Below are 58,806 nucleotides of genomic sequence, written 5' to 3'. Positions count from 1 at the left end.
ATTTTATACTGCAGTGACAGTGAGATTAAAAAAACTGGTTTTAATGGAAGTCAATGGGGGCATTTTAGCCTCCAAGGTGTCCAGAGGGTATTTCTGACATTACATAAAAAATATTAATGCAATCAAATCAATTTTGTTGTTAATCTTTGACTCATCCAAGACTCTCATCAGCACCAAAGCCCCATCTTTAAATTATTAATTTTATGGAAAATAATTCACTTTTTGTGTTTATTTGTAGTAAAAAATCAATGATTTCAAATAATCAAACTGGCATTTAAAGGGTTAAAATTCTGAGAATTACTGAACGACTGGTCGATTTGAGCAGGTCTGAAGTTGTTGAAGAGATTTATGAAAAAAAAAAAGAAAAAAATATTGATGTATGCTGATTTAATGGCAATTTTTCTGTACGTGTACATTTCTGCCTCGAAGGTGTAAAGAGGGTAGGAAATTTGAGAAGGGCACAAGGGTTACATCCTGTTAACTGGTGTCTAAATCCTGTTAACTGGTGTCTAAATCCTGTTAACTGGTGTCTAAATCCTGTTAACTGGTGTCTAAATCCTGTTAACTGGTGTCTAAATCCTGTTAACTGGTGTCTAAATCCTGTTAACTGGTGTTTAAATCCTGTTAACTGGTGTCTAAATCCTGTTAACTGGTGTCTAAATCCTGTTAACTGGTGTCTAAATCCTGTTAACTGGTGTTTAAATCCTGTTAACTGGTGTCTAAATCCTGTTAACTGGTGTCTAAATCCTGTTAACTGGTGTCTAAATCCTGTTAACTGGTGGAGTAGGAAACTGTGACTAACTACAGCAATGTGAACGAGGGCGCTAAAATCACAGTCATTACTCTGGCTGCTACTGAGATCACCATTACTAACCACACTAACTCGCCTGCATTACATTCATTTGTCTAAATCCTGCAATGCAAAACAATGACTGACAAAAACATTCGCTTTCATTCTTCATCTTCCAAAAAATCACAGGAACATTTACCACACAGCAAAACCAGCAGATCAAACAGGAGAAACAGAAGAGGCTCAGGGATCAGGTGAAAAACACACAACGCATTCCTGTCAAAATGATCTATACTTGAAGTGTTTTCATTAAAATCCCAACAACAAATGCTTCACTCTGATTTTCAGATTTTTGTCTGAATGCTTTTTTTTTTTTTACCTCGTTCCAAAATTAAATGCTTTTTTAAATTTTTTACCATTTCAAAATAAAATGCTTTTCATATAGTTTAACATTTTTCACCATTTCAAAATAAAACACAGTTTTATGCTACTTTAGAATTAAATACTATTTTTTAAAATGCTGTTTTATAACACTGTGTCAAAATGAAACGCTGTTTGTTGATACCGTGTGTGTGTGTGTGTGTGTGTGTGTGTGTGTGTGATAGAATGTTGGGACTATGTTAGTGAGATCAAAGCAAATGTCTCCTGTAGAACAGCATAGCAACAACAGGCAGAGCTGACGTGATTGGTCCATCCTCTACCTGTTTCCTATTGGTCTGTGCATTAAAAAGCTCACAGACTCGCTGCTCACGAGGACTTCATGGAGATTTTTAGACTAAAACTGAAAACTTTGATGACATAGAAGACTTTATTTTAGTTCTGTCTAAAGGTTCAGAGTCCTTCTTACCGTTTTCTTCCTCCTCCGGCTCTTCAGCCTCTTCTTCCTCCTCTTCCTCCTCAGGCTGCTTTTTGAGGACTATAAACAAACAGAGAGGAAGTTACCAGACATTAACCAATCACATCCACCGCTGGATCAGTTTGTGGATGAATTTAGAGGATATTGGAGGCAGACCAGGCGGTCTGTAGACGATCTACCTGATGACTGTAGTAAATAAATATTTAACTCGTGTCTCCAGCTTCCTGTTGTGTTTGGGTGAACAGGTTAAAACAAAAATCAGATCAGCCCGTCTCACCTCTCTCCACGCTCTGAGGAATCACCCCCGTCTTGTCTTTGATCGGCAGCAGGTGGATCACTTCCTTCTCCTCCGTCCTCGCCATCTTCCTGGGAACTTTCTCGTAGCTGCGGATGACCTCGGAGCTCCGTTTCTTCCCGCTGTGGACCGGCGTGCTGAGAGGAACCCCAAACACGCCTCAGTTACTTTGGTTTCTTCGTTTAGATCTAAAGGTTTTCACTGTGATGGCAGAGTCTGAGCTTTACAGCGTTTTCATGTGTGTGTTACTGTTACCATGACGACAGGTCTCTAGTGATGAAGGAAGCTTGGCGAGCCATGGCGGTCATCTGCTCCAGGTCTTCTTCATCCATCATGTCTGTGGGCAGAGACTCCAGGAACTCCTCCTCCTCCTCTTCCTCCTCTGAACACACAGATTTCAACAATCAGAGAGCTGTGAGGAGCTTACTACTAAAATAATTAATAGAACCAGTTCAACATAGTCAAAACTCATTTAAATCCAGTTAGGCCCAGTTAAAACCCAGCAAAATCCAGTTAGACCCAGTTAAAACTCAGCTAAATCCAGTTAAACCCGGTTAAAACTCAGCTAAAACCAGTTACACCCAGTTAAAACTCAGCTAAAACCGGTTAGACCCAGTTAAAACTCAGCTAAAACCGGTTAGACCCAGTTAAAACCCAGCAAAATCCAGTTAGACCCAGTTAAAACTCAGCTAAATCCAGTTAAACCCGGTTAAAACTCAGCTAAAACCAGTTACACCCAGTTAAAACTCAGCTAAAACCGGTTAGACCCAGTTAAAACTCAGCTAAAACCGGTTAGACCCAGTTAAAACCCAGCAAAATCCAGTTAGACCCAGTTAAAACTCAGCTAAATCCAGTTAAACCCGGTTAAAACTCAGCTAAATCCAGTTACACCCAGTTAAAACTCAGCTAAAACCGGTTAGACCCAGTTAAAACTCAGCAAAATCCAGTTAGACCCAGTTAAAACTCAGCTAAATCCAGTTAAACCCGGTTAAAACTCAGCTAAATCCAGTTACACCCAGTTAAAACTCAGCTAAAACCGGTTAGACCCAGTTAAAACCCAGCAAAATCCAGTTACACCCTGTTAAAACTCAGCTAAATCCAGTTACACCCAGTTAAAACTTAGCTAAAACCGGTTAAACCCAGTTAAAACCCAGCAAAATCCAGTTAGACCCAGTTAAAACTCAGCTAAATCCAGTTACACCCAGTTAAAACCCAGTAGAATCCAGTTAGATCCAGTTGAACTTAGCTAAAACCAGTTGGACCCAGTTAAAACCCAGCTAAATCCAGTTGGACCCAGTTAAAACTCAGCTAAAACCAGTTGGACCCAGTTAAAACCCAGCAAAATCCAGTTAGACCCAGTTGAACTCAGCTAAATCCAGTTACACCCAGTTAAAACTCAGCTAAATCCAGTTACACCCAGTTAAAACCCAGCAAAATCCAGTTACACCTAGTTAAAACTCAGCTAAAACCAGTTGGACCTAGTTAAAACCCAGCAAAATCCAGTTAGACCCAGTTGAACTCAGCTAAATCCAGTTACACCCAGTTAAAACTCAGCTAAATCCAGTTACACCCAGTTAAAACCCAGCAAAATCCAGTTAGACCCAGTTAAAACTCAGCTAAATCCAGTTACACCCAGTTAAAACTCAGCTAAATCCAGTTACACCCAGTTAAAACCCAGTTAAATCCAGTTACACCCAGTTGAACTCAGCTAAAACCAGTTACACCCAGTTAAAACACAGCTAAATCCAGTTACACCCAGTTAAAACTCAGCTAAATCCAGTTGGACCCAGTTAAAACTCAGCTAAATCCAGTTACACCCAGTTAAAACTCAGCTAAAACCAGTTAGACCCAGTTAAAACCCAGCAAAATCCAGTTAGACCCAGTTAAAACTCATCTAAAACCAGTTGGACCCAGTTAAAACTCAGCTAAATCCAGTTACACCCAGTTGAACTCAGCTAAATCCAGTTGGACCCAGTTAAAACTCAGCTAAATCCAGTTAGACCCAGTTAAAACTCAGCTAAATCCAGTTACACCCAGTTGAACTCAGCTAAATCCAGTTGGACCCAGTTAAAACTCAGCTAAATCCAGTTGGACCCAGTTAAAACTCAGCTAAAACCAGTTAGACCCAGTTAAAACTCAGCTAAATCTAGTTAGACCCAGTTAAAACTCAGCTAAATCCAGTTACACCCAGTTGAACTCAGCTAAATCCAGTTAGACCCAGTTAAAACTCAGCTAAATCCAGTTAGACCCAGTTAAAACTCAGCTAAAACCAGTTAGACCCAGTTAAAACTCAGCTAAAACCAGTTAGACCCAGTTAAAACTCAGCTAAATCCAGTCAGACCCTGTTAAAACTCAGCTAAATCCAGTTAGACCCAGTTAAAACTCAGCTAAATCCAGTCAGACCCTGTTAAAACTCAGCTAAATCCAGTTAGACCCAGTTAAAACTCAGCTAAATCCAGTTAGACCCAGTTAAAACTCAGCTAAATCCAGTTACACCCAGTTGAACTCAGCTAAAACCAGTTAGACCCAGTTAAAACTCAGCTAAATCCAGTTACACCCAGTTAAAACTCAGCTAAATCCAGTTACACCCAGTTAAAACTCAGCTAAAACCAGTTAGACCCAGTTAAAACCCAGCAAAATCCAGTTAGACCCAGTTAAAACTCATCTAAAACCAGTTAGACCCAGTTAAAACCCAGCAAAATCCAGTTAGACCCAGTTAAAACTCAGCAAAATCCAGTTACACCCAGTTAAAACTCAGCTAAATCCAGTTAGACCCAGTTAAAACTCAGCTAAATCCAGTTACACCCAGTTGAACTCAGCTAAAACCAGTTAGACCCAGTTAAAACTCAGCTAAATCCAGTTACACCCAGTTAAAACTCAGCTAAATCCAGTTACACCCAGTTAAAACCCAGCAAAATCCAGTTAGACCCAGTTAAAACTCATCTAAAACCAGTTAGACCCAGTTAAAACCCAGCAAAATCCAGTTAGACCCAGTTAAAACTCAGCAAAATCCAGTTACACCCAGTTAAAACTCAGCTAAAACCGGTTAGACCCAGTTAAAACCCAGCAAAATCCAGTTACACCCTGTTAAAACTCAGCTAAATCCAGTTACACCCAGTTAAAACTTAGCTAAAACCGGTTAGATCCAGTTAAAACCCAGCAAAATCCAGTTAGACCCAGTTAAAACTCAGCTAAATCCAGTTACACCCAGTTAAAACCCAGTAGAATCCAGTTAGATCCAGTTGAACTTAGCTAAAACCAGTTGGACCCAGTTAAAACCCAGCAAAATCCAGTTGGACCCAGTTAAAACTCAGCTAAAACCAGTTGGACCCAGTTAAAACCCAGCAAAATCCAGTTGGACCCAGTTAAAACTCAGCTAAAACCAGTTGGACCTAGTTAAAACCCAGCTAAATCCAGTTAGACCCAGTTGAACTCAGCTAAATCCAGTTACACCCAGTTAAAACTCAGCTAAATCCAGTTACACCCAGTTAAAACCCAGCAAAATCCAGTTAGACCCAGTTAAAACTCAGCTAAATCCAGTTACACCCAGTTAAAACTCAGCTAAATCCAGTTACACCCAGTTAAAACCCAGCAAAATCCAGTTACACCCAGTTGAACTCAGCTAAAACCAGTTACACCCAGTTAAAACACAGCTAAATCCAGTTAGACCCAGTTAAAACTCAGCTAAATCCAGTTGGACCCAGTTAAAACTCAGCTAAATCCAGTTACACCCAGTTAAAACTCAGCTAAAACCAGTTAGACCCAGTTAAAACCCAGCAAAATCCAGTTAGACCCAGTTAAAACTCATCTAAAACCATTTGGACCCAGTTAAAACTCAGCTAAATCCAGTTACACCCAGTTGAACTCAGCTAAATCCAGTTGGACCCAGTTAAAACTCAGCTAAATCCAGTTAGACCCAGTTAAAACTCAGCTAAATCCAGTTACACCCAGTTGAACTCAGCTAAATCCAGTTGGACCCAGTTAAAACCCAGCAAAATCCAGTTGGACCCAGTTAAAACTCATCTAAAACCAGTTAGACCCAGTTAAAACCCAGCAAAATCCAGTTAGACCCAGTTAAAACTCAGCAAAATCCAGTTACACCCAGTTAAAACTCAGCTAAAACCGGTTAGACCCAGTTAAAACCCAGCAAAATCCAGTTACACCCTGTTAAAACTCAGCTAAATCCAGTTACACCCAGTTAAAACTTAGCTAAAACCGGTTAGATCCAGTTAAAACCCAGCAAAATCCAGTTAGACCCAGTTAAAACTCAGCTAAATCCAGTTACACCCAGTTAAAACCCAGTAGAATCCAGTTAGATCCAGTTGAACTTAGCTAAAACCAGTTGGACCCAGTTAAAACCCAGCAAAATCCAGTTGGACCCAGTTAAAACTCAGCTAAAACCAGTTGGACCCAGTTAAAACCCAGCAAAATCCAGTTAGACCCAGTTGAACTCAGCTAAATCCAGTTACACCCAGTTAAAACTCAGCTAAATCCAGTTAGACCCAGTTAAAACCCAGCAAAATCCAGTTACACCCAGTTAAAACTCAGCTAAAACCAGTTGGACCTAGTTAAAACCCAGCTAAATCCAGTTAGACCCAGTTGAACTCAGCTAAATCCAGTTACACCCAGTTAAAACTCAGCTAAATCCAGTTACACCCAGTTAAAACCCAGCAAAATCCAGTTAGACCCAGTTAAAACTCAGCTAAATCCAGTTACACCCAGTTAAAACTCAGCTAAATCCAGTTACACCCAGTTAAAACCCAGCAAAATCCAGTTACACCCAGTTGAACTCAGCTAAAACCAGTTACACCCAGTTAAAACACAGCTAAATCCAGTTAGACCCAGTTAAAACTCAGCTAAATCCAGTTGGACCCAGTTAAAACTCAGCTAAATCCAGTTACACCCAGTTAAAACTCAGCTAAAACCAGTTAGACCCAGTTAAAACCCAGCAAAATCCAGTTAGACCCAGTTAAAACTCATCTAAAACCATTTGGACCCAGTTAAAACTCAGCTAAATCCAGTTACACCCAGTTGAACTCAGCTAAATCCAGTTGGACCCAGTTAAAACTCAGCTAAATCCAGTTAGACCCAGTTAAAACTCAGCTAAATCCAGTTACACCCAGTTGAACTCAGCTAAATCCAGTTGGACCCAGTTAAAACTCAGCTAAATCCAGTTGGACCCAGTTAAAACTCAGCTAAAACCAGTTAGACCCAGTTAAAACTCAGCTAAATCTAGTTAGACCCAGTTAAAACTCAGCTAAATCCAGTTACACCCAGTTGAACTCAGCTAAAACCAGTTAGACCCAGTTAAAACTCAGCTAAAACCAGTTAGACCCAGTTAAAACTCAGCTAAAACCAGTTAGACCCAGTTAAAACTCAGCTAAATCCAGTCAGACCCTGTTAAAACTCAGCTAAATCCAGTTAGACCCAGTTAAAACTCAGCTAAATCCAGTCAGACCCTGTTAAAACTCAGCTAAATCCAGTTAGACCCAGTTAAATCTCAGCTAAATCCAGTTACACCCAGTTAAAACTCAGCTAAATCCAGTTACACCCAGTTGAACTCAGCTAAAACCAGTTAGACCCAGTTAAAACTCAGCTAAATCCGGTTACACCCAGTTAAAACTCAGCTAAATCCAGTTACACCCAGTTAAAACTCATCTAAAACCAGTTAGACCCAGTTAAAACCCAGCAAAATCCAGTTAGACCCAGTTAAAACTCATCTAAAACCAGTTGGACCCAGTTAAAACTCAGCTAAATCCAGTTACACCCAGTTGAACTCAGCTAAATCCAGTTACACCCAGTTAAAACTCAGCTAAATCCAGTTGGACCCAGTTAAAACTCAGCTAAATCATGTTACACCCAGTTGAACTCAGCTAAAACCAGTTGGACCCAGTTAAAACTCAGCTAAATCCAGTTACACCCGGTTAAAACTCAGCTAAATCCAGTTAGACCTGGTTGAACTCAGCTAAATCCAGTTGGACCCAGTTAAAACTCAGCTAAAACCAGTTGGACCCAGTTAAAACTCAGCTAAATCCAGTTACACCCAGTTAAAACTCAGCTAAAACCAGTTGGACCCAGTTAAAACTCAGCTAAATCCAGTAACACCCAGTTGAACTCAGCTAAAACCAGTTAGACCCAGTTAAAACTCAGCTAAATCTAGTTACACCCAGTTAAAACTCAGCTAAAACCAGTTGGACCCAGTTAAAACTCAGCTAAATCCAGTTACACCCAGTTGAACTCAGCTAAAACCAGTTACACCCAGTTAAAACTCAGCTAAATCCAGTTAGACCCAGTTAAAACTCAGCTAAAACCAGTTAGACCCAGTTAAAACTCAGCTAAATCCAGTTAGACCCAGTTAAAACTCAGCTAAATCCAGTTTAACCCAGTTAAAACTCAGCTAAATCCAGTTGGACCCAGTTAAAACTCAGCTAAATCCAGTTGGACCCAGTTAAAACTCAGCTAAATCCAGTTGGACCCAGTTAAAACTCAGCTAAATCCAGTTACACCCAGTTAAAACTCAGCTAAATCCAGTTACACCCAGTTGAACTCAGCTAAATCCAGTTGGACCCAGTTAAAACTCAGCTAAATCCAGTTGGACCCAGTTAAAACTCAGCTAAATCCAGTTACACCCAGTTAAAACTCAGCTAAATCCAGTTAGACCCAGTTAAAACTCAGCTAAATCCAGTTACACCCAGTTGAACTCAGCTAAAACCAGTTGGACCCAGTTAAAACTCAGCTAAAACCAGTTAGACCCAGTTAAAACTCAGCTAAATCCAGTTACACCCAGTTGAACTCAGCTAAAACCAGTTAGACCCAGTTAAAACTCAGCTAAATCCAGTTACACCCAGTTGAACTCAGCTAAAACCAGTTGGACCCAGTTAAAACTCAGCTAAAACCAGTTAGACCCAGTTAAAACTCAGCTAAATCCAGTTACACCCAGTTGAACTCAGCTAAAACCAGTTAGACCCAGTTAAAACTCAGCTAAATCCAGTTACACCCAGTTGAACTCAGCTAAAACCAGTTAGACCCAGTTAAAACTCAGCTAAATCCAGTTAAAACACAGGAAACAGTTGTGGACCCAGAACTGACCCTTGTGGTACCCCCCCCGAAACTCTCTGACAGCTCTGACGCTGTTCATCACATTAAATTGAAGCCCCGCCCCCTCACCGGGTCTCTTCATGTACGTCTCCAGAGGGCGTGGCATCCTGATGACGGCGTCCTTCATCGCCGCCCTCAGCTTCTTCTGCTCTTTTCGCTGCTTCTTGGCCACGTTCTGCTGCTTCAGCTGTCGGTTCTTCAGTTTGTTCTCCAGCTTCACGCCGCTTGTCTTCAACAGGCGGCGAAACGTCGGACGACGCTTCTTTGACCGAGGCTGGAGGGAGGAGAGAGGGTGAAACCTTTAAGACCTGAGGCGTGTCAAAACAAGGTGCTGGTCTTCGAACTCGACTCCCAGGGGCCACATTTAGAGAGGAAGGGCCCCGTATGAGGTTCTCAGTTACCCTCCTCTGATTTAGAGCATTAAAATTAAACACATCTATTCTTCCACTGACGGTCTCACGCCTGTCAGAGAGTAGAAAACTGTGACTAACTACGGCAATGTGAACGAGGGCACTAAAATCATAGTCATTATTCTGACTGGTACTGAGATCACCATTACTAAACACAATAACTCGTCTGCATTACATTCATTTATCAAACACAACACTGAAAAAAGCAACAAAATAAAATGTAAAATAATGAGGTACAACAAAATAAAATGTAAAATAATGAGGTACAACAAAATAAAATGTAAAATAATGAGGTACAACAAAATAAAATGTAAAATAATGAGGTACAACAAAATAAAATGTAAAATAATGAGGTACAACATCAACAAATCAGGGCCAAACTATCAGACCAGTGGAGCTTTCACCACAACCTCTGGACTACAAACCGGACTAACAGACCGTATCACAGCCAACATTTAATCAGGATTATCTTGGTTTCAGGACTGTTGGAAGTTAACACTGTGGCTGAAATTTAAACCAGATTAACTGCCAGGCCTTGCACTAGTGTGAACCCACAAACCGGATTTAAGCATTATTATTATCAGCAGCTACCCGTATGTCTGTGGCCATGATGGAGCAGAACAGGAGAGATGAAACCATCCTGGACTGCAGAGAAATCCCTGAGAGCTGTCAGTGATGCTCAGAAACACTGGCAACATTTGAACACCACTGATCTCAAGATTCTGACTCTGATTTTAGAATTCTGACTTTATTCTCAGAATCCTGACTTTGATCTCAGAATCCTGACTTTGAATTTAGAATTCTGACTGTGATCTCAAGATTCTGACTTTGATCTGAGAATTCTGACTCTGATTTTAGAATTCTGGATTTGATTTTAGAATTCTTACTTAAGTCTGAGAATTCTGGCTCTGATCTCAGATTCTGACTTTGATCTGAGAATCCTGACTTTGATTAGAATTCTGACTTTGATCTGAGAATTCTGACTTTGATTAGAATTCTGACTTTGATCTGAGAATCCTGACTTTGATTAGAATTTTGACTTTGATCTCTGAATTCTGACTCTGATTTTAGAATTCTGGATTTGATTTTAGAATTCTGACTTTAGTCTGAGAATTCTGGCTCTCTCGGAATCCTGACTTTGATTAGAATTTTGACTTTCACCTCTGGATTCTGACTTTGATCTGAGAATCCTCACTTTGATCTCATGATTCTGACTTTATTGAGAATCCTGACTTTGATTAGAATTTTGACTTTCACCTCTGGATTCTGACTTTGATCTGAGAATCCTGACTTTGAGAACCAGAATCCTGACTTGAGAACCAGAATCCTGACTTTGAGAACCAGAATCCTGACTTGAGAACCAGAATCCTGACTTTGAGAACCAGAATCCTGACTTTGAGAACCAGAATCCTGACTTGAGAACCAGAATCCTGACTTTGAGAACCAGAATCCTGACTTGAGAACCGGAATCCTGACTGGTTCCCTACAGAATTGAAAGAAAAGCCTGATCTCAAACGTATCCAGAGTCCTAGTGGTCTCCTGTAGCAGCTAAATGAATCAGTCCCGTTTTAAAGGTCTCTGTGAACCCTGGTCTACCATCAGCAGTAACACGGGGGCTAAAGGAGACTCTTAAATATCAGACCTGTGGACGTGAACACAGCAGTGACGTTAGAATATTCTCTTTGTTTCTGTGGGGTTCTATTGAGGTTAAACACCAGAGTTCTCGTGTTAACGGGTATTTAAAGGAACCAGACTCTAGTGAGATGAACCAGACCAGTCTGACGGTAGACTACCAGACCAGACTCGAGACCAGACAGTCTACATCTACCGTCGGTGTTTGTCGGCGCAGACTCACCGGGCCCATTTTGGCGGGAAAACTCCGTCTCTTTCTCAGGTAAAGTCAGACTTTGGTCTACTCTCCTCCGTGAACGCTGATGTTTTCTGTCGGTGTTTTGGTCAAAGGAAAGTAGGGCTGCCTGTTTCCACACGCGTGTCGAGGTCACGGGAATAACCCGGAAACAGTGAGACAGACTCCTCCCCTGAAGAGACCACAGCGACACCAGTGGCCGGAGGTACGCAGACAGAACAACACCACTCTGAGCACAGCTCAGGATACAGCTTCATCTTTATTAATTAGTCTTTATTACTGACTCTTAATTAATGAGTCTTTATGAACTCTAAGTCTTTATTAATTAGTCTTTATTACTGACTCTTAATTAATGAGTCTTTATGAACTCTAAGTCTTTATTAATTAGTCTTTATTACTGACTCTTAATTAATGAGTCTTTATGAACTCTAAGTCTTTATTAATTAGTCTTTATTACTGACTCTTAATTAATGAGTCTTTATGAACTCTAAGTCTTTATTAATTAGTCTTTATTACTGACTCTTAATTAATGAGTCTTTATGAACTCTAAGTCTTTATTAATTAGTCTTTATTACTGACTCTTAATTAATGAGTCTTTATGAACTCTAAGTCTTTATTAATTAGTCTTTGTAACAGTTCTTTATTACTGACTCTTTATCACTGAGTCTTTATTAATGAGTCTTTTTAAGAGTTCTTTATCACTGACTCTTTATTAATGAGTCTTTATCACTGACTCTTTATTAATGAGTTTTTATCACTGACTCTTTATTAATGAGTCTTTTTAAGAGTTCTTTATCACTGACTCTTTATTAATGAGTCTTTATCACTGACTCTTTATTAATGAGTCTTTATCACTGACTCTTTATTAATGAGTCTTTTTAAGAGTTCTTTATCACTGAGTCTTTTTTAATGAGTCTTTATAACAGTTCTTTATCATTGACTCTTTATTAGTGAGTCTTTATCACTGACTCTTTATTAATGAGTCTTTATCACTGATTCTTTATTAATGAGTCTTTATCACTGACTCTTTATTAATGAGTCTTTTTAAGAGTTCTTTATCACTGAGTCTTTTTTAATGAGTCTTTATAACAGTTCTTTATCATTGACTCTTTATTAGTGAGTCTTTATCACTGCCTCTTTATTAGTGAGTCTTTATAACAGTTCTTTATCAATGAGTCTTTATTAATGAATCTTTATCACTGCCTCTTTATTAATGAGTCTTTATCACTGATTCTTTATTAATGAGTCTTTATCACTGACTCTTTATTAATGAGTCTTTTTAAGAGTTCTTTATCACTGAGTCTTTTTTAATGAGTCTTTATAACAGTTCTTTATCATTGAGTCTTTATAAATGAGTCTTTATCACTGAGTCTTTATTAATGAGTCTTTATCACTGCCTCTTTATAAATGAGTCTTTATCACTGAGTCTTTATTAATGAGTCTTTATCACTGACTCTTTATAAATGAGTCTTTATGAACTTTAAGTCTTTATTAATGAGTCTTTATAACAGTTCTTTAGTACTGACTCTTTATTAGTGAGTCTTTATCACCGATCTTTATTACTGACTCTTTATTAATGACTCTTTATCACTGAGTCTTTATTAGTGAGTCTTTATCACTGATCTTTATTACCGACTCTTTATCACTGAGTCTTTATCACCGATCTTATTTACTGACTCTTTATTAATGACTCTTTATCACTGAGTCTTTATTAATGAGTCTTTATCACTGATCTTTATTACTGACTCTTTATTAAGGAGTCTTTATCACCGATCTGTATTACTGACTCTTTATTAATGAGTCTTTATCACTGAGTCTTTATTACTGAGTCTTTATCAATTAGTCTTTGTCAATGAGTCTTTATCACTGAGTCCTGTTTCTGCCAAAAATCCAGACCTGGATCAGTTTTAGTGCAAACAGTTTCGATGTTTGATCACAACTAAAAGTTCCCTGTTTTTTAGAAAAGTCTCTTTCCAAAAGCCACAGAGGTTCTCCAAAACACCGGAGACATTTGCGCCAATTTCTGTGAAATCCTTAAACATATAGTATCCTATAAAAGTGGACTAAAATTTCCTCAATTTTTCCCCAAAGGGTTCAGTGAAACTTTCTCACAGAGCCCAAACATTCTCATAAAAATATCCCCAAACTTTGCTGTAAACTCCTGAAAAATCTCAAAGCAAATTTTTCCCCAAAATTGTTGATCAAATTCCCTCAAATTCTATGAAAATGATGTAAAATCCCCCCAAACATGCAAATTCCCCAAAATTTCCACAAAAAAATCTTGAAAATTTCAAAAGATAGCCCCATCCCGAAAACAATCCATTTCTGATCATATTTTTCAGAGAAATTACAAATAATTTTCCAGATTTCCATGAAAATATCTAAAAATTTGAAAGCAAATTCTCCCCTAAAATCAAATAAAAATCCCCCAAATTACAAATACACTTCCCAGATTTCCATCAAAACGTCTGGAATTTTTCAAAAGAAAACTCCTGCAGATAAATTCCCTAAATTCCAGTGAATATTTTAGTGAAACTTTTTCACAAAACTCAATTCACATTAAAGTGAACTGAGAGAGAAGATTCTGGACAAACGTCTCAGACAGTCTGACTGTAGGAGAGCCAACGTTACATCCTCAGAGTAACACAGGGAGGCTAAAACACAGCCCAGAGTTTATTACTGAATAAATACAGTACAAGGTTATGGTCCAGATCATCAATCATGTCCACGCTGGTCCAGGTCAGAGTCAGAAACCTCCATCCCTAGAGTAAATGTCCCTCACTGCCTCCCCTACTGTCCATCTGTAGAGTAAATGTCCCTCACTGCCTCCCCTACTGTCCATCTGTAGAGTAAATGTCCCTCACTGCCTCCCCTACTGTCCATCTATAGAGTAAATGTCCCTCACTGCCTCCCCTACTGTCCATCTATAGAGTAAATGTCCCTCACTGCCTCCCCTACTGTCCATCTGTAGAGTAAATGTCCCTCACTGCCTCCCCTACTGTCCATCTGTAGAGTAAATGTCCCTCACTGCCTCCCCTACTGTCCATCTATAGAGTAAATGTCCCTCACTGCCTCCCCTACTGTCCATCTGTAGAGTAAATGTCCTCACTGCCTCCCTACTGTCCATCTGTAGAGTAAATGTCCTCACTGCCTCCCCTACTGTCCATCTGTAGAGTAAATGTCCCTCACTGCCTCCTACTGTCCATCTGTAGAGTAAATGTCCTCACTGCCTCCCCTACTGTCCATCTGTAGAGTAAATGTCCCTCACTGCCTCCCCTACTGTCCATCGGTAGAGTAAATGTCCTCACTGCCTCCCCTACTGTCCATCTGTAGAGTAAATGTCCTCACTGCCTCCCCTACTGTCCATCTGTAGAGTAAATGTCCTCACTGCCTCCCTACTGTCCATCTATAGAGTAAATGTCCTCACTGCCTCCCTACTGTCCATCTGTAGAGTAAATGTCCCTCACTGCCTCCCCTACTGTCCATCTGTAGAGTAAATGTCCTCACTGCCTCCCTACTGTCCATCTGTAGAGTAAATGTCCCTCACTGCCTCCCTACTGTCCATCTGTAGAGTAAATGTCCTCACTGCCTCCCTACTGTCCATCTGTAGAGTAAATGTCCTCACTGCCTCCCCTACTGTCCATCTGTAGAGTATATGTCCTCACTGCCCTCCCTACTGTCCATCTGTAGAGTAAATGTCCCTCACTGCCTCCCCTACTGTCCATCTGTAGAGTAAATGTCCTCACTGCCTCCCCTACTGTCCATCTGTAGAGTAAATGTCCCTCACTGCCTCCCCTACTGTCCATCTGTAGAGTAAATGTCCTCACTGCCTCCCCTACTGTCCATCTGTAGAGTAAATGTCCCTCACTGCCTCCCCTACTGTCCATCTGTAGAGTAAATGTCCTCACTGCCTCCCTACTGTCCATCTGTAGAGTAAATGTCCTCACTGCCTCCTACTGTCCATCTGTAGAGTAAATGTCCCTCACTGCCTCCCCTACTGTCCATCTGTAGAGTAAATGTCCTCACTGCCTCCCCTACTGTCCATCTGTAGAGTAAATGTCCTCACTGCCTCCCTACTGTCCATCTGTAGAGTAAATGTCCTCACTGCCTCCCTACTGTCCATCTGTAGAGTAAATGTCCTCACTGCCTCCCCTACTGTCCATCCCTAGAGTAAATGTCCCTCACTGCCTCCCCTACTGTCCATCGCTAGAGTAAATGTCCTCACTGCCTCCCCTACTGTCCATCTGTAGAGTAAATGTCCTCACTGCCTCCCTACTGTCCATCTAGAGTAAATGTCCTCACTGCCTCCCCTACTGTCCATCTGTAGAGTAAATGTCCCTCACTGCCTCCCCTACTGTCCATCGGTAGAGTAAATGTCCTCACTGCCTCCCCTACTGTCCATCTGTAGAGTAAATGTCCCTCACTGCCTCCCCTACTGTCCATCTGTAGAGTAAATGTCCCTCACTGCCTCCTACTGTCCATCTGTAGAGTAAATGTCCCTCACTGCCTCCCTACTGTCCATCTGTAGAGTAAATGTCCTCACTGCCTCCCCTACTGTCCATCTGTAGAGTAAATGTCCTCACTGCCTCCCCTACTGTCCATCTGTAGAGTAAATGTCCCTCACTGCCTCCCCTACTGTCCATCTGTTGAGTAAATGTCCTCACTGCCTCCCCTACTGTCCATCTAGAGTAAATGTCCTCACTGCCTCCCCTACTGTCCATCTGTAGAGTAAATGTCCTCACTGCCTCCTACTGTCCATCTGTAGAGTAAATGTCCTCACTGCCTCCCCTACTGTCCATCTAGAGTAAATGTCCCTCACTGCCTCCCCTACTGTCCATCTGTAGAGTAAATGTCCCTCACTGCCTCCCCTACTGTCCATCTGTAGAGTAAATGTCCCTCACTGCCTCCCCTACTGTCCATCTGTAGAGTAAATGTCCCTCACTGCCTCCCCTACTGTCCATCTGTAGAGTAAATGTCCCTCACTGCCTCCCCTACTGTCCATCTGTAGAGTAAATGTCCCTCACTGCCTCCCCTACTGTCCATCTGTAGAGTAAATGTCCCTCACTGCCTCCCCTACTGTCCATATGTAGAGTAAATGTCCCTCACTGCGTGCCCTACTGTCCATGTGTCGAGTAAATGTCCTCACTGCCTCCCTACTGTCCATCTATAGAGTAAATGTCCTCACTGCCTCCCCTACTGTCCATCTGTAGAGTAAATGTCCTCACTGCCTCCCCTACTGTCCATCTGTAGAGTAAATGTCCTCACTGCCTCCCTACTGTCCATCTGTAGAGTAAATGTCCTCACTGCCTCCCCTACTGTCCATCTGTAGAGTAAATGTCCCTCACTGCCTCCCCTACTGTCCATCTGTAGAGTAAATGTCCCTCACTGCCTCCCCTACTGTCCATCTGTAGAGTATATGTCCCTCACTACTGTCCATCTGTAGAGTAAATGTCCCTCACTGCCTCCCCTACTGTCCATTTGTAGAGTAAATGTCCCTCACTGCCTCCCCTACTGTCCATCTGTAGAGTAAATGTCCCTCACTGCCTCCCCTACTGTCCATCTGTAGAGTAAATGTCCCTCACTGCCTCCCCTACTGTCCATCTGTAGAGTAAATGTCCCTCACTGCCTCCCCTACTGTCCATCTGTAGAGTAAATGTCCCTCACTGCCTCCCCTACTGTCCATCTGTAGAGTAAATGTCCTCACTGCCTCCCTACTGTCCATCTGTAGAGTAAATGTCCTCACTGCCTCCCCTACTGTCCATCTGTAGAGTAAATGTCCTCACTGCCTCCCCTACTGTCCATCTAGAGTAAATGTCCTCACTGCCTCCCTACTGTCCATCTGTAGAGTAAATGTCCCTCACTGCCTCCCTACTGTCCATCTGTAGAGTAAATGTCCTCACTGCCTCCCTACTGTCCATCTGTAGAGTAAATGTCCCTCACTGCCTCCCCTACTGTCCATCTGTAGAGTAAATGTCCCTCACTGCCTCCCCTACTGTCCATCTGTAGAGTATATGTCCCTCACTGCCTCCCCTACTGTCCATCTGTAGAGTAAATGTCCCTCACTGCCTCCCCTACTGTCCATCTGTAGAGTAAATGTCCCTCACTGCCTCCCCTACTGTCCATCTATAGAGTAAATGTCCCTCACTGCCTCCCCTACTGTCCATCTGTAGAGTAAATGTCCCTCACTGCCTCCCTACTGTCCATCTAGAGTAAATGTCCCTCACTGCCTCCCTACTGTCCATCTGTAGAGTAAATGTCCCTCACTGCCTCCCCTACTGTCCATCTGTAGAGTAAATGTCCTCACTGCCTCCCCTACTGTCCATCTATAGAGTAAATGTCCTCACTGCCTCCCCTACTGTCCATCTGTAGAGTAAATGTCCTCACTGCCTCCCCTACTGTCCATCTGTAGAGTAAATGTCCCTCACTGCCTCCCCTACTGTCCATCTGTTGAGTAAATGTCCTCACTGCCTCCCCTACTGTCCATCTGTAGAGTAAATGTCCTCACTGCCTCCCTACTGTCCATCTGTAGAGTAAATGTCCCTCACTGCCTCCCTACTGTCCATCTGTAGAGTAAATGTCCTCACTGCCTCCCCTACTGTCCATCTGTAGAGTAAATGTCCCTCACTGCCTCCCCTACTGTCCATCTGTAGAGTAAATGTCCCTCACTGCCTCTACTGTCCATCTGTAGAGTAACTGTCCCTCACTGCCTCCCCTACTGTCCATCTGTAGAGTAAATGTCCCTCACTGCCTCCCCTACTGTCCATCTGTAGAGTAAATGTCCCTCACTGCCTCCCCTACTGTCCATCTGTAGAGTAAATGTCCCTCACTGCCTCCCCTACTGTCCATCTGTAGAGTAATTGTCCTCACTGCCTCCCTACTGTCCATCTGTAGAGTAAATGTCCTCACTCCCGCCCTCCTGTCCATCTGTAGAGTAAATGTCCCTCACTGCCTCCCCTACTGTCCATCTGTAGAGTAAATGTCCCTCACTGCCTCCCCTACTGTCCATCTGTAGAGTAAATGTCCCTCACTGCCTCCCCTACTGTCCATCTATAGAGTAAATGTCCCTCACTGCCTCCCCTACTGTCCATCTGTAGAGTAAATGTCCCTCACTGCCTCCCCTACTGTCCATCTGTAGAGTAAATGTCCCTCACTGCCTCCCCTACTGTCCATCTGTAGAGTAAATGTCCCTCACTGCCTCCCCTACTGTCCATCTGTAGAGTAAATGTCCCTCACTGCCTCCCCTACTGTCCATCTGTAGAGTAAATGTCCCTCACTGCCTCCCCTACTGTCCATCTGTAGAGTAAATGTCCCTCACTGCCTCCCCTACTGTCCATCTGTAGAGTAAATGTCCCTCACTGCCTCCCCTACTGTCCATCTGTAGAGTAAATGTCCCTCACTGCCTCCCCTACTGTCCATCTATAGAGTAAATGTCCCTCACTGCCTCCCCTACTGTCCATCTATAGAGTAAATGTCCCTCACTGCCTCCCCTACTGTCCATCTGTAGAGTAAATGTCCCTCACTGCCTCACTACTGTCCATCTGTAGAGTAAATGTCCCTCACTGCCTCCCCTACTGTCCATCTGTAGAGTAAATGTCCCTCACTGCCTCCCCTACTGTCCATCTGTAGAGTAAATGTCCCTCACTGCCTCCCCTACTGTCCATCTGTAGAGTAAATGTCCCTCACTGCCTCCCCTACTGTCCATCTGTAGAGTAAATGTCCCTCACTGCCTCCCCTACTGTCCATCTGTAGAGTAAATGTCCCTCACTGCCTCCCCTACTGTCCATCCCTAGAGTATATGTCCCTCACTGCCTCCCCTACTGTCCATCTGTAGAGTAAATGTCCCTCACTGCCTCCCCTACTGTCCATCTGTAGAGTAAATGTCCCTCACTGCCTCCCCTACTGTCCATCCCTAGAGTATATGTCCCTCACTGCCTCCCCTACTGTCCATCTGTAGAGTAAATGTCCCTCACTGCCTCCCCTACTGTCCATCTGTAGAGTAAATGTCCCTCACTGCCTCCCCTACTGTCCATCTATAGAGTAAATGTCCCTCACTGCCTCCCCTACTGTCCATCTGTAGAGTAAATGTCCCTCACTGCCTCCCCTACTGTCCATCTGTAGAGTAAATGTCCCTCACTGCCTCCCCTACTGTCCATCCCTAGAGTATATGTCCCTCACTGCCTCCCCTACTGTCCATCTGTAGAGTAAATGTCCCTCACTGCCTCCCCTACTGTCCATCCCTAGAGTATATGTCCCTCACTGCCTCCCCTACTGTCCATCTGTAGAGTAAATGTCCCTCACTGCCTCCCCTACTGTCCATCTGTTGAGTAAATGTCCCTCACTGCCTCCCCTACTGTCCAGCTATAGAGTAAATGTCCCTCACTGCCTCCCCTACTGTCCAGCTATAGAGTAAATGTCCCTCACTGCCTCCCCTACTGTCCATCTGTAGAGTAAATGTCCCTCACTGCCTCCCCTACTGTCCATCTGTAGAGTAAATGTCCCTCACTGCCTCCCCTACTGTCCATCCCTAGAGTATATGTCCCTCATTGCCTCCCCTACTGTCCATCCCTCCTTCACCTTAGTTTTCCTGTTATGACACAGAATCTCAGAGAAATGAGAAAAGTCATAAATAAATGTTGATCTGACATCAGATTTGAACCCTGGATCCACAATGTGACTCTAAAAAAATCACATTTTATAGAAATAAATCCGATGGTTGATCAGCTGCTGCTCTGACTCTCTGATTCTCTACACGAAGACAAAACCTGAAAAAAAACAACAGAGAAAAGAACAGGATTATTTTATTTTGCCCTGCTGTGATTGGCCAGTCCTTTATTCTGACATCTACTGTAGAAACAGGCCACGACACTCTGATCAGCTGTTCCTGTTTCCATACTGGGGTTTTAGGCCGGGGATCCTTTGGTTTTTAACAATACTGGTGCTGAAGGGATTCTTTTAAATCCAGTCTAACCAGCGCCTGAACCCTCACTTCAGGAGGAAAAACCAGCAACAGTTAACAACGCTCAGACTCACTTTCATGACTGCAACAGCAGCTTTGAAAAAGAAAAGTCAAAATGAAATGAAAAGAATGAATAATGAAAAATCCCAAACTATTATAACTTTGTAAAAATGTTCATTTTCAGTTTTTTCATGAACTAAATCAACATTTCTGCTGAGTGATTCACCTGGCTCCACTTCCTGCCTCCACTCAGCATGGGCGTGGCCGTGATGCAGGAGAACAGCCTATCAGAGAGCAGCTCTTCATCAGGGAGGCGGGACAGGAACTGAGCTGAATGAGGAGATAAGACTTCATTACAACAGGAAGTGACCAGAGGAAGTGAGACAGCTCACTTTATGGACGATGGGTCTGTCTGAAACTTCTGGAAAAGTGGATGAAAACCACTTTTCCTAAAGTTACCAACGATGGCGTACTATGGCTATTTCCAATTTCTTTCCTACATATGAAAATAGACCCAACGTGGTCGGCTTCACCAACATTCCATCTCCTGTTTGATGTCATCTTTTAATGCCTATAAAACATTCCATCCTTGCCCTTAAAGACGATGTCATCCTTTGACACCTATAAAACATTCCATCCTTGCCCTTAAAGATGATGTCATCCTTTTTGAAAGCTGATTGGATGCGGCGTGAGTGATGTCACCCAGGTAACATCAGGTGTGCTGATGACTAACCGATGCTGATCAGGTCCAGGTGAAGCAGCTGGTCCTGGTACAGTCTCAGGATCCCCAGAGCCGCCCTGAACAGAAACTCCTCCCCGTCACAGAAGAACACGTCCCACACTCTGCACGCCACGTCGAGGGGGAGGGGCTTCAGGTAGAGAGACAGGATCCTGAAGGGGGACGAGCTTCTTAATTTCAAAATAAAATGTGACAATAAAACAATAAATAATCTGAATTTGGAGACAGACTTTATTTTTATCATCTTTATCACCTGGGACAGTTCTGTTTTCAGGCTCTCTGTCCCGTGTCCCAACAAAAATCCGTAAAACGCCAACGTGTCCCGGTTTTGAACAACTACTGTCCCAATAAAAATGGGAAATACCAAAACATTGCAACAGGGATCAAACTTGACCTCCCTTTATCTGTATTTGTCTGTATACATGTCAATCATTGTGGTTGCCTAGCCAACTGCTATCTGACCAATAGAAAAACATAACCACGCCACAGCTCCTTATAGGTCTGTCGGAAACCTTCTCAGGGACTTAACCTTAAGTTTCAGTTTCATTTCCAGACATGAATCCCTGCAGAAGGGCAGGGGTGAGGGAGAGAAGAGCTAGAGTGATAATAGTTATAATATAAAAATACAATGATATATTATAGTGTAATAATAGAGCTGATTCTAAAACCGCTCCAGCAGATCCTCCAAACATTCTGGTTCTTCATGATCTGAGATGGTCCAATCACACACCCTGACCCCCTACCCAGGCTCTGTGCTAAGCTAGCCAGGCTAGCAGCTGTTCAGAGACTCACCAGTCCATGAGGTAGAGGTCAGGGGTCACGTCTGAAGACCTGAAGTGAAGGAAGAGACGAGGTAGAGACTCCTCAAAGAACAGCTGGAAGCACCTGAAATACCTGAACATCTGCACACGGACCAAAGAAGATAAAGGTCTGATCAAACTGTGAGTTTTATTCATCATTAAAACCGATAAATCCCGTCTGTGGCGTCTATCGTTGTTTTCTGTCTAAATCTGACTCCTCCTTTAAACGATAAATCCCGTCTGTGGCGTCTATCGTTGTTTTCTGTCTAAATCTGACTCCAGATCATAAAGGCGTTTGACCTGCTGGTGGTCGACTCTGTAGAAAGCCAGCTGACACGGCCTGTTGATGAGGTTAGAGAATCTGATGAAGGCGTCCAACTCGTCCATGTTCAGAACCAACGTGGCCGCCACCAAGGACATCCCCTGCACCTGGGCGAGTCAGAGAGAGAGTAAATGAATAGCAGTGAATCATAAATGGCGGTCAGCTGTTTGGTTAGAGAGACTGTCAGCAGCAAACTATGCTCAGACTGACTTTTATGAACCCTACCATAATACTGTAGGGGGCGTGGCCTGAAACCGTGGTGATATGAAAACGCCCAAACAACCAAAACACGAGTTATGAAAACATCAGCATCTCTGTCATCATTAAAACTCAGATATAACAACAATCTTTCCCTAAACTTCACTGTCCTCCTAGCTCCTTACAAGCTCCGCCCATTTTTACAAAAGTGCCCAACTATGGCCTACTATTAGGCAAAATGGAAAGAAAGGACCCCAAATCCCCAGCTTCACCAACATTCCATCCTTGCATTTAAACGAGTTCATACTTTACAGTTTATAAAACATTCCATCCTTGCCTTTAAACATGAGCTCATTATTTACAGTTAATAAAACATTCCATCCTTGCCTTTAAACATGCGATCATTAATTACAGTTAATAAAACATTCCATCATTGCCTTCAACCATGAGACTATCCCTTAAAGTTTATAAAACATTCCATCCTTGCCTTTTAACATGAGACCATCCCTTTCAGTTTACAAAACATTCCATTCTTGCCTTTTAACATGAGACCATCCCTTTCAGTTTATAAAACATTCCATCCTTGCCTTTTAACATGAGACCATCCCTTTCAGTTTATAAAACATTCCATCCTTGCCTTTTAACATGAGACCATCCCTTTCAGTTCATAAAACATTCCATCCTTAACTTTAAACAGGAGGTCATTATTTACAGTTTATAAAACATTACATCCTTGCCTTTAAACAGGAGGTCATTATTTACAGTTAATAAAACATTCCATCCTTGCCTTTTAACATGAGACCATCCCTTTCAGTTTATAAAACATTCCATCCTTGCCTTTAAACAGGAGGTCATTATTTACAGTTTATAAAACATTCCATCCTTGCTTTTAAACAGGAGGTCATTATTTACAGTTAATAAAACATTCCATCCTTGCCTTTAAACAGGAGGTCCTTATTTACAGTTAATAAAACATTCCATCCTTGCCTTTAAACAGGAGGGCCCCACCCTCTTGACTGTGAAGCCATGCCGTTGTAACCTGTTGAGAATGTGTCTTGGCGTTGTTTCAGTGAAATAATCAGGATCAACCACTAAACGACCTTCTGGTCTCTGGAATGTTCTAGGTGTTCTTGAGCATTCCACCGCTTTCCCGGTACTTTTCTCAGCTCTGTCCCAACTTTTCTGGAATGTTTTATGAACCAGGTTGTGAACGTGACCATTTGAACATGAGAACACGAGTGTGAGTCTGTGTGACTTACGTATCCCACATCAGGTCTGTAACACACATAAGCTCCCAGAATGCTTTGCAGCAGATCGTGGTATGGACCGCCCTACAAAATAAAAGCCTGAGCTCACTCTCAGTCTGAAAGTTGTATTGTCTTATTTTGAAGGCTGTAATGTTTGTTTCTGTCCTACCTTCTGAAAGACACAGAGTGAGGGGAATGTTCTGGAGATGTCCCGTGTGATCAGCTCACAGCTGGACTCTCGGTCTGCCGCTGACGCCCCGTCTGCAGGTAAACACCACCAGGTGAGTCCTTGGACACGGCCTGTTGTTTATTTAAAGGTCTGTTTTACTCACCATCGCTCTCACTGACGCTCCTCCAGCTCTCCCTGGATCTGCAGAGGAAGATCTCATAGAGCTCTGAGGAGGAAACAGGAGATTGGTTTTTACTCAAGTCCACCTGACCGAGACCCCTACAGAGATGAAGAACCTCGTTATGAGAGGGTCCACAGATGAAGAACCTCGTTATGAGAGGGTCCACAGATGAAGACCAACCATCCAACCATCCATCCAACCAACCATCCAACCAACCATCCAACCATCCATCCAACCATCCATCTATCCAACCAACCAACCAATCAGATAAAGTGCTTCTATTTTTACCTGCTGTGATGTTGAGCTCGTTGCCGATGGCGATGCTCCAAACCCGTCCTCGGACACTTGGAGGTAAACCTCCCCACCACAAGTCCCGGGTCCGACGACTGGACCTCCTGTACCAGGAAACACATATGACATCATCACAGGGATTGTAAATGCTGCGGTCTGACCTGGTATCTAGTTTTGTCTTATATGGTTCTTTGGTCCCTTTAGACCCTGGGGGGTCTGAACTTTGACTGAGGGCCACAAACAGAACTATCAGGGGCGCTCTGATACACCTCTCCTTTAGTCCGACCTGAGACCTGAAGCCTTTTTAGTTTAACCAGGAAAGATCATTCATCTGTTTCTGCAGAAAATCCAGACCTGGATCGGTTTAGGGGAGATTTTTAGGCTGAGTGTTGCTGGGGGTCTTCAGTAGAGAGAGAGGGATAGGGGACTCATTTAGACGACGGACCACAAGGACCGGTTAAGAACACGCACCAAGAACATTTACACTGGAGGGCTGAATTTAGTGGGACTGTCCCTTTAAATAAACAGCTAAATAAAGGTGAGGACACCCCTGTGTTTGATAATCCAGACTGTGAAGTTACAGAGTGAGGACCATGACTCCACGGGGCCTTACATGGCGTCCCAGTGCGGCAGGATGTGCTGGTTCCAGATCAGCGTGTTGTTGGAGATCTCCTCCTCGTGTCTCAGCCTCTCTCTCCTCTGCTGCTCCCTCCTCTGCGCCTCCTTCAGCTCTGACACACAAAAACAGCGCCGTCACCGCAGGCCGGTGGTCATCAGGACAGCCTGAGGTCTGATTCTACCCCCGTTAGAGTCTTTAGATTTTATATAGACCAGGTCCTTGGTGAGTCCTGGTCTCTGTTAGAGTCCATCTGATCTACAGAGAACCCAAAATCTGACAGAGAGTACAGATGGATGATGCTGGGGTTCTCAAATGTCTGATCTGCTGATGTTTACGGATTTATATTTGCTGATTTATGAGAAATCTAAACAGAAAAAACCTTGAATGAAGGTCAAAGCGGAATTTTCACAGATGGTTATAAGGTTAAAATCAGCTCAGACTGTCCTCATGTCCGCGGTCTACCACCGTTTCAGCTTTACTCTGCACGTGAAACGTTTAACTCCACCCTTGTAGGAGGGCCAGGAGGTTAAAACAAACCTACCTCTCCTTCTAGCTCCAGCCACCATCTGTTCGTACTGCTCTCTGTGTCTCTGCGTCTCCTCCGCTGACTTCGCCGGAAGGTTCCTGAAGCAAAGAGACGCCGTAAAGACAGGAAGTAACCTAACCATCAGACAAAGAGACAGGAAGTAGACCTACGGCGGCCGGTCCTCCAGGATCAGCGCTGTTGTTGACAGAGGCTCAAACTCCACCTTCCTCTGGCTCAGCTGCCCCGAAGCATTATGGGTAGGAGAGCTGCGGGCTGACACCTGCCGTGCCTCGAACTCCTGCAATGACATCACAGGGCGTGTCTCAGTCGCCATGGCAACAGATTACAAACAACATGCCAGCTCACAGTCAAATCTGCCACACCCTAAACTACAGAACCCATAAACCCAAAAACTGAAAGGGAAAAATGATAACAACAGTCCAGCCCCGATCTTCTAAGATCAACATTCTTTCCCTGATGTTGGCTGTCCTTAACGGCAACTGTTCTAAAAGCCAGGCAACAATGGAGGGAAAGACCCCAACATCCCCAGCTTCACCAACATTCTATCCTCTGCTTGTGTTGAAGCTTAAAGAACATTCTATTCTGTGCCTTTTAGAAGGATGTCATCCTTTACAGCTTAAAGAAGATTCTGTGCCTTTAAAGATGATGTCATCTTTCAAACCTCACAGAACATTCTATTCTGTGCTGTAAATATGTAGAGCTCTACTTTCATCCTGGCTTATTTCTTTGAAGGTTTGTGGGATCAGTTAACCTCTAGTGAAAATAGTGATTCTGTGTTTTTAGCTGAGATCAGTTAACCTCTAGTGAAAATAGTGATTCTGTGTTTTTAGCTGAGATCAGTTAACCTCTAGTGAAAATAGTGATTCTGTGTTTTTAGCTGAGATCAGTTAATCTCTAGTGAAAATAGTGATTCTGTGTTTTTAGCTGAGATCAGTTAACCTCTAGTGAAAATAGTGATTCTGTGTTTTTAGCTGAGATCAGTTAACCTCTAGTGAAAATAGTGATTCTGTGTTTTTAGCTGAGATCAGTTAATCTCTAGTGAAAATAGTGATTCTGTGTTTTAGCTGAGATCAGTTAACCTCTAGTGAAAATAGTGATTCTGTGTTTTAGCTGAGATCAGTTAACCTCTAGTGAAAAGAGTGATTCTGTGTTTTTAGCTGAGATCAGTTAACCTCTAGTGAAAATAGTGATTCTGTGTTTTTAGCTGAGATCAGTTAACCTCTAGTGAAAATAGTGATTCTGTGTTTTTAGCTGAGATCAGTTAATCTCTAGTGAAAATAGTGATTCTGTGTTTTTAGCTGAGATCAGTTAATCTCTAGTGAAAATAGTGATTCTGTGTTTTTAGCTGAGATCAGTTAATCTCTAGTGAAAATAGTGATTCTGTGTTTTAGCTGAGATCAGTTAACCTCTAGTGAAAATAGTGATTCTGTGTTTTTAGCTGAGATCAGTTAACCTCTAGTGAAAATAGTGATTCTGTGTTTTTAGCTGAGATCAGTAAACCTCTAGTGAAAATAGTGATTCTGTGTTTTTAGCTGAGATCAGTTAACCTCTAGTGAAAATAGTGATTCTGTGTTTTTAGCTGAGATCAGTAAACCTCTAGTGAAAATAGTGATTCTGTGTTTTTAGCTGAGATCAGTTAATCTCTAGTGAAAATAGTGATTCTGTGTTTTTAGCTGAGATCAGTTAATCTCTAGTGAAAATAGTGATTCTGTGTTTTAGCTGAGATCAGTTAACCTCTAGTGAAAATAGTGATTCTGTGTTTTTAGCTGAGATCAGTTAATCTCTAGTGAAAATAGTGATTCTGTGTTTTTAGCTGAGATCAGTAAACCTCTAGTGAAAATAGTGATTCTGTGTTTTTAGCTGAGATCAGTAAACCTCTAGTGAAAATAGTGATTCTGTGTTTTTAGCTGAGATCAGTAAACCTCTAGTGAAAATAGTGATTCTGTGTTTTTAGCTGAGATCAGTTAACCTCTAGTGAAAATAGTGATTCTGTGTTTTTAGCTGAGATCAGTTAACCTCTAGTGAAAATAGTGATTCTGTGTTTTTAGCTGAGATCAGTTAACCTCTAGTGAAAATAGTGATTCTGTGTTTTAGCTGAGATCAGTAAATCTCTAGTGAAAATAGTGATTCTGTGTTTTTAGCTGAGATCAGTTAACCTCTAGTGAAAATAGTGATTCTGTGTTTTTAGCTGAGATCAGTTAACCTCTAGTGAAAATAGTGATTCTGTGTTTTTAGCTGAGATCAGTAAACCTCTAGTGAAAATAGTGATTCTGTGTTTTTAGCTGAGATCAGTTAACCTCTAGTGAAAATAGTGATTCTGTGTTTTTAGCTGAGATCAGTTAACCTCTAGTGAAAATAGTGATTCTGTGTTTTTAGCTGAGATCAGTTAATCTCTAGTGAAAATAGTGATTCTGTGTTTTAGCTGAGATCAGTTAACCTCTAGTGAAAATAGTGATTCTGTGTTTTAGCTGAGATCAGTTAACCTCTAGTGAAAATAGTGATTCTGTGTTTTTAGCTGAGATCAGTTAACCTCTAGTGAAAATAGTGATTCTGTGTTTTTAGCTGAGATCAGTTAACCTCTAGTGAAAATAGTGATTCTGTGTTTTTAGCTGAGATCAGTTAACCTCTAGTGAAAATAGTGATTCTGTGTTTTAGCTGAGATCAGTAAATCTCTAGTGAAAATAGTGATTCTGTGTTTTTAGCTGAGATCAGTTAACCTCTAGTGAAAATAGTGATTCTGTGTTTTTAGCTGAGATCAGTTAATCTCTAGTGAAAATAGTGATTCTGTGTTTTTAGCTGAGATCAGTTAATCTCTAGTGAAAATAGTGATTCTGTGTTTTTAGCTGAGATCAGTTAATCTCTAGTGAAAATAGTGATTCTGTGTTTTAGCTGAGATCAGTTAACCTCTAGTGAAAATAGTGATTCTGTGTTTTTAGCTGAGATCAGTTAACCTCTAGTGAAAATAGTGATTCTGTGTTTTTAGCTGAGATCAGTAAACCTCTAGTGAAAATAGTGATTCTGTGTTTTTAGCTGAGATCAGTTAACCTCTAGTGAAAATAGTGATTCTGTGTTTTTAGCTGAGATCAGTAAACCTCTAGTGAAAATAGTGATTCTGTGTTTTTAGCTGAGATCAGTTAACCTCTAGTGAAAATAGTGATTCTGTGTTTTTAGCTGAGATCAGTTAACCTCTAGTGAAAATAGTGATTCTGTGTTTTTAGCTGAGATCAGTTAACCTCTAGTGAAAATAGTGATTCTGTGTTTTTAGCTGAGATCAGTTAATCTCTAGTGAAAATAGTGATTCTGTGTTTTTAGCTGAGATCAGTAAACCTCTAGTGAAAATAGTGATTCTGTGTTTTTAGCTGAGATCAGTAAACCTCTAGTGAAAATAGTGATTCTGTGTTTTTAGCTGAGATCAGTAAACCTCTAGTGAAAATAGTGATTCTGTGTTTTTAGCTGAGATCAGTTAACCTCTAGTGAAAATAGTGATTCTGTGTTTTTAGCTGAGATCAGTTAACCTCTAGTGAAAATAGTGATTCTGTGTTTTTAGCTGAGATCAGTTAACCTCTAGTGAAAATAGTGATTCTGTGTTTTAGCTGAGATCAGTAAATCTCTAGTGAAAATAGTGATTCTGTGTTTTTAGCTGAGATCAGTTAACCTCTAGTGAAAATAGTGATTCTGTGTTTTTAGCTGAGATCAGTAAACCTCTAGTGAAAATAGTGATTCTGTGTTTTTAGCTGAGATCAGTAAACCTCTAGTGAAAATAGTGATTCTGTGTTTTTAGCTGAGATCAGTTAACCTCTAGTGAAAATAGTGATTCTGTGTTTTTAGCTGAGATCAGTTAACCTCTAGTGAAAATAGTGATTCTGTGTTTTTAGCTGAGATCAGTTAATCTCTAGTGAAAATAGTGATTCTGTGTTTTTAGCTGAGATCAGTAAACCTCTAGTGAAAATAGTGATTCTGTGTTTTAGCTGAGATCAGTAAACCTCTAGTGAAAATAGTGATTCTGTGTTTTTAGCTGAGATCAGTAAACCTCTAGTGAAAATAGTGATTCTGTGTTTTAGCTGAGATCAGTAAATCTCTAGTGAAAATAGTGATTCTGTGTTTTAGCTGAGATCAGTTAATCTCTAGTGAAAATAGTGATTCTGTGTTTTTAGCTGAGATCAGTAAACCTCTAGTGAAAATAGTGATTCTGTGTTTTAGCTGAGATCAGTTAACCTCTAGTGAAAATAGTGATTCTGTGTTTTTAGCTGAGATCAATTAAACTCTAGTGAAAATAGTGATTCTGTGTTTTTAGCTGAGATCAGTTAACCTCTAGTGAAAATAGTGATTCTGTGTTTTTAGCTGAGATCAATTAAACTCTAGTGAAAATAGTGATTCTGTGTTTTAGCTGAGATCAGTAAACCTCTAGTGAAAATAGTGATTCTGTGTTTTTAGCTGAGATCAGTTAACCTCTAGTGAAAATAGTGATTCTGTGTTTTTAGCTGAGATCAGTTAACCTCTAGTGAAAATAGTGATTCTGTGTTTTTAGCTGAGATCAGTTAAACCTCTAGTGAAAATAGTGATTCTGTGTTTTTAGCTGAGATCATTAACCTCTAGTGAAAATAGTGATTCTGTGTTTTTAGCTGAGATCAATTAAACTCTAGTGAAAATAGTGATTCTGTGTTTTTAGCTGAGATCAGTTAACCTCTAGTGAAAATAGTGATTCTGTGTTTTTAGCTGAGATCAGTTAATCTCTAGTGAAAATAGTGATTCTGTGTTTTTAGCTGAGATCAGTTAACTCTAGTGAAAATAGTGATTCTGTGTTTTAGCTGAGATCAGTTAACCTCTAGTGAAAATAGTGATTCTGTGTTTTTAGCTGAGATCAGTTAACCTCTAGTGAAAATAGTGATTCTGTGTTTTTAGCTGAGATCAGTTAACCTCTAGTGAAAATAGTGATTCTGTGTTTTTAGCTGAGATCAATTAAACTCTAGTGAAAATAGTGATTCTGTGTTTTTAGCTGAGATCAGTTAATCTCTAGTGAAAATAGTGATTCTGTGTTTTTAGCTGAGATCAGTTAACCTCTAGTGAAAATAGTGATTCTGTGTTTTTAGCTGAGATCAGTTAACCTCTAGTGAAAATAGTGATTCTGTGTTTTTAGCTGAGATCAGTTAACCTCTAGTGAAAATAGTGATTCTGTGTTTTTAGCTGAGATCAGTTAACCTCTAGTGAAAATAGTGATTCTGTGTTTTTAGCTGAGATCAGTTAACCTCTAGTGAAAATAGTGATTCTGTGTTTTTAGCTGAGATCAGTTAACCTCTAGTGAAAATAGTGATTCTGTGTTTTTAGCTGAGATCAGTAAACCTCTAGTGAAAATAGTGATTCTGTGTTTTTAGCTGAGATCAGTTAATCTCTAGTGAAAATAGTGATTCTGTGTTTTTAGCTGAGATCAGTTAACCTCTAGTGAAAATAGTGATTCTGTGTTTTTAGCTGAGATCAGTTAATCTCTAGTGAAAATAGTGATTCTGTGTTTTTAGCTGAGATCAGTTAATCTCTAGTGAAAATAGTGATTCTGTGTTTTAGCTGAGATCAGTTAACCTCTAGTGAAAATAGTGATTCTGTGTTTTTAGCTGAGATCAGTTAAACTCTAGTGAAAATAGTGATTCTGTGTTTTTAGCTGAGATCAGTTAACCTCTAGTGAAAATAGTGATTCTGTGTTTTTAGCTGAGATCAGTTAAACCTCTAGTGAAAATAGTGATTCTGTGTTTTTAGCTGAGATCAGTTAAACCTCTAGTGAAAATAGTGATTCTGTGTTTTTAGCTGAGATCAGTTAACCTCTAGTGAAAATAGTGATTCTGTGTTTTTAGCTGAGATCAGTTAACCTCTAGTGAAAATAGTGATTCTGTGTTTTTAGCTGAGATCAGTTAACCTCTAGTGAAAATAGTGATTCTGTGTTTTAGCTGAGATCAGTAAATCTCTAGTGAAAATAGTGATTCTGTGTTTTTAGCTGAGATCAGTTAACCTCTAGTGAAAATAGTGATTCTGTGTTTTTAGCTGAGATCATTAAACCTCTAGTGAAAATAGTTATTCTGTGTTTTTAGCTGAGATCAGTAAACCTCTAGTGAAAATAGTGATTCTGTGTTTTTAGCTGAGATCAGTTAACCTCTAGTGAAAATAGTGATTCTGTGTTTTTAGCTGAGATCAGTTAACCTCTAGTGAAAATAGTGATTCTGTGTTTTTAGCTGAGATCAGTTAATCTCTAGTGAAAATAGTGATTCTGTGTTGTTAGCTGAGATCAGTAAACCTCTAGTGAAAATAGTGATTCTGTGTTTTAGCTGAGATCAGTAAACCTCTAGTGAAAATAGTGATTCTGTGTTTTAGCTGAGATCAGTTAACCTCTAGTGAAAATAGTGATTCTGTGTTTTTAGCTGAGATCAATTAAACTCTAGTGAAAATAGTGATTCTGTGTTTTTAGCTGAGATCAGTTAACCTCTAGTGAAAATAGTGATTCTGTGTTTTTAGCTGAGATCAATTAAACTCTAGTGAAAATAGTGATTCTGTGTTTTAGCTGAGATCAGTAAACCTCTAGTGAAAATAGTGATTCTGTGTTTTTAGCTGAGATCAGTTAACCTCTAGTGAAAATAGTGATTCTGTGTTTTTAGCTGAGATCAGTTAACCTCTAGTGAAAATAGTGATTCTGTGTTTTTAGCTGAGATCAGTTAACCTCTAGTGAAAATAGTGATTCTGTGTTTTTAGCTGAGATCAATTAACCTCTAGTGAAAATAGTGATTCTGTGTTTTTAGCTGAGATCAATTAACCTCTAGTGAAAATAGTGATTCTGTGTTTTTAGCTGAGATCAATTAACCTCTAGTGAAAATAGTGATTCTGTGTTTTTAGCTGAGATCAGTTAATCTCTAGTGAAAATAGTGATTCTGTGTTTTTAGCTGAGATCAATTAAACTCTAGTGAAAATAGTGATTCTGTGTTTTAGCTGAGATCAGTTAATCTCTAGTGAAAATAGTGATTCTGTGTTTTTAGCTGAGATCAGTTAACCTCTAGTGAAAATAGTGATTCTGTGTTTTTAGCTGAGATCAATTAAACTCTAGTGAAAATAGTGATTCTGTGTTTTTAGCTGAGATCAATTAAACTCTAGTGAAAATAGTGATTCTGTGTTTTTAGCTGAGATCAATTAACCTCTAGTGAAAATAGTGATTCTGTGTTTTTAGCTGAGATCAATTAACCTCTAGTGAAAATAGTGATTCTGTGTTTTTAGCTGAGATCAATTAACCTCTAGTGAAAATAGTGATTCTGTGTTTTTAGCTGAGATCAATTAACCTCTAGTGAAAATAGTGATTCTGTGTTTTTAGCTGAGATCAATTAAACTCTAGTGAAAATAGTGATTCTGTGTTTTTACCTGCTGGATGGTCCGGGCGTGTTTAGACGGACTCTGTTTGGGGGGAACTTTACCAAACAGCTTCCATCCTGCGACGCTCTGACTGACGGACCGCTGCTTCCTGCTGCACAGATTCAGAAAGATTCACTACATTTCCCAGAATGCATTCTGACATGCTGTTTTTACCGTGTATCACTGTCAGAGATGCTGATATTATTACACTGGCCTATAAAAGTATTCACCCCTCAGGTGTTTGAGCCTTGTACTGGTGTTAGAACTCAATCATGGTTGGTTATTCTACAGTGGCTGTGACGCGTTCACTGACCTCAGGAGATCCCAGTTTCTCAAACCGTGGGATTACTAGCACCAGCTGGACCTCCCGGATTAGCTCAGTCACTTTAAAGGCTGAATATCTATGCAGTCACTGATTTTAGAACTTTATTTAATGACATTATTTTGTGTAAATCTGTTTTTACTCTGACATTAAAGAGGAATTTTTGTATCATTTTGTCTAAAAAGTTGAATTCTGTTGACCGTGGTTGATTTATAAAATCAGTAGAAAGGTCATCGGGGGCATTTTTAATCAACGCTGTTTCCTGATGACCTTTGTGTCTGATTTACCTGCTGAAGTACTCGACGATGCCCGGCCTCCTGGACTGCAGCTCTGACTCCGCCCCTCCGTCGTCCTGAACCAGCTGACCCGGAGCGCTCTGTCTGCGGCCGCACTCAAACGTGTTCCTGGAGCGAGGGGCGATGGCGGAGGGGAGACGTGGCTCACCTGGGGACGGCGACGGCGGCAGATCGGTGATGAAGGCCTCATCATCAGAGCTGGCGTGCTCCTGTGAGTCCAGGTCAGAGGCGTTAGAAGGAGGGACAGGTGAGACAGGCGTGGAGCCTCCTGTAGCTCCGCCCCCACAGGTACCATCAGTGTCCAGTCTGTCACAGCAGCGTTTGATTGGTCCTTTGGTGCGGAGGTCCTCACAGTGTGACGGAGCAGCAGATTCTCCCAACTCCTCGCCGTCTCCTGAGCATGTCACCTCCTGGTGATGATGGGCGATGACATCATCAGAGGAGGCGGGGTCATCATGATGAAAGCACGCTTCGTGTACCGTCACGGGAGAAGACGACGAATCACCGCAGGTTTCCATTTCACATCGGAAACGAGACGAGCTGCTGAGAGAAACCACAAACACGCGTTAGCAGATTTATTCTGAAGGTCTCCGGAAGGACGGACTCTACGGTGGCCCTGGAGGGCCACGGCAAAAAATACAACCACCAAAATATTTAATGACACACAAAAATATTTCACATTTTTTAAAATTCACAACAAAAAAAATACATAAACAAATAAACATAGAAATTAAAAAATCAAAACAATAACATGAACAAATGTTGGAATTATTTATGTTTTTGAGTGTGTCTAATATAATGATGTTGCTGCCTGAGGCCACCATACACAGACACCAAAAGTATTTTAAAGGAAACCCACTGAATTTGGATATTATTTTAAATGAGATAATCAGCTGATTCTTATTTACATCAGGTTTATTTTTGAAAAACAGTCTGTTTAATTCTAAATAAATTTAATCTAATATTAAAGCTTCTATTATTGTGCTGTTGTCTGTTATTACAGGATTATTTTATAGTAAATTTACTCTAATATTAAAGCTTCTATTATTGTGCTGTTGTCTGTTATTACAGGATTATATTATAATAAATTTAATCTAATATTAAAGCTTCTATTATTGTGCTGTTGTCTGTTATTACAGGATTATTTTATAGTAAATTTACTCTAATATTAAAGCTTCTATTATTGTGCTGTTGTCTGTTTTTACAGGATTATTTTATAATAAATTTACTCTAATATTAAAGCTTCTATTATTGTGCTGTTGTCTGTTTTTACAGGATTATTTTAGAGTAAATTTACTCTAATATTAAAGCTTCTATTATTGTGCTGTTGTCTGTTATTACAGGATTATATTATAATAAATTTAATCTAATATTAAAGCTTCTATTATTGTGCTGTTGTCTGTTATTACAGGATTATTTTATAGTAAATTTACTCTAATATTAAAGCTTCTATTATTGTGCTGTTGTCTGTTTTTACAGGATTATTTTATAATAAATTTACTCTAATATTAAAGCTTCTATTATTGTGCTGTTGTCTGTTATTACAGGATTATTTTAGAGTAAATTTACTCTAATATTAAAGCTTCTATTATTGTGCTGTTGTCTGTTTTTACAGAATTATTTTAGAGTAAATTTACTCTAATATTAAAGCTTCTATTATTGTGCTGTTGTCTGTTATTACAGGATTATTTTAGAGTAAATTTACTCTAATATTAAAGCTTCTATTATTGTGCTGTTGTCTGTTATTACAGGATTATTTTAGAGTAAATTTACTCTAATATTAAAGCTATTGTTGTTGTGCTGTTGTCTGTTATTACAGGATTATATTATAATAAATTTACTCTAATATTAAAGCTTCTATTATTGTGCTGTTGTCTGTTATTACAGGATTATTTTATGATAAATTTACTCTAATATTAAAGCTTCTATTATTGTGCTGTTGTCTGTTATTACAGGATTATTTTAGAGTAAATTTACTCTAATATTAAAGCTTCTATTATTGTGCTGTTGTCTGTTATTACAGGATTATTTTAGAGTAAATTTACTCTAATATTAAAGCTATAGTTATTGTGCTGTTGTCTGTTATTACAGGATTATATTATAATAAATTTACTCTAATATTAAAGCTTCTATTATTGTGCTGTTGTCTGTTATTACAGGATTATTTTAGAGTAAATTTACTCTAATATTAAAGCTATTGTTATTGTGCTGTTGTCTGTTATTACAGGATTATTTTATAGTAAATTTACTCTAATATTAAAGCTTCTATTATTGTGCTGTTGTCTGTTATTACAGGATTATTTTAGAGTAAATTTACTCTATTATTAAAGCTTCTATTATTGTGCTGTTGTCTGTTATTACAGGATTATTTTATAGTAAATTTACTCTAATATTAAAGCTATTGTTATTGTGCTGTTGTCTGTTATTACAGGATTATATTATAATAAATTTACTCTAATATTAAAGCTTCTATTATTGTGCTGTTGTCTGTTATTACAGGATTATTTTATAATAAATTTACTCTAATATTAAAGCTTCTATTATTGTGCTGTTGTCTGTTATTACAGGATTATATTATAATAAATTTAGTCTAATATTAAAGCTTCTATTATTGTGCTGTTGTCTGTTATTACAGGATTATTTTAGAGTAAATTTACTCTAATGTTAAAGCTATTGTTATTGTGCTGTTGTCTGTTATTACAGGATTATATTATAATAAATTTACTCTAATATTAAAGCTTCTATTATTGTGCTGTTGTCTGTTATTACAGGATTATTTTAGAGTAAATTTACTCTAATATTAAAGCTATTGTTATTGTGCTGTTGTCTGTTATTACAGGATTATTTTATAGTAAATTTACTCTAATATTAAAGCTTCTATTATTGTGCTGTTGTCTGTTATTACAGGATTATTTTAGAGTAAATTTACTCTAATATTAAAGCTTCTATTATTGTGCTGTTGTCTGTTATTACAGGATTATTTTATAATAAATTTACTCTAATATTAAAGCTTCTATTATTGTGCTGTTGTCTGTTATTACAGGATTATATTATAATAAATTTACTCTAATATTAAAGCTTCTATTATTGTGCTGTTGTCTGTTATTACAGGATTATTTTATAGTAAATTTACTCTAATATTAAAGCTATTGTTATTGTGCTGTTGTCTGTTATTACAGGATTATATTATAATAAATTTACTCTAATATTAAAGCTTCTATTATTGTGCTGTTGTCTGTTATTACAGGATTATTTTATAGTAAATTTACTCTAATATTAAAGCTATTGTTATTGTGCTGTTGTCTGTTATTACAGGATTATATTATAATAAATTTACTCTAATATTAAAGCTTCTATTATTGTGCTGTTGTCTGTTATTACAGGATTATATTATAATAAATTTACTCTAATATTAAAGCTTCTATTATTGTGCTGTTGTCTGTTATTACAGGATTATTTTATAGTAAATTTACTCTAATATTAAAGCTTCTATTATTGTGCTGTTGTCTGTTATTACAGGATTATTTTAGAGTAAATTTACTCTAATATTAAAGCTTCTATTATTGTGCTGTTGTCTGTTATTACAGGATTATTTTATAGTAAATTTACTCTAATATTAAAGCTTCTATTATTGTGCTGTTGTCTGTTATTACAGGATTATTTTAGAGGAAATTTACTCTAATATTAAAGCTTCTATGATTGTGCTGTTGTCTGTTTTTACAGGATTATTTTAGAGTAAATTTACTCTAATATTAAAGCTTCTATTATTGTGCTGTTGTCTGTTTTTACAGGATTATTTTAGAGTAAATTTACTCTATTATTAAAGCTTCTATTATTGTGCTGTTGTCTGTTATTACAGGATTATTTTAGAGTAAATTTACTCTAATATTAAAGCTTCTATTATTGTGCTGTTGTCTGTTATTACAGGATTATTTTAGAGTAAATTTACTCTAATATTAAAGCTATTGTTATTGTGCTGTTGTCTGTTATTACAGGATTATATTATAATAAATTTACTCTAATATTAAAGCTTCTATTATTGTGCTGTTGTCTGTTATTACAGGATTATTTTATAATAAATTTACTCTAATATTAAAGCTTCTATTATTGTGCTGTTGTCTGTTATTACAGGATTATTTTAGAGTAAATTTACTCTAATATTAAAGCTTCTATTATTGTGCTGTTGTCTGTTATTACAGGATTATTTTAGAGTAAATTTACTCTAATATTAAAGCTATAGTTATTGTGCTGTTGTCTGTTATTACAGGATTATATTATAATAAATTTACTCTAATATTAAAGCTTCTATTATTGTGCTGTTGTCTGTTATTACAGGATTATTTTAGAGTAAATTTACTCTAATATTAAAGCTATTGTTATTGTGCTGTTGTCTGTTATTACAGGATTATTTTATAGTAAATTTACTCTAATATTAAAGCTTCTATTATTGTGCTGTTGTCTGTTATTACAGGATTATTTTAGAGTAAATTTACTCTATTATTAAAGCTTCTATTATTGTGCTGTTGTCTGTTATTACAGGATTATTTTAGAGTAAATTTACTCTAATATTAAAGCTATTGTTATTGTGCTGTTGTCTGTTATTACAGGATTATATTATAATAAATTTACTCTAATATTAAAGCTTCTATTATTGTGCTGTTGTCTGTTATTACAGGATTATTTTATAATAAATTTACTCTAATATTAAAGCTTCTATTATTGTGCTGTTGTCTGTTATTACAGGATTATTTTATAGTAAATTTACTCTAATATTAAAGCTATTGTTATTGTGCTGTTGTCTGTTATTACAGGATTATTTTAGAGTAAATTTACTCTAATATTAAAGCTTCTATGATTGTGCTGTTGTCTGTTATTACAGGATTATTTTAGAGTAAATTTACTCTAATATTAAAGCTTCTATTATTGTGCTGTTGTCTGTTATTACAGGATTATATTATAATAAATTTACTCTAATATTAAAGCTTCTATTATTGTGCTGTTGTCTGTTATTACAGGATTATTTTAGAGTAAATTTACTCTAATATTAAAGCTTCTATGATTGTGCTGTTGTCTGTTATTACAGGATTATTTTAGAGTAAATTTAGTCTAATATTAAAGCTTCTATTATTGTGCTGTTGTCTGTTATTACAGGATTATTTTAGAGTAAATTTAGTCTAATATTAAAGCTTCTATTATTGTGCTGTTGTCTGTTATTACAGGATTATTTTAGAGTAAATTTACTCTAATATTAAAGCTTCTATGATTGTGCTGTTGTCTGTTATTACAGGATTATTTTAGAGTAAATTTACTCTAATATTAAAGCTTCTATTATTGTGCTGTTGTCTGTTATTACAGGATTATATTATAATAAATTTACTCTAATATTAAAGCTTCTATTATTGTGCTGTTGTCTGTTATTACAGGATTATTTTATAGTAAATTTACTCTAATATTAAAGCTTCTATTATTGTGCTGTTGTCTGTTATTACAGGATTATTTTAGAGTAAATTTACTCTAATATTAAAGCTTCTATGATTGTGCTGTTGTCTGTTATTACAGGATTATTTTAGAGTAAATTTAGTCTAATATTAAAGCTTCTATTATTGTGCTGTTGTCTGTTATTACAGGATTATTTTAGAGTAAATTTAGTCTAATATTAAAGCTTCTATTATTGTGCTGTTGTCTGTTATTACAGGATTATTTTAGAGTAAATTTACTCTAATATTAAAGCTTCTATGATTGTGCTGTTGTCTGTTATTACAGGATTATTTTATAATAAATTTACTCTAATATTAAAGCTTCTTCTAACGCGGATTGTCGCTGTTGTTGTCGGGAACTCACCCTCACCTCTCCGGGTCTCCAGTCAGCGCCGCTCGGCTGAATCTTCCCCGGCTTCAGCGCCTCCTCCTCGGTGGACACTCAGCGGGGTCTCTCGCTTCGTCATGCCGGGACACGGAGCCCTGCGGCCGGCAGAGAGGAGCGGTGTTCAGCCTGTTCTCTGGAAGATTCTCATCCTCCGCGGTGACAGGTGAACCGAAGGAGGAGAGGCGCCATGTTCGCTGTTTGTGACGTAGGGGGTTACGTCAGCGTGACGTCAGACGGACTAGCGTTTCACAGCGAGGGAGGACGATGTAAAAGTCACACATTTAATACTTTAAATATTAAATTAAAGGCTAAACATGAGCGATTTTCTCTATGATTAGCCTCTAAGGACCTCTGTAGCGTTACTGTATTTTAATTTTTATGATAAAACCCACAGAAACAGATCATTCATGACATTTGTTTAGAAATAGACCATTAAATAAAATCTACCTGCTTTAATATTCTACCAAAAATATTTAACTGCTGCTTCATTAATCAATTCATTTCTACCGCTTTTATGCTACTTTATTCATAAGTTGTGCTTTTGTAACTCCTACACATGCTTTAATAATTGCTTCTACGGTGGCCCTGAAGGTCCAATAAACAACACATTGCAATGCAAAACACAAAATAATCTAAATAAAATAATCAAAATTTTAAAAATGAGTTGAAACAAAAATAAAATTTCACGTAGCCAAAAAAAAAAAAAAAAAAAAAAAAATCCGAAGTAAAACTATTTCACGAAATATTCCAACATTAAATAAAATATAAAATGTTACATTTATCAACATTTTTGAAATGTGAAAAAAATTTATCTGAAAATAAAAATCTTCCAGGAAAATTAAAAACATTTGAACAAATTGTTTTATGATAATTTCCTGTAGCAGTAAATATTTGTACTTTATATAAAATATTAAGCATTTAGCAGATTATTTTCCATTAATAATCTCTGAGTAATCTGAAATATTTTTGTGCTGTATTAAAATATTTTGGCTGATTTGTTTGTTATGCATTTCATTTACAATTTCATAAATAGCTGTACATTTTATGATGAATTTTTCAAATGTTTTTGAGTATAAAAAAATTTTTAAAGGGCTTTTACAAAATATTTAAATATTCAATAACATGACAAAAAAATATTTTCTTAAATGTTGATTAAAAAGTTTTCAGGTTTTAATAAAAAAAATCTTCACATCTAATGAACATTTGGACCAAAACACATTATTTACATTTCTATACAAATTTTAGGCATCAATAAAATATTTTTACTTACATCAAATGTTTGCCCAATGGATCAGAAGTTTTTAATATAATTATTTTAAATTTAAATATTTCTGATGACTTTTCCAATATTAGTATTCAAATAAAAAGTTTTCAGGTTCATTTACATATTCATGCATTTTAATATTTTCTTCTGCTTCTATTAAATATTTTGTCTATAAAAGGCAATTTTAGGTTTCAATAAAGTATTTTAACATTTTAACTAATATTTTTACATGTATGTTCTTGCATTTCAGTAACTATTTCTCTAACAGGTAAATGTTTAACACTTGTCCTTTAGGGCCACCGTACATATAAACACTCAGTGAAATAAGACAAGTTTTTTTCACACTTGTAGTTTTTTATTACAACAAATGAAAAATTTTGGTTTAATTATAAAAAAACATTTAGAGCAGAAACATTTTTGATGTTTTACATACATTCACCAATCAGAGTGCAGAACTCCACTAGGCGGGGCTTATAATGACTCATGATTTGTTACATATATAATTTATTAAAGTGACTGGATGAGGTCTGAGTGACATCAGCCATTTGACCATGTCAGTAATTCTCAGCTCTGATTGGTCGATCAGCTCCAGTATCTATGTAGCAAATTCACCTTCTGAAAAAATAAATTCTACCAGAGAACAAACCCTGGCTCGTTGGGATTCAAGTATTTCCACTGAGGCTGAAGGCGCTGTGACCGGCCGCTGCCGTGACTGGCCGCCGTGATTGCCGCCGTCAGGCGTACACGCACTTGTGCAGCTTGAGGTTGCGCTGGTCCGAGTACCTCTTGCCACACTTGTCACAGATGAACTGCTTGCCGCCGGCGTGGATGTGTCTCTTGTGCGTCCTCAGGTGGCTGCCCTGGCTGAAGGTCTTCCCGCAGACATCGCAGGCATACGGTTTCTCTCCCGTGTGCACGCGGAGGTGGAGCTTCAGGCTGTTGGTGTTATTGAACTTTTTGTCGCAGTAGTTGCAGTCGAACGGCCGCTCTTTGGAGTGCACGCGTCCGTGCGAGATGAGGCTGCTCTGCTGGCTGAACGTCTTCCCACACTCGGGGCAGCTGTACGGGCGCTCACCCGTGTGGATGCGGCGGTGGATCTTCAGGTTCACTGCCTGACGGAACGCTTTCCCGCAGACGTCGCAGCTGAACGGACGCACGCCGCTGTGGATCCTTTGATGGTTCTTCAGGTTGACGGCGTGGCGGAAGGTTTTGGGACACTGCTCGCACTTTAAGGGTTTCTGTCCGGTGTGGATGAGCTCGTGCATTTTGAGCGTCACGGAGCGGGTGAAGCCCTTCCCGCAGACGCCGCACACAAAGATCTTCTCGCCGGTGTGCGTGAGCGCGTGGCGGTGGAGGTTCTGCAGCAGGTTGAAGCGGCGGCCGCACACGTCGCAGCTGTGCGGCTGCTCGCCGGTGTGGATGATGGAGTGCGTCTTCAGCTGCGTCTGTTTGGAGAAACTCTTGCCGCACTCTGAGCACTCGTACGGACGCTCGCCGGTGTGCGTCCTGGCGTGGCTCTGCAGACTTTGCCTCTGGCGGAACGAGCGGCCGCACACGCCGCAGGAGAACGGCTTCTCGCCCGTGTGGATGCGGTAGTGAGACTTCAGGTTGCTCTGAGACGTGAAGGATTTACCGCACACCGTACACGAGAAGTACTTCCACGTCACGCTCTGCAGGACGAACTCCGCTGAGCCCGCCTCCTCCTGCTGCTCGGACACCACCGGAGACTCCGCCTCCACCCGAGCTCCTGATGTCAAACAGACCATCATCAGTTTGTGTTCAAATCATAAACAGCTGCATCTAAAAAATTTAAATATCAAAAAAGTTCATTCTTTACTGGGATTACGTCAAAAACACCCAGATCGTCTAGATCAGGGACATCAGACTCAGCAGGGGCCGAAGTCTGGATTCAGGTCTAACCTGAGGGTCCAACAGGGTCTAACCTGAGTGTCCAACAGGGTCTAACCTGAGGACCTGACAGGGTCTAACCTGAGGACCTGACAGGGTCTAACCTGAGGACCTAACAGGGTCTAACCTGAGGACCTGACAGGGTCTAACCTGAGGACCTGACAGGGTCTAACCTGAGGGTCCAACAGGGTCTAACCTGAGAACCTGACAGGGTCTAACCTGAGAACCTGACAGGGTCTAACCTGAGAACCTGACAGGGTCTAACCTGAGGGCCTGACAGGGTCTAACCTGAGGGCCTGACAGGGTCTAACCTGAGGGTCCAACAGGGTCTAACCTGAGAACCTGACAGGGTCTAACCTGAGAACCTGACAGGGTCTAACCTGAGAACCTGACAGGGTCTAACCTGAGGACCTAACAGGGTCTAACCTGAGGACCTAACAGGGTCTAACCTGAGCATCCAACAGAGTCTAACATGAGGGTCCAACAGGGTCTAATCTGAGGACCTGACAGGGTCTAACCTGAGAACCTGACAGGGTCTAACCTGAGAACCTGACAGGGTCTAACCTGAGGGCCTGACAGGGTCTAACCTGAGGGCCTGACAGGGTCTAACCTGAGGACCTAACAGGGTCTAACCTGAGGACCTAACAGGGTCTAACCTGAGAACCTAACAGGGTCTAACCTGAGGACCTAACAGGGTCTAACCTGAGGGTCCAACAGGGTCTAACCTGAGAACCTGACAGGGTCTAACCTGAGAACCTAACAGGGTCTAACCTGAGGACCTAACAGGGTCTAACCTGAGGGTCCAACAGGGTCTAACCTGAGAACCTAACAGGGTCTAACCTGAGGACCTGACAGGGTCTAACCTGAGGGTCCAACAGGGTCTAACCTGAGAACCTGACAGGGTCTAACCTGAGAACCTGACAGGGTCTAACCTGAGAACCTGACAGGGTCTAACCTGAGGGCCTGACAGGGTCTAACCTGAGCATCCAACAGAGTCTAACATGAGGGTCCAACAGGGTCTAATCTGAGGACCTGACAGGGTCTAACCTGAGAACCTGACAGGGTCTAACCTGAGAACCTGACAGGGTCTAACCTGAGGGCCTGACAGGGTCTAACCTGAGGGCCTGACAGGGTCTAACCTGAGGACCTAACAGGGTCTAACCTGAGGACCTAACAGGGTCTAACCTGAGAACCTAACAGGGTCTAACCTGAGGACCTAACAGGGTCTAACCTGAGAACCTGACAGGGTCTAACCTGAGAACCTGACAGGGTCTAACCTGAGGACCCAACAGGGTCTAACCTGAGAACCTGACAGGGTCTAACCTGAGAACCTGACAGGGTCTAACCTGAGAACCTGACAGGGTCTAACCTGAGGGCCTGACAGGGTCTAACCTGAGGGCCTGACAGGGTCTAACATGAGGACCTAACAGGGTCTAACCTGAGGACCTAACAGGGTCTAACCTGAGCATCCAACAGAGTCTAACATGAGGGTCCAACAGGGTCTAATCTGAGGACCTGACAGGGTCTAACCTGAGGGTCCAACAGGGTCTAACCTGAGGACCTGACAGGGTCTAACCTGAGGGTCCAACAGGGTCTAACCTGAGGACCTGACAGGGTCTAACCTGAGGGTCCAACAGGGTCTAACCTGAGGACCTAACAGGGTCTAACCCGAGAACCTGACAGGGTCTAACCTGAGAACCTAACAGGGTCTAACCTGAGAACCTAACAGGGTCTAACCTGAGGGCCTAACAGGGTCTAACCTGAGAACCTAACAGGGTCTAACCTGAGGGCCTGACAGGGTCTAACCTGAGGACCTAACAGGGTCTAACCTGAGCATCCAACAGAGTCTAACATGAGGGTCCAACAGGGTCTAATCTGAGGACCTGACAGGGTCTAACCTGAGGGTCCAACAGGGTCTAACCTGAGGACCTGACAGGGTCTAACCTGAGGGTCCAACAGGGTCTAACCTGAGGACCTGACAGGGTCTAACCTGAGGGTCCAACAGGGTCTAACCTGAGGACCTAACAGGGTCTAACCCGAGAACCTGACAGGGTCTAACCTGAGAACCTAACAGGGTCTAACCTGAGGGCCTAACAGGGTCTAACCTGAGAACCTAACAGGGTCTAACCTGAGGGCCTGACAGGGTCTAACCTGAGAACCTAACAGGGTCTAACTTGAGGGCCTAACAGGGTCTAACCTGAGGGCCTAACAGGGTCTAACCTGAGAACCTAACAGGGTCTAACCTGAGAACCTGACAGGGTCTAACCTGAGGGTCCAACAGGGTCTAACCTGAGGGCCCGACAGGGTCTAACCTGAGGACCTAACAGGGTCTAACCTGAGCATCCAACAGAGTCTAACATGAGGGTCCAACAAGGTCTAACCTGAGGGTCCAACAGGGCCTAACCTGAGGGTCCAACAGGGTCTAACCTGAGGACCTGACAGGGTCTAACCTGAGCATCCAACAGAGTCTAACATGAGGGTCCAACAGGGTCTAACCTGAGGGTCCAACAGGGTCTAACCTGAGGGTCCAACAGGGTCTAACCTGAGGACCTAACAGGGTCTAACCCGAGAACCTGACAGGGTCTAACCTGAGAACCTAACAGGGTCTAACCTGAGAACCTAACAGGGTCTAACCTGAGAACCTGACAGGGTCTAACCTGAGAACCTAACAGGGTCTAACCTGAGAACCTAACAGGGTCTAACCTGAGGGCCTAACAGGGTCTAACCTGAGGGCCTAACAGGGTCTAACCTGAGAACCTGACAGGGTCTAACCTGAGGGCCTAACAGGGTCTAACCTGAGGACCTGACAGGGTCTAACCTGAGGGCCTGACAGGGTCTAACCTGAGAACCTAACAGGGTCTAACCTGAGAACCTAACAGGGTCTAACCTGAGAACCTAACAGGGTCTAACCTGAGGGCCTAACAGGGTCTAACCTGAGAACCTAACAGGGTCTAACCTGAGGGCCTAACAGGGTCTAACCTGAGAACCTGACAGGGTCTAACCTGAGAACCTGACAGGGTCTAACCTGAGAACCTGACAGGGTCTAACCTGAGAACCTGACAGGGTCTAACCTGAGAACCTGACAGGGTCTAACCTGAGAACCTGACAGGGTCTAACCTGAGAACCTAACAGGGTCTAACCTGAGAACCTAACAGGGTCTAACCTGAGAACCTAAAAGGGTATAACCTGAGGGCCTAACAGGGTCTAACCTGAGGGCCTAACAGGGTCTAACCTGAGAACCTGACAGGGTCTAACCTGAGAACCTGACAGGGTCTAACCTGAGAACCTAACAGGGTCTAACCTGAGAACCTGACAGGGTCTAACCTGAGAACCTGACAGGGTCTAACCTGAGAACCTAACAGGGTCTAACCTGAGAACCTGACAGGGTCTAACCTGAGAACCTGACAGGGTCTAACCTGAGAACCTAACAGGGTCTAACCTGAGAACCTAACAGGGTCTAACCTGAGAACCTAACAGGGTCTAACCTGAGGGCCTAACAGGGTCTAACCTGAGAACCTAACAGGGTCTAACCTGAGAACCTAACAGGGTCTAACCTGAGGGCCTAACAGGGCCTAACCTGAGAACCTAACAGGGTCTAACCTGAGGGCCTAACAGGGTCTAACCTGAGAACCTAACAGGGTCTAACCTGAGAACCTGACAGGGTCTAACCTGAGAACCTGACAGGGTCTAACCTGAGAACCTAACAGGGTCTAACCTGAGAACCTGACAGGGTCTAACCTGAGAACCTGACAGGGTCTAACCTGAGAACCTGACAGGGTCTAACCTGAGAACCTAACAGGGTCTAACCTGAGAACCTAACAGGGTCTAACCTGAGGGCCTGACAGGGTCTAACCTGAGAACCTAACAGGGTCTAACCTGAGAACCTAACAGGGTCTAACCTGAGGGCCTGACAGGGTCTAACCTGAGAACCTGACAGGGTCTAACCTGAGAACCTAACAGGGTCTAACCTGAGAACCTGACAGGGTCTAACCTGAGAACCTGACAGGGTCTAACCTGAGAACCTAACAGGGTCTAACCTGAGAACCTAACAGGGTCTAACCTGAGGGCCTAACAGGGTCTAACCTGAGGACCTAACAGGGTCTAACCTGAGCATCCAACAGAGTCTAACATGAGGGTCCAACAGGGTCTAACCTGAGGACCTGACAGGGTCTAACCTGAGGGTCCAACAGGGTCTAACCTGAGGGCCTGACAGGGTCTAACCTGAGAACCTAACAGGGTCTAACCTGAGAACCTAACAGGGTCTAACCTGAGGGCCTAACAGGGTCTAACCTGAGAACCTAACAGGGTCTAACCTGAGAACCTAACAGGGTCTAACCTGAGGGCCTAACAGGGTCTAACCTGAGAACCTAACAGGGTCTAACCTGAGAACCTGACAGGGTCTAACCTGAGAACCTGACAGGGTCTAACCTGAGAACCTAACAGGGTCTAACCTGAGAACCTGACAGGGTCTAACCTGAGAACCTGACAGGGTCTAACCTGAGAACCTGACAGGGTCTAACCTGAGAACCTGACAGGGTCTAACCTGAGAACCCAACAGGGTCTAACCTGAGGGCCTGACAGGGTCTAACCTGAGAACCTAACAGGGTCTAACCTGAGAACCTAACAGGGTCTAACCTGAGGGCCTGACAGGGTCTAACCTGAGAACCTAACAGGGTCTAACCTGAGAACCTAACAGGGTATAACCTGAGGGCCTAACAGGGTCTAACCTGAGGACCTAACAGGGTCTAACCTGAGCATCCAACAGAGTCTAACATGAGGGTCCAACAGGGTCTAACCTGAGGACCTGACAGGGTCTAACCTGAGGGTCCAACAGGGTCTAACCTGAGAACCTAACAGGGTCTAACCTGAGAACCTAACAGGGTCTAACCTGAGGGCCTAACAGGGTCTAACCTGAGAACCTAACAGGGTCTAACCTGAGGGCCTGACAGGGTCTAACCTGAGAACCTAACAGGGTCTAACCTGAGAACCTAACAGGGTCTAACCTGAGGGCCTAACAGGGTCTAACCTGAGAACCTAACAGGGTCTAACCTGAGAACCTAACAGGGTCTAACCTGAGAACCTAACAGGGTCTAACCTGAGGGCCTAACAGGGTCTAACCTGAGAACCTAACAGGGTCTAACCTGAGAACCTAACAGGGTCTAACCTGAGAACCTAACAGGGTCTAACCTGAGAACCTAACAGGGTCTAACCTGAGAACCTAACAGGGTCTAACCTGAGAACCTAACAGGGTCTAACCTGAGGGCCTAACAGGGTCTAACCTGAGGGCCTAACAGGGTCAATATTTAACCATAAATTGTCAGCCTTATCTTCACTGGTCATGAATTACAGGGAAAAAATGTAACATTGATGATAGATGACTTTGAGATTAAAAAAAAAAAGTCAACAGTTAAAATCATGATCTTTAACAGGTAATGTATTAAAAACACATTTAATGAGTTTAAATAAGTCCAAATAAGAGATCAAACTAAAAATGATGAGTTTTAAATGTCAAAATAATCCTGATATTCTGAGTGTCTGTTAGAAACATGGATAAAGGAGCAGTCTCTCACTCTCTTCAATCGCTACCAGGTCGATGTTTCCGTGCTCGTCTTTAACGGTCACCGCCGGGACAAACGGGTTCTCTGCTGCCTCTGCTTCTTCAAGTTTAGCCTGCAAAGAGAACGACGGACAAACAGGAGAAATCCTTAGAATAACCAGGGCTGAACCATTTACAAAAAATTACCTAATTGTGATTTTTTTTTTCCCAATATTGCAATTTAATATATGACTATTAGGGTCCTCAACTAAAGCATTTTTCAACAAATTCAAGTAATAAGCTTTAGTCTATAAAGGAGGAGGCTGGGGTGGAGGAGGTGAAGCTCTAGTCTATAAAGGAGGAGGCTGGGGTGGAGGAGGTGAATCTTTAGTCTATAAAGGAGGAGGCTGGGGTGGAGGAGGTGAAGCTTTAGTCTATAAAGGAGGAGGCTGGGGTGGAGGAGGTGAAGCTTTAGTCTATGAAGGAGGAGGCTGGGGTGGAGGAGGTGAATCTTTAGTCTATAAAGGAGGAGGCTGGGGTGGAGGAGGTGAAGCTTTAGTCTATAAAGGAGGAGGCTGGGGTGGAGGAGGTGAAGCTTTAGTCTATCAAGGAGGAGGCTGGGGTGGAGGAGGTGAAGCTTTAGTCTATAAAGGAGGAGGCTGGGGTGGAGGAGGTGAAGCTTTAGTCTATAAAGGAGGAGGCTGGGGTGGAGGAGGTGAAGCTTTAGTCTATAAAGGAGGAGGCTGGGGTGGAGGAGGTGAAGCTCTAGTCTATAAAGGAGGAGGCTGGGGTGGAGGAGGTGGAGCTTAGTCTATAAAGGAGGAGGCTGGGGTGGAGGAGGTGGAGCTTAGTCTATGAAGGAGGAGGCTGGGGTGGAGGAGGTGAAGCTTTAGTCTATTAAGGAGGAGGCTGGGGTGGAGGAGGTGGAGCTTTAGTCTATAAAGGAGGAGGCTGGGGTGGAGGAGGTGAAGCTTTAGTCTATAAAGGAGGAGGCTGGGGTGGAGGAGGTGAAGCTTTAGTCTATAAAGGAGGAGGCTGGGGTGGAGGAGGTGAAGCTTTAGTCTATAAAGGAGGAGGCTGGGGTGGAGGAGGTGGAGCTTTAGTCTATAAAGGAGGAGGCTGGGGTGGAGGAGGTGGAGCTTTAGTCTATAAAGGAGGAGGCTGGGGTGGAGGAGGTGGAGCTTTAGTCTATAGAGGAGGAGGCTGGGGTGGAGGAGGTGAAGCTTTAGTCTATAAAGGAGGAGGCTGGGGTGGAGGAGGTGAAGCTTTAGTCTATAAAGGAGGAGGCTGGGGTGGAGGAGGTGGAGCTTAGTCTATAAAGGAGGAGGCTGGGGTGGAGGAGGTGAAGCTTTAGTCTATAAAGGAGGAGGCTGGGGTGGAGGAGGTGAAGCTTTAGTCTATAAAGGAGGAGGCTGGGGTGGAGGAGGTGCAGCTTTAGTCTATAAAGGAGGAGGCTGGGGTGGAGGAGGTGGAGCTTTAGTCTATAGAGGAGGAGGCTGGGGTGGAGGAGGTGGAGCTTTAGTCTATAAAGGAGGAGGCTGGGGTGGAGGAGGTGGAGCTTTAGTCTATAGAGGAGGAGGCTGGGGTGGAGGAGGTGGAGCTTTAGTCTATAAAGGAGGAGGCTGGGGTGGAGGAGGTGAAGCTTTAGTCTATAAAGGAGGAGGCTGGGGTGGAGGAGGTGAAGCTTTAGTCTATAAAGGAGGAGGCTGGGGTGGAGGAGGTGAAGCTTTAGTCTATAAAGGAGGAGGCTGGGGTGGAGGAGGTGAAGCTCTAGTCTATAAAGGAGGAGGCTGGGGTGGAGGAGGTGAAGCTTTAGTCTATAAAGGAGGAGGCTGGGGTGGAGGAGGTGGAGCTTTAGTCTATGAAGGAGGAGGCTGGGGTGGAGGAGGTGGAGCTTTAGTCTATAAAGGAGGAGGCTGGGGTGGAGGAGGTGAAGCTTTAGTCTATAAAGGAGGAGGCTGGGGTGGAGGAGGTGAAGCTCTAGTCTATAAAGGAGGAGGCTGGGGTGGAGGAGGTGAAGCTTTAGTCTATAAAGGAGGAGGCTGGGGTGTTGGAGGTGAAGCTTTAGTCTATAAAGGAGGAGGCTGGGGTGGAGGAGGTGGAGCTTTAGTCTATAAAGGAGGAGGCTGGGGTGGAGGAGGTGGAGCTTTAGTCTATAAAGGAGGAGGCTGGGGTGGAGGAGGTGTAGCTTTAGTCTATAAAGGAGGAGGCTGGGGTGGAGGAGGTGAAGCTTTAGTCTATAAAGGAGGAGGCTGGGGTGGAGGAGGTGAAGCTTTAGTCTATGAAGGAGGAGGCTGGGGTGGAGGAGGTGAAGCTTTAGTCTATAAAGGAGGAGGCTGGGGTGGAGGAGGTGAAGCTTTAGTCTATAAAGGAGGAGGCTGGGGTGGAGGAGGTGAAGCTTTAGTCTATAAAGGAGGAGGCTGGGGTGTAGGAGGTGAAGCTTTAGTCTATAAAGGAGGAGGCTGGGGTGGAGGAGGTGGAGCTTAGTCTATAAAGGAGGAGGCTGGGGTGGAGGAGGTGAAGCGATAGTCTATAAAGGAGGAGGCTGGGGTGGAGGAGGTGGAGCTTAGTCTATAAAGGAGGAGGCTGGGGTGGAGGAGGTGAAGCTTTAGTCTATAAAGGAGGAGGCTGGGGTGGAGGAGGTGAATCTTTAGTCTATAAAGGAGGAGGCTGGGGTGGAGGAGGTGAAGCTTTAGTCTATAAAGGAGGAGGCTGGGGTGGAGGAGGTGAAGCTTTAGTCTATAAAGGAGGAGGCTGGGGTGGAGGAGGTGCAGCTCTAGTCTATAAAGGAGGAGGCTGGGGTGGAGGAGGTGGATCTTTAGTCTATGAAGGAGGAGGCTGGGGTGGAGGAGGTGAAGCTTTAGTCTATAAAGGAGGAGGCTGGGGTGGAGGAGGTGAAGCTCTAGTCTATAAAGGAGGAGGCTTGGGTGGAGGAGGTGAAGCTTTAGTCTATCGAGGAGGAGGCTGGGGTGGAGGAGGTGGAGCTTTAGTCTATAGAGGAGGAGGCTGGGGTGGAGGAGGTGGAGCTTTAGTCTATAAAGGAGGAGGCTGGGGTGGAGGAGGTGGAGCTTTAGTCTATAAAGGAGGAGGCTGGGGAGGAGGAGGTGAAGCTTTATGCTATAAAGGAGGAAGCTGGGGTGGAGGAGGTGAAGCTTTAGTCTATGAAGGAGGAGGCTGGGGTGGAGAAGGTGAAGCTTTAGTCTATGAAGGAGGAGGCTGGGGTGGAGGAGGTGGAGCCTTAGTCTATAAAGGAGGAGGCTGGGGAGGAGGAGGTGGAGCTTTAGTCTATAAAGGAGGAGGCTGGGGTGGAGGAGGTGAAGCTTTAGTCTATAAAGGAGGAGGCTGGGGTGGAGGAGGTGGAGCTTAGTCTATAAAGGAGGAGGCTGGGGTGGAGGAGGTGGAGCTTAGTCTATAAAGGAGGAGGCTGGGGTGGAGGAGGTGAAGCTTTAGTCTATAAAGGAGGAGGCTGGGGTGGAGGAGGTGGAGCTGTAGTCTATAAAGGAGGAGGCTGGGGTGGAGGAGGTGGAGCTTTAGTCTATAAAGGAGGAGGCTGGGGTGGAGGAGGTGGAGCTTTAGTCTATATAGGAGGAGGCTGGGGTGGAGGAGGTGGAGCTTTAGTCTATAAAGGAGGAGGCTGGGGTGGAGGAGGTGAAGCTTTAGTCTATGAAGGAGGAGGCTGGGGTGGAGGAGGTGAATCTTTAGTCTATAAAGGAGGAGGCTGGGGTGGAGGAGGTGAAGCTCTAGTCTATAAAGGAGGAGGCTGGGGTGGAGGAGGTGGAGCTTAATCTATAAAGGAGGAGGCTGGGGTGGAGGAGGTGAAGCTCTAGTCTATAAAGGAGGAGGCTGGGGTGGAGGAGGTGGAGCTTTAGTCTAAAAAGGAGGAGGCTGGGGTGGAGGAGGTGGAGCTGGCTATAAGCTGACCGCAGTATGAACTAATGCTAGGCTTCATCAACAGTAGGTAGAATTAACTAGTTATTTCTGCTCATATTACTAATTTGATACCCATTGCTTTACTGAAGAGGATTCTCCTTTTTATCTCATTTCACCTGAGAGCAGTTTCACCTGAGAGCAGTTTCACCTGAGAGCAGTTTCACCTGAGAGCAGTTTCACCTGAGAGCAGTTTCACCTGAGAGCAGTTTCACCTGAGAGCAGTTTCACCTGAGAGCAGTTTTACCTGAGAGCAGTTTTGCGTCTCGGAGCTCTCCAGCCGGACTCCGTACGAATGCTCCACCTCTGTGAGGAGCAGATCATATCTCAGTATGACATCATCACGTCGCCTCTCTCTGATTGGTGACGTTGGCGGCGCCTGCATACTTACCGACCCGTGCGTCGCTGAGGATGTTGAGGATGCTGGTCTGGGGTCTCTTGCTCCCCCTTCTGGGCTCCAGCTCCAGCAGCAGTCTGGCCTCATCCACGATGTTCATGATTTTACCCAGAGCCTCGTTCCCCAGCGTCTCCATGATGGACGCAAACAACACCTGGACAGGACGAGACGACAGGGACACCAGGAAGACAGGATGATCACCGAGACCCCATAAAGGACTATGAGTCCACTGGAGATCAACCCTGGTCTATGTAGGAGCAGATTAATGGTTTAATTCTTCTTTGGATGCCTAATTATCTGGATTGTCGGGGTTGGTATGTTTTTATTGTGTTTCTTAGTTTAACACGTTCTTTGAGTTTTATTTTGCTTTTCCTTGGATCTGATGATGTTTGAGTTAATAATGGCTGAATTTCTCCTGGGTTTTTGTCTTTCTTGTGTTCTTTGCCGTTTTATTTATATCTGATTTATTGTCAAAGTCCTTTGTAAACCAATGTTTAATACGTGCTAAAAAATAAAATGCACTTTTTATGATTCAGACCGATAATAAATCAAATGTAAAGACCCCGGCTGTCCCTCTCCTCACCGTCTTCTCCCGGCTCTTAGCCCGCCGGTGCTCCTCCTGGGTCGGCCTCTCCTCCTCCTCTCCCTCGGAGCAGCTGCTCCGGACCTTCAGGCCGTCCTCCATCAGCTTCTTCAGCTCCGACACCGCCGCATGGACCAGAGCCTCCATGACGGCGGCCAGCTGGGTGTGCAGAGCCGCGGGGGAGCTCATGCTGCGGCTAACAGCTAAAGCTAACACGGGCTAACAGAGGCTAACGCGAGCTGATGCTAACAGGCTAACATTCCCGCCCTTTGGGAGAACAAAGGAGCTCCGTTTGTTCCAGTCTGTTTACATGAGAAACTCAGACTCAAACTAACTTTAGCAGATCATAACCACCGCCATAGCTCCGACAGGAGAGAGCTACCTGTCTCTACGGCTAACAACAAACTCCAGACTACAGCTGGCGGAAGTGCTTGATATTTAATGTCCGGGCTGAAACAGCAGCAGCGCTCGGTGTTTCCTAACAGTTATCTGGACTGTTTATTTCCTTTCCTGTCCAAACTGGAACAAATCAGCAAGATCAATAAAAACAGAAAATATATCTACAGACAGCTCTGTTGGCAGAAAGTGTAATTTCACATCACCGTTATGAAATACACATAGATACCTGGTTCGGACTTGTAATATGCGTCTACACGGGCGCCATCTTGGAGGGGGACAGGTCTGCAGGTCCATCCTCAGTTAAAATCGGTGGTGGATGCGGGATATTTGAGGGTTGGGGTAAATAAGGGGGACCTGCTGTATCAGTACCAGCACACAAAAGCTGCCATACATTTACAGTGAAATAGTTCAACTTCCCAGTTAAAGGTGCAGTGTGTAGCCTAATATTTAGCCTAATTTAGCCTAGTGGAAAAAACTTGGTAAAAATAAAACATATTTATAAGAAGGTATGTCTAAATGGGTGGCATCAAGTTGTTGTTGTTGTTTTTTTAAACAATCTTTGAATCTAGCTTTTATTCATACATAGGGAGAGTCCCCTCCATGGACGCCGCCATCCTGGAATTTTGCAAGAAGTGACAAAAAATGAGTTACAGTTGGCAGAAAATGATACGAAAGTGGCAAAACCGTGGAAAAAAATGAGTGACAAGTGACTAAAATGGGCAATAAGCAGTCAGGAGTGGCAAAAACGGGCAAAAAAAGAGGAAAGAAGTGGTATTTAGTGACATAAGGCAGATGAAATGGGTGAAAAGTGGTGAAAAAGGGCAAATATGGGCCAAAAGTGGCAAAAAGAAGGGGCAAAAATGGGCAAAAAAAGAGGAAACAAGTAACATTTAATGGCAAAAGGTAGCATAAATGGGCGAAAAGAGGAAAAAAAATAATGAAGTGAATAAATGGAATAAGAGTGGCAAAAGAAATAGAATGGGCAAAATCTCGGAAAAAAGTGGTATTCAATGGCAAAAGGTAGCATAAATGGGTGAAAAGTGGAAAAAATGGTGAAAGGGGAAACAGGTTTCCCTTTTTTTAAGGTTTTCTGGGGGGATAATATTTAAAACAAAGACATAAAAGAGCCACAGGTTGAGTATCAGTGATCTAGACAAAGGGATCAAACCAATGACCCAGTGGAAACAGAGTCATCTTTAATAAATACAGACAGGCTCTAGAAGGAGAAGTAAAATCAGAGGTAGATCTTTGACAGTACGGCGTGTTAGTGATGATGAACAATAAACCTCTGTTCAACTATAAACGTCAGTCTGGCTGAGAGAGGATGATGATGTGCTCATCATCATCATCATCATCATCATCAGAGTTCTCACTAATCCATCAGCGTTATAAGGCAGCACTGGCCATTTTATTTGTTAACCTTTCCTAATACGACTATTAAACACAGACCGATGTCTGACACTATTCTAGGTTACTGATCATGACTGCTCTCATGCTTTTCACAGCTTTAGTCTGTCCTGGCTGGTTTTTCTCCTGAACTGCTGCAATTTCTCAGCAGTTCCCACAATGCTTTGGGGGAAGCACCACAGAGAGTTTAAGTCTTCTAAGAATTCCTTGTGTTAGCCAAACAGTCCAATTCAGACCAAAGATTCACAACGAGGAGCTGAGCCGAGCTGAGGGTGCGCTGCAACGTTCTAGAAACTGACCAGCTCACACCGCTGCGACTGGAGGAGAGGAAGCATCGTTTCACTTCAAAACCAGGAAACAACATTAAATCACCAACGGCCTCTCCCCTGTGCTGATAATGTTTCCAAATCATGGTGGAGCTGGAGAGGAGCGAGGGACACAACTATGGACTACTACTGGGCAAAATGGATGGAAGACATTAACATCCCCAGCTTCACCAACATTCCAACCTCTGCCTTTATGATGTCATCCTGTAAAGGTTATAAAACATTCCATCATTGCCTTTGAACTTGATGCCATCCTTTTAAGTCCTAAATAGGTTTTAGAAGATGACATCATCAAAGCTCATGAACATTCCATCCTTGCCTTTGAGCATGATGATATCAAAGCTCATAAACATTCCATCCTTGCCTTTGAGCATGATGTTATTAAGGCTCATAAACATTCCATCCTTGCCTTTGAGCATGATGTTATCAAAGCTCATAAACATTCCATCCTTGCCTTTGAGCATGATGTTATTAAGGCTCATAAACATTCCATCCTTGCCTTTGGGCATGATGTCATTAAAGCTCATAAACATTCCATCCTTGCCTTTGAGCATGATGTCATTAAAGCTCATAAACATTCCATCCCTGCCTATGAACTTGATGTCATCCTTTTAAGTCTTAAATAGGCTTTAGAGAATGACATCATCAGACGGTCTGATCTGAGCTATGACCGTTCAGACAGCTGGGACCGCTGCCATCACCCTAAAAGCGTCTCATCGTGAGTCTCTGGTCTGAACTGGACTTTAGGATCAGCTCCAGCCAACGTTTGTTTAAACGGTAAATCAGGAAACTAAACAAATAAAGGATGGGACGACTCCTGTCCCTTTATAAGTGTTCTGAATCAGCCTGGTCGTCACATGACCTCTAGTCCTGTGATGTCACACTCTGTCTGATGATGTGCAGTCTGGTTGAAGCTTCTCAGTGAGTTTACTCCCTCTCTTTGCCGAATCTCAGGCGCTCCACCCACTCCGTTATGAGCCGGTTGGCGAGGGCGTGTTTTGGAGGCAGCCAGAGGCTGGGGGTGTCACCTTTCCTGGGCGGAGTCTTCACCTGCAGGGCGGCGGTGATTTCCTCCAGAGTGAACCAGCGAGCATCCTCCAGCTCCGTGTGGTCGACCTTTAACTGGAAAATAAACGCCAGAATAAATGAGACATGGGAAGCTCCACCTGTTCACCTGCAGCCGTGGCGTACCTCAGGGTTCAACGCCAGGTCCTCCACCTTTCTACAACATCACCTGTTTACTCCTTTACCTGAGGCAGAGACACACCCCACACAACAAAGGATAGAATCATACCTGTCTGATGATTGTTAAGGTGTGGAAGCTCACCTGAGAGTGGGTGGGGCTAACAGAGGCGTGACAGCCGACCATGAAGGAGCTGTGAGGGAAAGGCCAGTGCTGGGAGGAGCTGTAGGAGACGCTGTCCACTTCCAGACCGACCTCCTCCGCCAGCTCCCTGTTGAGAGTTTCCTCCAGAGTCTCACCTGGGAACAGAGGGGCGGAGTTAAACAGGAGCAGACAGGTGAGCAGACAGGTGATTTGATAGGAAACACTGAGGAAAGGTGAAGTACCCATGTCGCAGAAACCAGCCAGAGCGCTGTAGAGTCCTGCAGGAAACGACGCCTGTCGACCCAGCAGACAGCGCTCGCCATCGGACACCAGGACGATGACCACGGGAGCCATCTGAGGGAGGAGTCAGAGAGGTTTCACTGGGCTCCGGACACACCCATGACAAAACAAAGGCAGTTAGCAGAATGTTGGTGAAGCTGGGGATGCTGGGGGCTCTTTCCCTCCATTTCTGCCAAATAGTCGGCCATGGATGTCGACAAAGGATGATCAACAGAGGAGAGATTGTTGGTAAATCTGTGTTCGACTAACGAGACTGACGTAAATCATGCTGATATTTGTGTTATTCCTTAGCAGCGAGCTAAGCTAGCTGTGCACTTCCATCATCTCTGGTTCTGTTAAAGCCAGCACAATGATGCTGCATGGATCTAGAAGTTTCTTAGCGTTTCCGTGCAACAAGAGCAACCAAGGCCGAACAGTCGCCAAATCGCCCTCGACATCTACTGGAATAGTCGGCTAGCCGCGACACTATCAGGATAGTTGCTCAGTGCAGTCCTGGTGTCCAATGAGGCTTCATGTCCATAAGACACACAATCAGCTGACTGGGTGACCACCACAGATGACATCAGCTGACGGGACGGTCTGACTGACAGCCAGTAAGTCTGAGCGTCTGCTGGTCCAGTCAGGGCGTCCCACACCACCTCTGTCTGCAGGCTGAGCTGTCAGGTATCAGACTGAGGTCCACCCTGCGTGCACAGGTGAGGATGCAAAGGTTCTCTGCTGTTGGAATGCTGGAGATAACTGCCAGAATGTTCACCGAATTTGCTATTTCAGGAGTTTTTCACGAGTATTTTGAGGAAATTGCTTGGAAATGATCAAATATTTTCCTGAAAATTTGGGAAATTTTTTGTATATTTTGGAGAGTTTCACTGAAAATTGTAGGGAAAATTTGTATTGAATTTTAATAGGGAATTTTGGATTTTTGGGAGGTTTTGTTTGGAAGTTTTAAGGCAGATTTGTGTAAATTTCAGAAAATTTATGTATAAATTTCAAATTTTGATTTGACTTATTTTTTAATTTTTATTGTTTTGTCATGGTAATTGGGAAATTTATTTATAATTTTAGGGAAATTTGTTTTGGAAATTGGAGGTGATGTCCTTCGAGATTTTAAAGAATTGTCATGGAATTTTTTGGGAATTTGTCTAAATGTTTGAGGTCATTTTCAGGGAATGCTGGGGGATGAGCCGGTACATTTTAGGGAATTTGAGAAGAAACTTTAGGGGAAACTTTTTAAAAAACTTTCCACTCGTTTCCATAGAATATTTAGGTAAATATCTCCTGGAATGTTGAAACTTTAGGGTATATTTTCACAGAAACATTCGGGGAATATTTTTAAAACAAATGAATTTTCACATAAATGTGAATAGAAGTTAATGTGAGGTGTAACCAGGTTCTCTGGTCCCTAGTTCAGATTTTGTTCAGATCTGGTTCCGATCTGGCTTGGATTTGTTGCAGATCTGGCTCAGATCTGGTTCAGCTCTGGCTCAGATCTGGTTCAGCTCTGGCTCAGATCTGGCTCAGATCTGGTTCAAATCTGGCTCAGCTCTGGATCAGATTTGTCTCAGATCTGGTTCAGCTCTGGTTCAGCTCTGGTTCAGATCTGGCTCAGATCTGGTTCAAATCTGGTTCAGATCTGGTTTAGCTCTGAGACAGATCTGGTTCAGCTCTGGTTCAGATCTGGCTCAGATCTGGTTTAGCTCTGGCTCAGATCTGGTTCAGATCTGGTTTAGCTCTGAGACAGATCTGGTTCAAATCTGGTTCAGATCTGGCTCAGATCTGGTTCAGATCTGGTTTAGCTCTGGCTCAGATCTGGTTCAAATCTGGTTCAGACCTGGTTTAGCTCTGAGACAGCTCTGGCTCAGATCTGGTTCAGATCTGGCTCAGATCTGGCTCAGATCTGGTTTAGCTCTGGCTCAGATCTGGCTCAGATCTGACTGAGATCTGGTTCAGATCTGGCTCAGATCTGGTTCAGCTCTGGCTGAGATCTGGCTGAGATCTGGTTCAGATCTGGTTCAGATCTGGCTCAGACCTGGCTCAGACCTGGCTTGGATTTGTTGCAGATCTGGCTCAGATCTGGCTCAGCTCTGGCTCAGATCTGGTTCAAATCTGGCTCGGCTCTGGATCAGATTTGTCTCAGATCTGGTTCAGTTCTGGTTCAGCTCTGGTTCAGATCTGGCTCAGATCTGG

General features: G+C 42.0%; 4 protein-coding genes across 9 annotated transcripts in view; all 4 read right to left on the bottom strand.

The window, feature by feature from the left end:
* Positions 1 to 951: 951 nt before the first annotated feature.
* Positions 952 to 11,464, bottom strand: noc3l (NOC3-like DNA replication regulator). The gene is made up of 6 exons (XM_041815156.1): positions 11,305 to 11,464; positions 9,109 to 9,313; positions 2,197 to 2,323; positions 1,924 to 2,078; positions 1,638 to 1,706; positions 952 to 962 (listed from the first exon to the last, which is right to left on the bottom strand). The coding sequence occupies exons 1-6, from the start codon at positions 11,311 to 11,313 to the stop codon at positions 952 to 954; spliced, it is 576 nt and encodes a 191-aa protein (XP_041671090.1). The 5' UTR covers positions 11,314 to 11,464.
* Positions 11,465 to 19,863: 8,399 nt separating this feature from the next.
* Positions 19,864 to 39,429, bottom strand: LOC121527951 (TBC1 domain family member 12-like). 5 transcript variants are annotated; one of them, XM_041815004.1, is made up of 15 exons: positions 39,225 to 39,429; positions 33,375 to 33,926; positions 32,775 to 32,877; positions 25,535 to 25,662; positions 25,380 to 25,462; positions 24,833 to 24,950; positions 24,217 to 24,323; positions 23,911 to 23,973; positions 23,748 to 23,839; positions 23,591 to 23,662; positions 22,112 to 22,240; positions 21,804 to 21,913; positions 21,006 to 21,163; positions 20,499 to 20,602; positions 19,864 to 20,078 (listed from the first exon to the last, which is right to left on the bottom strand). In XM_041815004.1, the coding sequence occupies exons 2-15, from the start codon at positions 33,899 to 33,901 to the stop codon at positions 20,034 to 20,036; spliced, it is 1,839 nt and encodes a 612-aa protein (XP_041670938.1). In that variant the 5' UTR covers positions 33,902 to 33,926; positions 39,225 to 39,429; the 3' UTR covers positions 19,864 to 20,033. The 5 variants fall into 5 exon arrangements, 4 of the variants coding, with proteins under 4 accessions (XP_041670938.1, XP_041670937.1, XP_041670940.1 ...); XM_041815003.1 differs by having other exon boundaries at positions 33,375 to 33,923; XM_041815006.1 differs by having other exon boundaries at positions 32,775 to 32,874; positions 33,375 to 33,923.
* Positions 39,430 to 40,871: 1,442 nt separating this feature from the next.
* Positions 40,872 to 53,643, bottom strand: si:ch211-207i20.2 (uncharacterized protein LOC568537 homolog). Its single transcript, XM_041814881.1, has 5 exons — positions 52,864 to 53,643; positions 52,275 to 52,434; positions 52,131 to 52,189; positions 47,991 to 48,090; positions 40,872 to 42,259 (listed from the first exon to the last, which is right to left on the bottom strand). Exons 1-5 carry the CDS (start codon positions 53,050 to 53,052, stop codon positions 41,247 to 41,249), a joined length of 1,521 nt encoding a protein of 506 aa, XP_041670815.1. The 5' UTR covers positions 53,053 to 53,643; the 3' UTR covers positions 40,872 to 41,246.
* Positions 53,644 to 54,210: 567 nt separating this feature from the next.
* nudt13 (nudix (nucleoside diphosphate linked moiety X)-type motif 13) overlaps positions 54,211 to 58,806 on the bottom strand; it is a 10,471-nt gene continuing 5,875 nt past the window's right edge. The window contains exons 7-9 of one of the 2 annotated variants that reach the window (XM_041814890.1): positions 56,565 to 56,676; positions 56,323 to 56,477; positions 54,211 to 56,117 (exon numbers count right to left, since the gene is read on the bottom strand). In XM_041814890.1, the coding sequence (XP_041670824.1) occupies positions 55,923 to 56,117; positions 56,323 to 56,477; positions 56,565 to 56,676 (462 nt within the window). In that variant the 3' untranslated portion in view covers positions 54,211 to 55,922. The remainder of the gene's footprint in view (positions 56,118 to 56,322; positions 56,478 to 56,564; positions 56,677 to 58,806) is intronic. The other variant, XM_041814891.1, reaches the window with a different exon arrangement.

This window comes from Cheilinus undulatus, linkage group 20 (genome assembly GCF_018320785.1).
Source record: "Cheilinus undulatus linkage group 20, ASM1832078v1, whole genome shotgun sequence".
NCBI classification, from domain to species: Eukaryota; Metazoa; Chordata; class Actinopteri; order Labriformes; family Labridae; genus Cheilinus; species Cheilinus undulatus.
Note: the sequence above shows the minus strand (reverse complement) of the source record. Positions and strands in the feature narration are given on the sequence as shown.

Bases quoted from the DNA above. Each gene is read 5' to 3' on its own strand.
- LOC121527951 (XM_041815004.1), bottom strand. From the start codon at position 33,901: ATGGAAACCTGCGGTGATTCGTCGTCTTCTCCCGTGACGGTACACGAA. The intron at 24,951-25,379 runs GTAGGTTTGTTT...TTTGTGTGTCAG, and splicing joins GGCTGGAGCTAGAAGGAGAG to AGCTGAAGGAGGCGCAGAGG. The intron at 24,324-24,832 runs GTAAGGCCCCGT...TTCCTGGTACAG, and splicing joins CTGCCGCACTGGGACGCCAT to GAGGTCCAGTCGTCGGACCC.
- noc3l (XM_041815156.1), bottom strand. The intron at 2,324-9,108 runs GTGAGGGGGCGG...CTGTGTGTTCAG, and splicing joins GACGTACATGAAGAGACCCG to AGGAGGAAGAGGAGGAGGAG. The intron at 1,707-1,923 runs GTGAGACGGGCT...GTTTGTTTATAG, and splicing joins TCCTCAGAGCGTGGAGAGAG to TCCTCAAAAAGCAGCCTGAG.
- si:ch211-207i20.2 (XM_041814881.1), bottom strand. From the start codon at position 53,052: ATGAGCTCCCCCGCGGCTCTGCACACCCAGCTGGCCGCCGTCATGGAG. The intron at 52,190-52,274 runs GTAAGTATGCAG...TGCTCCTCACAG, and splicing joins CCTCAGCGACGCACGGGTCG to AGGTGGAGCATTCGTACGGA. The intron at 48,091-52,130 runs GTAAAACTGCTC...TTCTCTTTGCAG, and splicing joins AGACGCAAAACTGCTCTCAG to GCTAAACTTGAAGAAGCAGA.